General features: G+C 38.7%; 1 protein-coding gene across 4 annotated transcripts; it reads left to right on the top strand.

The window, feature by feature from the left end:
- The first annotated feature begins 15,248 nt into the window (after positions 1-15,248).
- LOC149178819 (putative RNA methyltransferase At5g10620) lies at positions 15,249-63,659 on the top strand. Of its 4 annotated transcripts, none has more exons than XM_089420446.1 (7): positions 15,250-15,526; positions 15,606-15,663; positions 41,372-41,514; positions 41,658-41,724; positions 42,008-42,085; positions 42,226-42,395; positions 63,322-63,659. In XM_089420446.1, the coding sequence occupies exons 2-7, from the start codon at positions 15,616-15,618 to the stop codon at positions 63,362-63,364; spliced, it is 549 nt and encodes a 182-aa protein (XP_089276572.1). In that variant the 5' UTR covers positions 15,250-15,526; positions 15,606-15,615; the 3' UTR covers positions 63,365-63,659. The 4 variants fall into 4 exon arrangements, with proteins under 4 accessions (XP_089276571.1, XP_089276572.1, XP_089276569.1 ...); XM_089420443.1 differs by having other exon boundaries at positions 15,260-15,526; positions 15,629-15,663; XM_089420444.1 differs by having other exon boundaries at positions 15,263-15,526; positions 15,629-15,663; positions 42,250-42,395.
- Positions 63,660-72,089: the final 8,430 nt, after the last annotated feature.

Below are 72,089 nucleotides of genomic sequence, written 5' to 3'. Positions count from 1 at the left end.
ATCAATTAGATCCATTTATAAGTATAGGAGCCATTAAAGAAGTCACAAAAGAGGTACAAGGCTAGGCATGCTCAGCATAGGACAAAAAGGTCTTTTAGAGTGGGAGGTTGAGTATGATATAGTTTAACAAGGAGAGGCTACATGGTCCTGGTAAGAAAATAAAGGCTTTGCAATATGGTCCTTTCAAGATACTGAAAGTGGGAGATGATGCCTATAGACTTGGTTTACTACCATACATTCACATTTACTTAGTGGTGAATATGGGAAATCTCAAACTCTATGAGCCTTCCATGTTGGATTAGAAAGAGGAGTATGCATTATCTTCTATAAAGGAGTTCGATACAAATGCTTAGATATAGTTGATAGAGGATATAGTTTTACATAAGAGATCTAGAACTAAAAGATAGGGGCAACATCATATTTGATAGACTAGGTTGAAAGTATATGTTTCAGGCAAGGCTAAGTGGTGCTCCAAGGAGAAGGTAGAGGAAAAATTTCCTTACTTCATTTAGTAAAGTTTTTTGGGACCAGAATCCTCCCAAAATATGGAGGTGCGATATGAATTGGATCATTGTATAGTTTGTCATCCATCTTGATGCTTTTAGAGTGGAAAAAACTAAAGGAATCAACTTTCAGGATCAGTTTTATTGGTGGAACTTAGTTTGAAGAGTTGGGGTTTGAAACCTTTCGGGGCTAATTTGAGGCTTTAAATGATGCTTTTTAGGGGTAAAACTTCATCACGTGAGTACGAGACTCTATCGTGATATTCTACACTAAGAAACCTTTTAAATGGTGCAAGAATCACATCAGTCATGGTTCAAATGCAAAATTTATACCTCCAAAAGTTTGATATATTGTGTTTGACCACCATAGTTCAAAAGGATGTCATGTCATCCCCTAATACTCATGGGGTTAGCCACATAGGCACTACGAAGAAGGATATTAAAGGGTCAAAGTTGTAACTCTGGTTAAGAGTTGAAAGAGTCAATTTTGACCCCTAGTTAACTATCAGGTTGTCTTATAACCATGCCACTAGGAGGAAAAGGGGTTCCATTTTGTTTGAGTGCATTTTTTTTCATAGTAAAGTAGTGTAGTTGAAGAGTGGATAGAGAGAGAGAGAGAGAGAGAGCATAACAGAGGGGGTTTGTATTTTGCAACAACTTATAGGCAACATATCTCGGGTAACTCCATAGAGAGTGCCTTCTCCTTTGTATTTGCATTATTTCCATTCCAAATAAAAGGTAGTAGAGCAACCTCACATTCCAGCTAGGTTTTTCTCCCGAAAGGGTTTCCCAAATCATAGCTTGGTGCTCATTGTGATTGATGTGTGTTTGTATTTTACTATTCACTATTTTCCACATTTTATCTATTGCATGCATAAACAATAATATTAGTAATAACAAATATAGAATATAAAGGAATTAACCCTTCATAATATAGATTTCTATTTATTTTAATAGATTTGTTTTTTTTCCCATAGGAAAATCTGGGCAGATCAACCCCAAAGAGGATCTTTTAATGCCCGTCGGCCATACTAGCATGGCCTAATCCCCAAGGGCGACGAGGAGAATTGACCCTGTGACCTCCTAACAGACGAGGTACTTAACAATGGGGACTCGACCAGTTGAGCTAACCCTTGGGGCTATTTTAATAGATTTGTTGTGATGAACTATCTAGTGGAATATCCACGACCATTTACATATCATTATGTGTTGTGTAAACTCCAAGTATAGGTATCAATTAATGGATTTGTTTGAGGTTAATTGGATTTTCTACTCTCGCATTTAAATTTTGCGTATAATATGCATTTGATCACATGTTGGATTATAATTTTTTCCAGTGTCATTGTAAACCTTGATATGTCACAATGAAAATTCCAAAAGGGAATTTCGAGTTCAATACCTCAATGCCTAAGGAAAAGTTGTTTATTTTCGTAGCATTAAACATGTGTTCTAGCCTCGACTTGTGTCAGAGAGGCCAAAAACATGAGATATTAAAAACCCATAAAAGGTTTCACGAGATAAGCTTGCGAAATGCCTTAATTAAATTAATTAGCCATCATTTAAATTTTTTCTAAGTCTAACTTAGGAAAAATGGTTAATTAATAGCAATTAATTAAGGAAAGGTGAGAATTCTCTAGAAACTCACACAGATTGAGATTGAGATGATCTTAGTTGTTGATGGAGATCTAATCATTGTCGTTGGTTCGCCAACAAGAGATTATAAGAGAAAGACGATGGGGATGGATATAGACACATTGAATGAGGGTGAGATTTAGGCAGATCGAATTTCCCAGAGAGTGGAGATTCGACACTGAGAAGAATTCAAGACAAAGATCGAGTAGCAGAGATTGAGGAGCAACAAAATAGTGGTTCCAAAGGATTTTCAAGTGTCAGAAGAGGAAACAAAGAGAGGCTAAGTTATTCCACAGGAGGTTGCACACGGGCTTGTGCAATGCCTCAATGAGGTAATTTGATTTAGCTAGAGGAGAGATTTATTCCGTAGCTAAGTGTCGAGAAAATTATTCCAAAGGGCCAACAAATCCTTTTCAGTGGCAGAGACAATCAATAGAGGTAGATAACAACTATTCTAGGCAAGTTTCAGTCTGCACATAGATTGATGCAAAGGCAAATTGGGAGCTGATTATGGGGCCAGATCAGGCCAGGATTGCTTGTGGAGAGAGAGAAATTTCACTAAGATATTTTTCCAATGATTTCTCAAGAGAGGATTGCCAGTTTGACATCCAAACATTGTACTCAGATTTTGTTGAATAATAATAATAGTAGATTTTGTTGAATAATAATAATAATAATAAAACCTTCATCTATTGCACCGATTTTCCCACATTGGCTTTTTCCGGGGACATTTGTCCAAAAATAATGTTGTCATTTTTATTGTGTGTGTGCATTATTTTCTCAATTCCAGTTCTACTTCCGCATTGCATTTTGTTTTTGGTGAAAATTGCAGTAATGATTTTATTCGTTGTTTGTCGTAATAGCAAAAAATTGCACATAATAATATTCAATTAGAAGAATAATTTCTAATTGATGCAATAGTGAAAATTTCACAAAATCAGACTAGCACATCATAGTGGGGCTCCATGCACTATTCATCGGGTCTCTTGAAGTAATCTAAATCCCAATCACACAAGTTGCTTTCTTTTATAGGGAGAATTGCCAAGGCAACATGACCCCCATAATTACTTTAAGGCCTAAGTTTGTTAGAGAAATGAGCATTGACAAAATAATTTATGTTGCTGGCACAATGAAACCTTCATCCCAATCACTCATAAGGTGCCACATGTTGCTTTAGCAATCTCCAAGGGGTTGTGTGCCCAACATTGGTAGGAGGGAGATAATCAAGGCTCAAAAATGGTTGGATTAAGTGTGGTGATGCAAACAATTGAAGTTCAAAACCTGATTGGTTTATATTTGTCGTGTTTATATGAGAGGGGAGGTATTTGACTTCTTAGAGTTAGTGTCCCTCCAAATCAAAAGGGCTGAATGATGTTTAGGAAAAAAATGATCTAATTAGGCATTAATGGAAATCTTTATCCTTTTAGTTAGGATCCATTACCTACATTTAGTTGGGCCAAGCCATAAAATATAGTTAGCCCAAGCCACAAAATATGGATCTTGAACTTGATGTTATCACTACTTAAAGTGTTGTGTTATTACTCCACCCAAAGAGTCCATAATGATATAATTTTATATTACAAAGAACTCAATGCAATAAACCTCTTGTTTTACCATGTCTTGTGTTCTTTCAACATCCATTTACTTTTGATGTAGTTTTTTTTTGGTAGGTAAGACCCATGGGGGATTTGAACTAGTGACCTATCACACAGAGTGCCTTAACAATGCACCCATTCACCGTCAATCCAAAACCCCATGGACTCTTTTAATGTAGTTTTAATTTCAAAAAAAGTTTTTAAATTATTTCTACGACATAAATAACTCCTAAATATTAATTCTTGTAACTTAACCATCTTATAATTATTAATTTTATATCCATTAAGTGATGAACATTTTCCACCCTCACTTTACATACATATTAAGTATTAATATTCCTCATTCAAATTACTTCAATGTTCACTCTATATATATATATATATATATATATATATATATATAATAATAATAAACATTGAAGTAATCTAAGGAACCTTAATTCTTATAATCTTAATGCATGTCATCTGCCAACTTTATGGTAAGCATGAAAGGAATTACACATCTCCTCCATCTTCAATAACATGCTAGTAAAATGTTTGAATCATAATATTTTTTTTTCATTTAGTTTATATATGTGTGTGTGTGCGCGCTCTCTCTCTTTCTAAATAGATATTACATTGATTTTTTGTCATTGATTTTTTAAAAATGTTTTAATAATAGTTTTTTTTTAAAGTCACATTTCAACTCCATATTAAGCATTAAAAGAATTATATATCTCTCATATACCCCAATTAGAAAGCATCTATTAATGGAATAAACTCTTTATTTGTCTCTCTCTCTTTGGCCTATGTATATATTATATAAAGCAAATGAGAATAAATAAAATCCTATAGTTAAAACATTTTATTAGTGTGTCACTCAAGATGAAGGAGATGTGTAATTCCTTCGATGCTTAGCAGGAAGTTGAGTCCAAAGGAAAATTCTAGGGACTAAATTTTGTAGATGAACTAATTTTCCATGTTTTTTTAACAAAAAAGAATCTCTAGTTTCCATTTTTTCTAAAAATAATTGGCTCAATTTTTATAGGATAAAATTATTTTACTTTAAAAATGGCCATAATTTTACATGGACTGTATAAAATTATTAGAAATTATAATGTTTTTACAAAAATATCACCAGATATTTTACATTTTGTATATTAGGGACTACTAAGATTCACAAAAGTTTATAGACTTCAAAACAAATTTCCATCATTAAATTTTTCCTTAGAGTTGGCACATGGCATGTCATGTCTCAACGCCATGCTAAGCATGGAAGAAATTACACATCTCCTTCATCTTGAGCAACACACTAATAAATGTTTTAAACATAATGATTTTTTTATTTTTATTTTTACATAATATATACATAAACGCACACACTCTCTCTAAATAAATATTTAAATTGATTTTTTTGTCATTAATATCGTTTTAAATGTCTTATTAATAGTTTTTTTAAATGTCACAATTAACTCCATATTAAGTAGTGAAAGAATTATACCTATCAATTGAATAAAATCTCTCTCTCTCTCTCTCTCTCTCTCTCTCTCTCTTTCTATATATATATATATATATATATATATATATATATATATATATAAAATATTTCATTTATAACACACATAGTGAAAAAATATATTTGTGTGTGTGTGTGTTTTTTTGTAAGATCAGGTCATTCATATTACTTTCAAAAAGATTGACATATATAGATAGTTTTGGCTATTGGTCTCCCACTTGGGAAACCAGACGAGAAGTATAGTCTCAAGTTTTTTTATTGTCAATATCGTTCTCTATCTGAGAGTCTAGTAAACACAAACACAAAATATTACTAACGTAGAAGTAAAGATTATGTTCATGAATATAATAATAACAATAAAGTAATTGTTGTTGCACAATGTTGGCTTGCTTGGGCTTCGTCATGTAGAAGTGTCCTCTTGGCCCAATGGCTATGACTCTCTCTCAATGCCAAAGAATGAAAACAACCAACATAGATCTATCGTGATTCTGGATATACCAAACACTAAGTGGAATTAACTCTCTCAAAATGTAAACCTTTTTTTGAATGCAAAAATTGAAAAAAGGTTTGCACCTCCAGAGATTTGATTTCTCTTGGTGCTGGTAGATCCAAAATTAAGATGAATCTATGTTGATTATTAATAATATTATTTATACTTATATAAATTTCAAATCTCCATATATAAAACTATTCTTATTTTTATTTTTTTAGAACCCTGTTTATATATATATATATATATATATATATATATATAATCAATATTTACAACAAACTTATATATCATCAATGTTATACATATTACAATGTTATACATATGTTATACATATTACTTTTTTTATGTAATATGTATAACATTGATGATATATAAGTTTGTTGTAAATATTGATTTTATATATATATATATATATAAGACTTTGGGATAAAAGAATCTACCCCCTTTGTGATACTAAGAGAGTTGAAGATGAAAACAATTTCTCTTGGATTGCCCAACCCTTACTCACATTTGTTCTCCTTTTAAAAACATTTTCCACACTACCAACCTTCTTGACTTGTTAAGTCAACAAAACTACAGTGATCTTAGAATGCTTCTCTCCCTTCTTTTTGATCATAGAAATAAACTATTAAAGAGCCTCAATTAATCACTTACTTTATTAAGGCTAGATAGACCATATTAGTCTTTGTGGATGTTAAACATTATCATCATCATCATCACTAACACACACACACACAATTAATATTTTAATTATAAGTTTCTTAATTAAATTTATAATGTTTTCCTATGTTTATTAATTACATATTCTGAAATATCATGGTTTTGAATACAAATCATTATTATTTAAATTTATTTTAATGTGATATATCTTGTATTTTTTCTTGAAAAAATATTTAAAAATTTATTAATAAAAATAAAATTGCAATATAATAAATTAAATTGAATTGATATATTATTTTTATTACTTAATTGAGTTGATATTTAAATGTTTATACTCATTTACATACACTACAACATCTCCTCTGTACTACTATACACTAGGTTGTAGAACGCCTCTCAAGGCAATCAACATAGTTTAGGTGTTATAATGTCAACTCCATATTTTTTTTAAAGGGACGATTAACCTTGTATTAATCAAGCTGGAAACATGCCATCACCTTTACATTCAGAAGCATTGTTTCCTCCATAGTCCTCCAAAACTTCCCAAGCCATAGCCTTCTTACAGACTAAGGAGTCTTTACTAGATGTATAACAACATTTTTCTTATAGTATCTCCAAAAAACTCCAATGATCTTAACAAAATTGCAAAACATTAAAAGACTTGAACATTATAACGAAACTACTCAATGCCCTCCTCCTGGTTCCAATTGAGCCTCTCCATGCCCACGTTGTCTACGTCCATTTGCTGGAGCAATTCCATTGTGGTATTCAACCCTTGATTCGTCTACTGCACATTCTATTTAGCGCGCAAGGATGGGTTTGTAGGGTCACCTCCACTCAGTTCCAAGTGTTGCTCCTCGTTCAGATCATTATGCTAATAACTGAGACCAAATACTTCCTTCAGAACATTGACGACAACAATCTCCACTTTGACATCTGAATTTTCCACCTTGAATTCCAAGTTCTCCAGTTTGGTGACAATTAAACCCACTATGATTTGTAGAATTTCCACATCTTTTTTTAGGCCTCCAAGCTGATTAGGGACTAGAACAAAGTGGGAGCAAGCCTCAGAGACTATCTTCTCTCCAATTTTGGATATCAACTCTATCACATCCTTTTTCATTGCAATCATTTGTTCATCCAGAGTTTTATCAACACCATTCCCAAATGCGGAGGCCATATTGTCGACTCTTCGTTTCCTGATACTGATCAACTGCATTTTAAACTTATAGATACAACCATTTATATCCTTGATTGAGTCTAAAGTAGTTGTAGAAGAGCCTTGCTCACATTCAATGCTTACCGCTTGTCTTCTCTCTATGTGCATTTGAAATACCATAATTGATACTTGTTAGAAGATCAGAAAGGCAGTAAATATTTTCCTATTCTTGATAATTACTTGTGATGCTTATTATTATTACGATTCTTTATATCTTCTTTCTTTAGTTCATCAAGCAATTACTAAAAGAAACAACACATAAAACAATAGACACCAGATGTAGGCACATGCCAGGGAAAAATCACCCTCGAGGGGAAAACCTAGTCAAGGTAATTCTTCCTTTCAATAGTATTCTTTGAGACTCTACACCCTAGACCAAGACTAGACCTTCCCTCCACACCAAGTTAGCCTCACATAATTTTGACCTCTTTCCAGCAACTTCGACTATGCAACAACTTACATCAACTGGAAGCTTCCGGGAACAGTGAAACTTAGAAGACTTCGATCTCCCAATCTAGGGCATGAAATAGAGAGAGAGACACCAAAATTTTGATTTTCTTTGTCTCCTTAGACTTCCCCAAACTTGCATTCACTTCAACTTCCCAGCAACAAACTTCTCACCTTTTTCCAACTACAGGAGAACTTCACACTTCTACCTAGCAACAAGAGATTTTCGCACTTCTTCCCAGCGACAAGAGAGTTCTAACTTGATGAGAGAATGATGCACAAAATGAATTTTATGACCTTACTTTTATAGGATTCTTGTGGGGTCGAATAGGATCCTTAGGCCGACATGGTGTGGAGGTTACATAATTCATGTTTGATTCAATACTTAACCCTTTTACATGATTCAAAAGCCCAAGAAGGGTCTCTTGAAATGTACAATAACTCTATAGACTTTGAATAAATCCTAGAAGTCCTCAATGGGGACTTTGACCTAAAACAATGTGACCCAAGCATGAAACCCATGCTTTAATAAGTCACAATAATAATAATTAAAACTCTTTTCTTTATTCTTTTGACAAGTACATTACATGACAAATCAAGTACATTATTGAAGACCAAACATAGTTACATTTTCTAACACCCCCTCTTAACTAGGGAGGTATTCATAATGTAAAAATACAATGGAAGATCTCAAACTATATGAACCATGAAGAACTTTAGGCCGTGAAATGCCATCGACTAGATTCCTGACCAGGGAAATCTATCCAAATAGTCACTCAACAGTTTAGGCATCGCAATGCCATGGACTAGATTCCTGACCAAGGTAATCTATCCAGGTGGGACTAAGATGGACTCAACCTTTCAGCCCCTTTAGGTACTCTTAGGCTTATTTGCTAACCATCAACCCAAAAATCTAGGTGTGTATCCAAAACAAAGCCCTGTGATCAACACCACCTTTCCAACTTCAGATATCAACACAAAGTGTCAACCATATGTCTTCCCAAGCAATGCTTCACTCACAAAGCCTCAACACCCCTTGATTCGATAGATCAAGAATGACCAATCTCTCCCAATCAAACTTGATTAGTAACCCGCATGCTATCAAATCCTTTGAGAGATTCACCTGTACAAACACAACCCCAATCAATAATATACTTTCACATGTACATAATCAAATACAAACCTCCGGGGTTTTTCAGATAACTTGTTGTTGCTTCTCAACTTTCCATGGTAGGACTATCAACTGAATCTTTGACATAATATTCCTCAATCATATGTTTTCGTTCTTACTTCTCATGCAACAACATATCCTCTGAAATTCATTCTTCAATTAACACCAAGTTATGCCCTCCATCTAAACTAAGAAACAACTCTTTATCCAGACTCCCTCTTAATCATAGGGAGATCTTTTCTAATCATGCTTCCTCTGGGAGATCAAATTCTTCTTTTTCGACATCAGAGAATCATTCGTGGCTTCAAACCATTTCATCATAGTTATCATCAACCTCATCATGCTTATTACATCAACGAGCATCTTCACCAAGTTGAAGATTGTGTACCTAGACAACTTAAATAGCAAGTACAACCAAATCTATAGAAGCATGATGTTAGCCATATCAAAATCATAGAATCATTTCAACTTTATACATATATGATACCCAAACTCAATTACAAACAAGAGACATATACTCTTCTTCATCTTGCTAGGGACTTTATCATAAACCACAAACTACTTCAAAACACTTTTCATTCCATATAGGGTTTCAATGTGTCTTCCAAAGGTATGACATACCTTACTACAACTTATAGAAAACCCTAGAAATAATTCACACAAATATAGATCTACAAAGTATCTAACAACCTTTCAAAATTCATATGTTAGACTTCTCACTAGGGATTCATACAAATCTTAGATTTCATACAAAAGAATCAATCAAAATCAATCACTGCTTAGTCATTAACCCAACCCGCTTCCACTAGGGTTAGTTCCAAACCCCTAGATTTTCAATCAACCATCAATAAGTCACTAACATGACCAACTATCACTAGGGTTAGTTGCAAACCCTAGATTTCCGATCAATAATCAATCTCAACCAAAAAATTCAAATTTCAAAAATCTTTCACAAATCTATAATTATCATATAGTCATCATATATTAGAGATTTCTACTTCAACTAAGGTTTAACTTCAAAACCATAGAATTCCCATTTCACAATCTCAACAATCTTACACAAATCTAAAATCATCATATTTCAAAGATTTTAATTTGACTAAGGTTCAACTCCAAAAACCTTAAAATTCTATTTTCACATACTCAACAATCATTACATACATAGATCTTAGATTGTTATATTTACACACATTAGATAATGTCATTACTAGGATTTAACTACAGAAACCTAGTTTTTCATTTTCCAACAATCATTTAAATAGATTTTATATCAAACATACTAGACAATTTAACTTCGCTAGGGTTTGGTCACAAAACCCTAGATTTCCAAATATCATCATCCTAGAATCTTAAACATGGATTTCCATTGAATCCTAAGATGTATGACCATCAATGACTAGGTCAACACACATATCTAGGAATTCATAAGCATATCATATGTCCAACAACATTAATACATATGACCTAGACTAGGCTAGGGTTTCAATCAAAAGGACATATCTATATATGACTAGATTTCAGCATGCAAATACATTTCATATCATGTGTTAGTCAAACCCATCTTCACAAATATCAATAAGAGTTAGACACACAACCATCTTGATTACACTAGGGTTTGTTCAAATAAACACACTCATACCAAGAAAACAAATTCTAAGACAATATAAGGGTTTTCCTCATACATTCCACCAAACCCTAATGAGCTAGGGTTCCAATGTAGAAACATAGCAATCCCAACATAACCAAAACTTCAAGGACTTGGGATGTTAGACCTTATCATTCCGTCTTAACAAGTTAGGTTTTCTTGATCATACCAAAATCCCAAACCTGTCATCATCAATAAAACTTCAACTAGCATTTCACAATATCCCTAATCAGCTTAGGGTTTCAGACATTCACATTAGCATATTCTTTGGTTAGGGTTTTCCAGAACCTGTTTAGGGTTCTACATAATCAATAAAGAATATAAGTGGTGTGGGTAGATTTATCAAGAGATGAATCACCCAAACAAGAATCATTAAGGTTCAATACAACTAGTCATAACAAAATTAGTAATAGATCATCAAATGAGTAATCCTTTCAATCATTGTATTCAAAGAATACCTTTGTTTCTTGACTAACCTTGTCTTGAGAGTTCCTCCTTCTTGCAGTTGTTTTCCTAATCAAGAAAGCAGAGGGAGAAAAGTGATTAGTATTCTAATATAATCAAAACTAAATGAGTACATGAACCCAAAAACTGAAAAGACATGAGATACTTATTTTTGGAAGTTGTTCGGGGCTCCCTCCAAAGCTTGAGGGAAACTTACAAACTTAAAACAATACAAAACGATCTTTTCCAAAATATGTTAAAAACTTATAAATTCTAAAGCATATAAAATAAGATATGTAAAGCTACAAGCAAAGGACTTAATTATGTAAGTCCCTAATGTCAGGTTCTTCGGGCTTGACTTTCTTTGAGTCTCCTTCTATAGTAAGGTTGGTTTGATCCCTTCCTCTCTTTTTATTCTTTGGATTCTCAGGACAATCACTTTTGTAGTGACCCTTCTTATGACATTGATAACACTCTATCTTGGACATGTCAACTTTCTTCCTTGATCCCTCCGATCTCTTTCCTTTATGATGAGCAACATAAGCATTTGATACTCCTTCAGGATTTGCAACCATTGAGATCCTTAATTCTTCTTGACTACAGGCAGTCCATAATTCCTCAAAAGTGGGAGCTTCCCTCCGACTGTTAAGACCTACAACAAATGCACCCCAAGAGGGTGGCAATCCTAATAGACCAGTGATCACAAGTTTTTTGCCCAAAACAATCTCATAAATGGCTAAGAGATCATCCCTGAGTCTAGATATCTTCACAAAGACGGTTGCCACAATATCTCTTTAGTCATCTTCATAGTCCTCAACTCATTCTTCAAACTTGCTACTTGACCAATATTCTTAATATTAAACAATTTCGACAAGGCTTGATACATCTCCTGAGCATGATCGATGCTAGCTATGAATGGGAAAAGATTGTCTTTTATCCCTTCTACCATCAGGGTCATGGCCACCAATTCTAAATCCCTGAATTTCACTTTTTGGACATCACTGGCTTCTTCTATAGGCTTCTTTACATTTCCTTTTACCAAATACAACACCTTGTTCTTCTTGAGGATTAGGTAAATCCTCTTTTTCCAAGATATGAAGTTAGATGCTCCTTCAAGTTTGTTCTCACCCTTGATTGATTTAGACATCTTTCCTTGAATATAATAGACTCCTTTCCTGAGATAGTACCTATGAATGGACCAAGTGCTTGAGACTGCCTTTTTCTTCCTTCTTCACCAAGGCTCTGATACCATGTTAGAAAATCAGAAAGGCAGTAAAGATTTGTTTGTTCTTGATAATTACTTGTGATGTTTCTTATTATTACGATTATTTATATCTTCTTTCTTTAGTTCATCAAGCAATTACCAAAAGCAACATCACATAAAACAATAGACACTATATGTAGGCACATGCAAGGGCAAAACCCCCCTCGAGGGGAAAACCCAGTCAAGATAATTCTTCCTTTCAATAGTCTTCTTTGAGACTTTTCACCCTAGACCAAGACCAAACCTTCCCTCCAAACCAAGTCAACCTCCCAGAATTTCGACCTCTTTCCAGCAACTTTGACTATGCAACAACTTACGACAATTGGCAGCTTCCGACAACAGTGAAACTTGGAAGACTTCGATCTCCCAATCTAGGGCATGAAAGAGATAGAGAGACACCAAAATTTCAATTTTCTTTGTCTCCTTAGACTTCCCCAAACTTGCATTCACTTCGTCTTTTCGACAACAAAATTCTCACCTTTTTCTAGCTACAAGATGGCTTCGCACTTTTGCCCAACAACAAGATATTTTTACACTTCTTCCTAGCTCCAAGAGAGTTCAAACTTGATGAGAGAATGATGCACCAAATGAATTTGATGACCTTCCTTTTATAGGCTCCTTGTGGGGTTGAATAGGGTCCTTAGGCTGACTTGATCTTCTCTTAGGCCGACATAGTGTGGAGGTTACATAATTCATATTTGACTCAATATTTAACCTTTTTACATGATTCAAAAGCCCAAGAAGGGTCTCTTTAAATGTACAATAACTATATAGACTCATAATAAATCCTAGAAGTCCTCAATGGGGACTCTGACCTAAAACATGGTGACCCAAGCATAAAACCCATGCTTTAATAAGTCACAATAATAATAATAATAATTCCTTTCTTTATTCGTTTGACAAGTACATTACATGATGACTCAAGTACTTTATTGAAGACCAAACATAGTTACATTTTCTAACAATACCGCTAATTTGATAACACACACGAACACAAGAGTATGTTCTAGCTTTGATGCATCACTTGCAGATCCTTGCCTAAAACAAGGAGTTAATGTTTCATCATTGCTTCTTCACCTGTCCTGATACCTGTCCTTATTCCTCGTGTGATCCTTTCTAGCTGCTTGGATAATGGGCTCTATCATCTAGTATTGGCAATCTTCGAGGCTCCTCAACTTCTTGAAATTAAGAATGTTTTTATGTAGATTGTCAAGACTTAATTCCACTCTAATTAGTTTCATTGGGATTGTCATGCTTTGCTTGTGCACAATCATGGGATATGACATTGGGATAGATTGTCTTGATCCTCCATTAAAGTTCCTTGTGACAATTTAGGCCCTACATTAACTTGCTCATATGTTAATTGGTAATTTTCTCATTTAATATGATATAGATCCAGACTTTCAATTTTATCCAATAGGAGCTGTATTCTCTGATACATTGGAGGCAATTCATTCTCCACGTAGTCCTTCAAATTATAACATTTTTGTATAGTGATGAGCGAGTCCCTGAATACACTTAAGTGACGAATTCCATTCGCCAGTGCAACTTTCATTCCTTGCCATAGGCCTAAGACTTCTGCTTGTTTGTTTGAGGCTATGCCTAATCCCCATGTAAATGTTTTCTTAGTTTCTCCGTCGGGGCGAAGAATAACCCCTCTTGCTTGTGCCTCCCGCTATGGTGTCAACTTCGTATTGAATAATGAAAAAGTTACACATTTCCTTATACAAAAAAAGTAGAAAGCAATTATAGATGAAATTATGATTTTTTTTAATTTTTTTTTTATTTTCAATAACTTTATTTCTTTATATAAATTTGATGTAAAATTCAAGTATTTTATTTATTTATTTTTGTTGTTATAATTTTTAATTTGTTAACATAAATATAGATATTTTGTTTGCTAAGTAATGTGAATCCTGAGATGATCAACACGCCTAACCTGTGGTTTGAATAGCCATGACCTAGGAGCATCTAAGCCATCAAAATCACCTGGTGATTGCACTGGGCCCGAGCCACATCAACCCTTAGCATGGTTGGATTTTTGTCCATGAAGTTTTGAACAAGTAACCTTTATATAATAGAGTGCCTTAACAAAACATCTTGTCATCATCTACTCTACTCCTATAAAATAAATAAATAAATAAATTTATTTATTTAAATATAATGTTATAAGATAACTTCTTCCTCATTCAGTTTAGATTGTAAAGTGTTGTAATATATTTTAGTGATAATGAACTCAATCACTTTGGTCATTTGCCACCCTCACTTAAAAAAAAAACAGTGACGTAAAAAGGGATTTTTTTGGAGTCGGAGGTGGAGGAATTGCCCAAACCGCTAAAAGTCGCTGGAATCCGGGTAAAAAAATTTCAAAAAACCTTGCAGAAGCAGTGTTTGACATGTTTTTGATGGTGAAAATGGATCAACACCATCAAAAACTTTTAGGGCACTTAAAATTATGATTTTTGACAACTTTTACTTGGATTTACATAAATCCCTGCCAGATATTTTCAAAATATGACCAAAATTTCCATAACTTTTAGGGGAAAAAACATAATGGTTAAACAACCATTTTGTTTTTTTTTTTTACAGATATTAAGCGATACTCTGCGGCTCATGACTCTCTCACTTGTCACCCTCACTTCTTTAAAAAAAACGCACATTTACATAATTTTATTATAAGGGATAAAAAGGAAGCAGTGAATCAAAGCTCATGGTATTTGAATCGATTGAGAATATAATATGCTGCTCTATGTTACTATAATCATCACACATTCAAATTTAGAAAGAAAATGGACGGGTGACAGAGAGGGAGGGTTTACAGTCGACCGTCCGCAGTCAAAGCTTCATAACAAATGGTGGCTTTCGTGTCCACAAACACGATAGCAGGGTTCAGTCCGTATGCCGCCAAAAGAGATTCGAGCTCCGCTCATTTTGGCCGTTTTAACGATCCCTTTCCTGGTAAGTTTCCGATCCTTTTCCCCGAATTCGACGGTACTTGAGTCCTTCTCATGCATGGAGAACAATTTTTCTTTTGAAGTTTCATTCTTATGCCATTTGCAGGAGAGGCGAATTCGAAATCCCTTGCTCGATCCGTGGTAATGCTTTATCTCTAAGTCTTTAACATAGTTAATGCATCATCTTGCTATTTAAATTTGATAGGTTAGGGCTTAGGGCAAATGCTTTTAGTTTATTGGCTGTGAATAACGCATGCTTCTAGTTTATTGGTTGTGAATAACACACACTTATAGAAGCAAGTTGTCAGGCATAGTAATTAACTCCATACTTTATGCTTATTTTGTTTACTAAAAGTTACATATATACAAAGGAGGTTGCTATTAGCTTAACATTTTATGTGGATTCTTTTTCTTCCTCAAGTTTCTTCATTTCTTCTAACTCCGTATTAGAATTTAGGTAAAATAATAATAAAATAATATCTCCTAAGGATTATGTGTCTAACATTCTCTTTTTTAAGTGGAAAGAGTATTTGTGAGTGCAATGTTTGTTTTAGTCTATATAAAGATTTGATTAGTTTACATACTTTTTATTCTTGTTTTTTCACAACAAAACCTACCAACTGGGACATGAAGGCATTCTCTTTCAAGTCTCCATTAAATAAGCAATCTTCACATCCATTTGATTGACTTTCCATTCATTTTGTGTTTCCAAGTTAAATAGAGTATAGATGGTGGCCCATTTTGTTGTGGGGCAAAAGCCTCTTGATAATCAATACCTTCTTTTTGGGCAACACCATTTTCCATGAGCTTTGCTTTATGCTTGTCAAGTGAACCATTCAATTCACACTTGTTCTTGAAGACCCACTTGCAGCCAATTGGTTTGGTATGAATGGAGGAGGGTCCACCAACTTCCATGCCCCATTCTTGATGAAAGCATCATACTCTTTCTGTATTGTTTCTTTCCACTCATCACGAGAAGCAACTTCTTTAAAGGAAGTTGGTTCAAAGTTAGTAGATGAATTCACTTCACAATCATTTGTAACATCCACATCATCTAAATCACTTGAATCAAAATCATATGTAACATCCACATCATCTAAATCACTTGAATCAAAATTATCTCCTTCACCTCTATCTTGTTTGATGGAGCCTTTGGTTCCTATGTTTTCAACTGTTGGAAATGTAACCATGTTAAAATTGGCAACTAGGGACAAACTCCACATGGGTCATCTTATTTATGACAACTGATATTTTTGTTGGATTCCTCTCTCTGAGAGGTGTAGGATTGATCTAAAGATCATCTGATTTCGACATGGGAAAATGAAGATATGAATTTATTTGTATTATTGACAAATTGTTACGGTCGACCAGCAAGCAAAACAAATATTTTTACCCCTAGTTCATCCTCAACGTGGAATATAAAAGGAGGAGACCTCAAGTCATTATTTCATCATCTCATCTTCACTCATCTCTTTCTCCTCACTTGATTGGGTACGCAGATTAGGGCAACCATCTCTCACACATGCGAAGGAAGGAGGAGTTGACTGCGTTGACCGAGCTGCAGGGACTATTTGCTTGCTTTGACCACTTGCGTTGACCAATTTTGACTGCGGATTGGGCAAGGCAGCTTCTCCTTGGCTGGCCGCAGATCTGGGCACTGAAATTGAGGTGATCTGACCTCTGGTTTGACCAGCGTTGACTGCCCTAGTTGTTGGCTGCAGTTTGACTTTAGTTGACCAGACTTTGACTGAATTTTTTGGACTGTTTTGGTTTGCTGTTGAAGGTCGAAGTTGACTGGGTTTGACCAAGCTGTCTAGAGGAAGAATTCTGCCCTGTTTGACCAGTGTTGACTTTTCTAGTTAGGGCTTTTTTGTTGCTGCCATAAATTATCAGATTTGTAAATTTGTACTATCTCTCTCTGCTGAACTATTGAAGAATATAAGAAGAATTGATAAAGGGTTTCCCCACATTAGGGTTTGTCCCTGGTTGGTGCCACATCTTGTGTCCTCTTGTCTGGGCTTGTTTTCTACTGTTTATATTTATGTTCTATCTACATTTTACTATCATGCTGATGTGATTGCTAAACTAGATATTGATATTGGGCTATTAAAGAAAGTGAAGTAAATTGCTCTTAAGCATAGAACATACCAAAAATTAACATGGTATCAGAGGTGAGGTGAAGACAAAGCCCAAGCAAGAGTGAAAGAGCAATCACCAAAGGCAATTGGACAAGGACAAAAGGCTCAATGGGTTCCTCATCCCACTTCCTGGCTGAAGACAAGCTCCGTGAAAAGTCTGACTATCATGGATGGAAGATGTCTCTTGATCTGACCTTGGAAGAACAAGAAGTGTTGGATTATGTGAAGGGTAAAATCCCTGAGCCTCCTTCAAATGCACCGGCTGCTGCAAAGAACAAGTACAATAAGGCTGAAGTCAAAGCGAAGAAGATTATCAGAGATTCCATTGACAAGCGTCTGGTGGCCTACATCTCCGATTTGAACACCTCCAAGGAGATCTATAACAGGTTGGTCAGCGTGTTCAAGGTTAGTAATGCAAATCAAATTTTATTTCTCAAAAATAAGTTTGAAGGATATTAAGAAGGGCAAGGACGAGGATATTCAATCTTACTTCTTAAGGATCAATGAGATCAAGAATGATCTTCTGTCGATTGGAGAGGTCATTTTTGATAGGGAACTTACTATCACTACCCTTGGAGGACTCCCACCCGAGTGGTATATATTTAGAACCACTATTCTCAATAATGATCAAATTCTAGGGTTCGAAGAATTGATGTCGAGATGCATTCAAGAAGAAACAAAAATGGTGGAGCAAGAAATGCCTTCCAATAGAAGCAATCCATTGCTTTCTTCGCTCATTCCAAAAGGAGAAATAATGCAGGGTCTAAAGGTCATTTCAATGGAAAACTTGGATCAAAGGGTGAAAGGAAGGGCAGGTGCTTTGTTTGCAATAAGTTTGGCCACTATGCAAGGGAGTGTCCAAATAGAAGGGACACATCACAAGATGATCACAATCAATCCAGGGGCAACTTCAACAATAATAATCAAAGGAATGGCAGGTTCAATGGCAAAGGAAAAAGGAATGCGAGACATCATGGAAATGGTCAACCCTCTAAGAAAGCAAGGAACTCCAGGTATGAAGAATCTAATGTTGTTAACAATAAGCAAAAGGAGTACTATCTTATATTGGCCCTCTCCACTACCTCTCTTCTGGACTCTTTGGGGAATTAGCTAATTGACAGTGGTGCCTCCAGGCTCTTCACTGGATACAAGAAAGCTCTCTCTAATCTGATAGAGAAGGAGACAAACTTGGAGATTATTCTTGGAGACGATGCCACCTATCCCGTTAAGGGAGTAGGGAACATTACCCTTCAATTGAATCAAGGTATCATGATTCATTTAGAAGAAGTTCTATATGTACTTGATCTCAAGAAGAACCTGGTGTCCATTTCGGTAATGGAAGACAAAGGATACAAGGTGTCATTCATCGATGGAAAGGTACGTGTGTGGAAAAGGAATTTTAAAGGTGCTTTTACTCTTGGGTTCAGGGTTGACACTTTATATCAAGTTGGAGGAAGTCCATTGGGAGCCATGTCTTGCGACACATCTCTACAATTTGAACTATGGCACCGAAGGTTTGCCCATCTTCATTATAAGGCTCTACCTGATGTGAGACAGATAGTGACAGGTATGCCCGAGTTCAAAGTAGAGCATGAAGGTGTATGTCCGGGATGTGCCGAAGGAAAACTTACAAAACCATTCCCCTCAAGTAATAGCAAGACCTCCGATATATTGTAGTTGATCCACTCTGACATATCCGGTATGGTGCCCGTAAACTCTTTGGGAGGATCCTTATATTATCTCACCTTTACGGATGACTATTCTTGCAGGACCTGGATCTACTTCTTGAAAAAGAAGGATAAAGTGTTCACCTGGTTCTGTCACTTCAAAGCCATGAACGAAAATCAATCCGAGAAGAGAATCAAGATATTGAGGACTGATAATTGGACTGAGTACGAATCAAATGAATTCCATGATTATTGCAGAGAAGATGGCATTAAGAGGGAGATTACAACACCATACACTCTAGAGCAGAATGGTGTGACTGAAAGGAAGAATCGTACTATTGTAGAAGTTGTTTGTGCCATGCTTCATGATCAAGGGCTTGCGAAGTTCCTATGGGTTGAAGCTGCAAATACCGCCGTGTATGTTCAAAACTGACGTCCTCATCAAGCATTGGACTCCAAGACTCGAGAAGAAATATTCACTGGTAAGAAACCCGATGTCTCTCATAGAATTTTTGGAAGTCTCGTATATTTTCATGTGCCGAAAGAGAAAAGAAGCAAATTGGGTGCATCAGGGAAGAAAGGAATCTTTGTGGGCTATAGCGAAAATTCTAAGGGCTATAGAATTTATGTGGTTGGTCAAAGGGAAGTTGAGATAAGTCATGATGTCACCTTTGACGAAGATATGGTCCTCAGCAAGATCAACAACCTTCCTATCCCAAGGAAGGACAAGAAGCTGACACCGAAAACAGGGTGAGAAAGAGGACGAAACAATGCCTGATGTTGATGAACCTATGGATCCTATTGATCCTCGTCCCCAAAATCCCTCCTCCTCCAAGAGGAGACCCTCATGGCTTAGGGAGACTTTTGAAGATGCCGAGAGACATATTGCACCAAGGGGGACTTTTTGTGAGAGCAAGAAGCCGAATAGGTATCAAGGATACTTGACTGTCATGAACACTATCATTCAAAATGAGCCTTCATCATTTGAAGAAGCTGTGAAGCAACAAGTATGAAAGGATGCTATGAATGAAGAGTACGAGTCTATTATGAAGAATGATGTCTGGGATGTGGTTCTTAGACCCCAGGACAAATCAGTTGTCACCTCAGTTGTCAGTTGTCACAAATATGTTGTGAAGATATTGGAAAGATTTGGGATGGTGGACTGCAAGCCTGTGACTACCCCGATGGAACTTAACTTCAAGAAGTTATGTGGTAGTGCTGCCGGACCTGAATTGGGAAATGCTTCTGAGTATCGTCAACTCATAGGAGCACTGATGTTCTTGGTGAAATCCCGTTGGATATATGTTTTGCAGTTAATACGTTGAGCCAATATATGGTTGAGCCTCATCATATACATTGGATTGGTGCCAAGAATCTTCTGAGATATCTTCGGGGCACAATCACTCATGGACTGAGATACACTGCCAGAGATGTGAGGCTGCATGGATATTCAGACGCTGATTGGGTCAACAGTGTGGTGGATCGCAAGAGCACTTTTGGGTGTTGTTTTTCTTTGGGTTTTGCTTTGATATCCTGGATGAGCAGGAAGCGGGAGTCGGTTGCCTTGAGCACCGCTGAGGCCGAATACATAGCTGCGAGTATGGCCTCTTGTGAAGTTGTTTGGTTGAGGAAGCTCTTCAATGAGCTGTTTGGACATGTGCTGGATACCACCGTGATCCTCTGTGACAACAATAGTGGGATCCGATTATCAGAGTATCCCGTATTTCATGTTCGCTCCAAGAACATAGATATCAGGTACCACTTTATCCGAGATATGGTACAACGAGGAGCAATAAGGCTTCATCACATTGGGACTGATGAGTAGGTCACCAACATTTTGACAAAGCCCCTGGGAAAGGTCAAATTCTTGACTTTCTGAGAACGACTTGGAGTCATGGAGAGACCCTTCTATGAGGGTCTTGTATGATATGGACATTGAGCTCTGGGAGCTTCGGGGGGCTTGGGGTACTTCTTGGAGTGATGAGCAACCATAGGGTGAGTGGTTTAGCCTTCCCCTAGTGGTTTGTTGTGTACAGGGTGAGTGGGTCAGCCTTCCCCTGTGATACCCCTTGGCGACATGTAGGTAGGATGAGTGGTTCATCCTTCTCTTGCTAAGACATCCTACCCATGCAGTTTGGGACTCATAGGAAGTACCTCTCATCTCGCCAATGAGTAGGGAAATGAGGATAGGGACCATAGTACTACCAATGGACGCATCGTGTACTACCATACTCCTTATGCTAGGATGACTGATATTGATCTGGGATCAATTGGAACTAACTTCAGGTCAGTAAGAGTGGTATGAGACACTCTCTTTTATTTGGGACTGACTTTGGGTCAGTAGAGAATGGTATGATACATTCTCGATCACTTCTTCTTCTTCATAGTTCAGCAAAGCAGAGCAGTGCATTGATGGCAGAGATAGTACCGACTGGCAGATGGATTAGCAGATGGAGTTCTCCCTAGTTGAGAGGGAGTGTTAAAATTGGCAACTAGGGCCAAACTCCACATGGGTCATCTTATTTATGACAGCTGATATTTTTCTTGGATTCCTCTCTCCGAGAGGTGTAGGATTGATCTAAAGATCATCCGATTCCGACATGTAAAAATGAAGATATGAATTTATTTGTATTATTGACAAATTGTCAAGGTCGGCCAGCAAGCAAAACAAACATTTTTACCCCCAGTTCATCCTCAACGTGGCATATAAAAGGAGGAGACCTCAAGTCATTATTTCATCATCTCATCTTCAGTCATATCTCTCTCCTCACTTTATTGGGTACGCAGATTAGGGCAGCCATCTCTCACACGTGCAAAGGAAGGAGTTGACTGCGTTGATCAAGCTGCAGGGACTGTTTGGCTGCATTGAGAACTTACGTTGACTTGTTTTGACCGCGGATTGGGTGAGGCAACTTCTCCTTGGTTGGCCGCAAATCTGGGCACTGAAACTGAGGTGATCTGACCTTTGATTTGACCAATATTGACTACCCTAGTTGTTGGCTGCAGTTTGACTTCAGTTGACCAGACTTTGACTAAATTTTTCGGATTGTTTTGGACTGTTTGGGTTTACTGTTGAAGGCCGAAGTTGATTGGGTTTGACCGAGTTGTTTAGAGGAAGAATTCTGCCCTGTTTGACCAGCATTGACTTTTCTGGTTAGGCCTTTTTTGCTGCTATCATAAATTATCAGATTTGTAAATTTGTACTATCTCTCTCTGCTGAACTATTGAAGAATATAAGAAGAAGGGTTTCCCCACATTGGGGTTTGTCCCTGGCTAGTGCCACATCTTGTGTCCTCTTGTCTGGGCTTGTCTTCTACTATTTATATTTATGTTCTATTTGCGTTTTACTATCATGTTGATGTGATTGCTAAACTGGATATTGATATTGAGCTATTAAAGAAATTGAAGTAAATTGTTCTTAAGCATAGAACAAACCAAAAATTAACAAACTAGTTTCGGTCTTCATAATTATTGTTGTACTCATTTCAATATGTATCTTATGTAACAAACAAAATAAGAAAATAACAAGTTATTATTTTAAAAGCATGGCTTTCATGCTCTTTATTGATGTTCTTCTAGGTAAAAGCATGCTCTTCATGCTTCTAGGGCTTGTTAGGTCATAGGATTTATTGTCATGAGTCAAGAGAGTCAACATCATGTTTATAAGATCCTTCTAGGCAAAATATATCTTGTAAAAGAATTTATTTTGAGTCTAGAAAGTCTTGGAAACCTCCAAAGTACAAGTCGGCCTAAAGTAGGGAATTTGACCCCTTAGAAAGGCTATATAAAGGAGCAGTTCGACCTCATTTGTCACTCACTGATCAACAAGCTTGATCACAAGAAGAGAAGTTCGATCTATAGCTGGGATGCCAAAGAAAAGAAGAGCGAAGGTCCAGGAGGAGAAAGAGAAGGAATAAAATCTTGTTTTTGGGCTAATCTTTCTCTCACACGTGCGAAATTCTAGGTTTTCTGCAGCTTCCAGGAGGTCTGAAATTGCAGTTCCGAATTGCAGAAGAGTGAAGTGCAAGATCTAGTTGTTAGAGGGAAGAATACTCTATCTTGACCTCGTTGACCTTGAGAGGAGCTATCTTGCTCTAAGGAGGATTTTATGAAGAAGTTGAATTAGGGTTACTGCAACAACTATAGGGCTGAAATTACAGGTCAAAGTTGTTGGATGAAGTTGCAAGTCGAAGTTGCAGGGTAGAAGTTGTGGTCGAAGTTGCAGCTGGAACTTGGTTGATGCAGGATTGAGCTGTGATTTTGGAAGGGCTGACTTGGTACTTGGAGGAGGACTTGGTCTAGGGTTTGGATCTTTGTTGTCTCATTTGAAGTAGATTCTATAAGAAGAGAAGAGTTTCTGGGTTTTCCCCTTGGAGGGGTTTTGCCCTGACTTGGAGCCTAACTTCTGTGTCCACTGTCTTTATTATTTTTGCACTTGATATTTGTTTGATGAAGAAGATTTAATAAAGAAACACAAGAAGACTAATAAAATTCACAAAGAAGTATTAAGGTTAAGGAAAATTGGGATTAATAAGCTGCCACTTTGCATTTTTCGAACATGGTATCAGAGCTAAAGTGAATAATAAGGCAACTGGAAGGATCATCCTGTGGACACAAGAAGGGTTTGCTAAAGGGAAAAGGAAGCCCTATTGATCTAGAAGAAAGGGCCTCATCTGAAGAAAGCTTGAAGAGGAAGACTACAAGAAGGTTATTGTTTTCTCTTAAGAAAAGGATCTAGTTGAAGACTCATTGGAAGACATACTTGAAGGAAGCATCAAAGGAGCCTGGTATCATCACGTTTGGAAGCCATCATTGAAGTCTCTTTGAAGATCTTGAAGGCCTCAAGAGAGTTGGAGACATCATTAGAAAGAGGAGACTCTTGATCATCAAGTAAGTATCATACTGTTGCTCTATGTTTGAATCTACAGGCCATATGGGTTCTTTCTGTATGGAAAGCAATATGCTCGTTGGCTCATCAAATTTCCTAGCATGGAAGAAAAGGATTGACCTGATACTTGCAAAACATGAGGTAATGCAATATGTTATTGGTGAAATTATTGAACCAAGGAAAGACAAGACTCAAGAACTAGCAAAGTACAAGAAGGGAGAAGTCAGGGCACAAAGGATCATCATTGAATCCATTAAGGATCCTCTTGTTCCATTTGTTGCAAATTTGAAAACTTCTAAGGCTATGTATGACAAGTTAATGATTTTTTACTCTGTAAGTACATTAGGACAAAAGATGTCTTTGAGGAATAATCTATATAGAATGAAGAAATCAAAGGATGAAGACATGACATCCTTTCTAATGAAGATCTCTCAATTAAGAGATCACTTGCAGGGGCTTGGAGAGACAATTTCTGATTCGGAAATGACCACATGTGTACTGAAGGCATTGTCACCAGAATGGAGAAGCTTTGCAACAAGCATTTACTTTAAGAAAGACTCAACTCCTTTTGATGAGTTGTGGGCTCAATGCATTTTGGAAGAAACTAGGATCAAGGCAAAGGATGACATTGGATCAGATGAATAGTCTCAAGCCTTTATAGCTAGAGTCAAGAAGCTGAAGAAGGGAAAGTTTGGAAAGTCCAAGAAGAAAGATATGTCCAAGGTTCAATGCTTTAAGTGCAATGAGTATGGACACTTTAAGAGGGACTGTCCAAACCAACAGAACAACCAAAGAAAGGAAAGAAGTGAGGCTCATGTAATTGAGGAAATGGGAGAACTTGAGAAGGAGAAGAAGTCGAAGAAAGAAGATGTGATAGATCTTTACTATTTGAGAAGGCATCTTGTCTGTCAGGTTCTTTATGAAGATTGGTCATTCCTTTAGAATAGTATGCATTATTGTTTACTTGATAGCATCATAGAGAAAAGCATGTGATAGTAGCATGCTTAGAGTCTAGTTGGTTAAGTTGCTTTGTGAAAATCATTTAGATAGATAGATAGACCTTTTTTGCATATTGTTCATCTAGGCATTATCTAACTGCATGTTAGAGGTAGTCATCTTGCTAAGGTGGATCATCATGATCCTGTAAAGAACCATCATTTCAGAGGTTCTTGATAGAAGCATTATGACAAGGTTAGTATACATTCCATATAGTATGGAAACAATACTTTTGAAGCGATGAAGGAATGCAATGGGTCTGGTTGCATGTTCATTATGAGACATATAGCTAGATGATGGAATAAGAAGCATAGGAATACATATTGAAAGTGACTCTTGGATAAGATTCAGATGTGTAGAATCTTGTAAAATGCTTTGAATATGTGATGTTTAAAAGTGAAGATTTTAGACTTACTCAAGGATGGATAAAGAATTAGGACTTTCTCTAGATTATGTGGAATAGTGATTAACATCCTGTATAATCTCCGGTAGAAAAGCTCTAACTTGGTAATCAAGTTCGATCCTTGGGCACTCTGATGCATGAAGGAAGGTTCATATGGAGATGTACTACGAGGATGTTGATTGGACGAGAAGGTCATCATGATAAGGTAAGTTTAATTTTATATTATTGGTTATTTGGTTAACATATTGTTTTGCTAACTGGAAGGATATTGCAAGAATACATGAAGAATGTTGAGGCAAGCTCAACATAGGATACCTGGCGATTATGATGTCAAGATATATTCATCTAGAGATTGATAGGTAACAGTGTGAGAAGATAACCTGACGGTCAACAAGGGAGATCACTTTCATGCAGAAGCTATGATCAACTTGAAGTTTGGAAAGGCTTAATGTAATGCCTTCATCTATGATGACAAGATGAAAGTGATGTGCAAATGACCTGAATCCTGTCACAATATTTAAGAGTGAAGATGGCTCGATGATACCTCGAAAGGAAGCAAGCTTGATATAAGAGATGCAAAGGAAAGAGGGAGCCATGTAACTATGAAGAACAAGTAGCTAATATTCTTATGAAGACAAGCCATAAGGCTTGTGGTGTTGACTTCCTAAATTGAAAGGAAGTTTGGAATCTCCTCTGGTTTTGAGAGGGAGCAAAGGAGTCTCCTTGAATAGGAGCAAGGATATATTCTCCAAAGAGAATAGGGATCTCCTCTTTGGTTGAGAGGGAGTGATGTTGGACATCACATGTGTATTCTCGTCATCATGTGTCAAGCACTTGACCAGGACTAACAACCATAAGTCTAAGTGAAAGGCCTTGGAGAGAGAATGATGGAGGATTGGATAAACATCTGTGGTTTCCTTGAGGATAGGGCATACAAGAAAGGAAAGGGACCGACACTCTTTGAGGATAGGACATGTGTCCAAGATAAGAGTGGTCGAAGAGGATCGATATTCTTTGAGGATTTAGGTTTGGAAGAATAGTCCTAAAAGGACATACCTTGTGGACATCCCGATGGGGTATGTGCCTTGTAGAGGTAGTGCAGTATCACACGTAAAGCCTCCCAACATAATGCTCTCAAATGAAGTCGAGCTTGTCTAGTTAGGCCTCGAAAGACAATGCTGGTTATAATGATAATGCTTACAGTTTGGCTTATCAATCCGACTCTTCTTATGAGAACTCTTTAGTTTGAGAATGATGTTGTACTGGTTGTACAATTATAAATACCTTCATAGTTAAGAGGGAGTGTTGGAAATGTAACTAGTTTCAGTCTTCATAATTGTTGTTGTACTAATTTTAATATGTATCTTATGTAACAAACAAAAGAAGAAAATAAAAAGTTGTTATTGTAAAAGCACGGGTTTCATGCTTTTTATTGACGGTCTTCTAGGTAAAAGCATGTTCTTCATGCTTTTAGGGTTTGTTAGGTCATAAGATTTATTGTCACGAGTCAAGAGAGTCAACATCATGTTTATAAGACCCTTCCAGGGAAAATATATCTTGTAAAAGAATTTATTTTGAGTCTAGAAAGTCTTGGAAACCTCCAAAGTCCAAGTTGGACCTGGAAGCTTCAAGTTAGCCTAAAGGAGGGAATTCGACCCCTTGGAAAGGCTATATAAAGGAGTAGTTTGACCTCATTTGTCACCCACTGATTAACAAGCTTGATCTCAAGAAGAGAAGTTTGATTTGTAGCTGGGAAGCAGAAGAAAAGAAGAGTGAAGGTCTAGGAGGAGAAAGAGAAGGAAGAAAATCTTGTTTTTGGGCTAATCTCTCTCACACTCGAGAAATTCTGGTTTCTGCAGCTTCAAGGAGGACTGATATTGCAGGTCCGAATTGTAGAAGAGCAAAGTGTAGGATCTAGTTGTTGGAGGGAAGAATACTCTGTCTTGACCTCGTTGACCTTGAGAGGAGATGTCTTGATCTAAGAGGATCTCTTGAAGAAGCTGAATTAAGGTTTCTACAATAGCTACAGGGCCAGAGTTGCAGGTCGAAGTTGCTAGACGAAGTTGCAGGGTAGAAACTGTGGTCGAAGTTGCAGCTGGAAGCTGGTTGATGTAGGATTGAGCTTGTGATATTGGAAGGCCTGACTTGGTACTTGGGGGAGGACTTGGTCTAGGGTTTGGGTCTTTGTTGTCTCATTTGAAGCAAATTCTATAAGAAGAGAAGAGTTTTTGGGTTTTCCCCTTGGAGGGGGTTTGCCCCGGCTTGGAGCTTAACTTTTGTGTCCACTGTCTTTATTATTTTTGCACTTGATACTTGTTTGATGAAGAAGATTTAATAAAGAAACACAAGAAGAATAATAAAGTTCACAAACAAGTATTAAGGTTAAGGAAAATTGGAATTAATAAGCTGCCACTTTGCATTTTTCCAACATTGACTTCATCAATATTAACACTTTCAAGTGTCTTGATGAACCACTTTGGTGGACCTTTTTGAGATGGTCTAGGTTTCTCCACTGATTGAAATGTTGTTGCATTTCCATCAAGGTTCAACCTTTCATTTCTCTTAATCACATCATCCAATGGATCTTCCTGATATGATGAAGTGGCCGAAACTTTTTGAGGGGGGGATGGTGCTTCAAAATGAGATTTCAATATTGATTCAAGGTAGTGATCCCCCCTTCAAGATGCATAATCTCATCAAATTCATGTTGTCTTTACGTGAGTGAATCTATCCAAATGATCAAGCCGCCACTCAATATTTTTCTCATTCTTAGAAGATTCAAGAAAGATAACATCACTAAAAAGAATGAACTTGCTGTTTACCTCATTGTAAAGACGATATGCCTTGGTGGTATTTGAGTACCCCAAGAAGATGCACTTCTAACTCCTTGCATCAAGTTTGTTTCTTTGCTTCTTAGGAATCAAGGCATAATAGGTGGAACCAAAGACCTTGAGATGCCTCATTGAAGGAATGCAACCATTTCACATTTCATATGGAGTCTTATTTCCAAGATTATGAGATGGGCACCTATTTTTCACATATATTGCACATAGAACCACATCAGCCCAAAACATCAACTTTACATTTTTGAAAAGCATCATGGAACAAACCATATTTAGGATATTCTTGTTCATTCTTTCAACTACACCCCATTTTGAATCCATACATGATAGCTTGTGAATTATCTTTTAGCAACTATAACCAACACATCTTGGTGTAATCATCAATAAAAGACATTATATATATATATATTGCCATTAGCAAATGGAATAGGCATAAGGCCACACAAATTAGAATGTATCAATCCAAGTTTTCCACATTCTTTGGAAGTAGAATTATTTAAGGGTTGTTTTCTATGTATTCCAAGGATACAAGCATCACATTGCTTCAATTTCCTAGGAATAGCAGATAAACTAGAAATACTGTTCTTTTTCAACAAACGAAGAATGTCATAATTAATATGTCCAAATCTAGCATGCCATATAAGATTAGATGGCAATGTACCTTCATTGTAGCAAGAGAGGCTTGCAGGATTCTGTGCATGAGAAGATGTCCTTTTCAACTTCAACAATCTTTCATCCTTCAATTTGAACAATCTTTCATACTCCACTCTAGTCATGACAACCATGTTGTCAGACACCTTCCTTATTTCAACTTTGCTATCAAAGACATGAAAGGAGTGGTCTTGCTGTCGAATGTGTATAGTTACCCACCAAAAGTAGGTAACCCCATAGGAGAAAGTTTTTCTTCTATCTTGGACAACCAGCTAGCCATCAACCTTATTCCCTTGCTATTTGCATTAGTCATACACCTCTCACCATCTGACATTCCTCTTGAAGGAAGGTGGGTCACCACTCGACAGGTACTTTAACCATTTTGCAATCATGTGCTTTTACTTAATGTTTTGTGCATTTTAACATGGATAAAGGGGTGATGTGGATGATTGATCGATCTTAACTGTAAGCTTGTTCTTGCACCTTACAAGGGGGTTAGTTTTTGACCCTAGTCCAGTGGGACCTCCTCTAAGGCTGTCGGGTCATTGGAGGGACACTACTTGGTAAACTTGGATTGAAGTAGTGTGTCCATGGCCATTCCATAATTAACATTCTTCATCCTTCCTCTGATTTCACATCCATCCTTTGAGTTTACTATCATTGGTTCATTGGGATTTGGCACCTTCATATCCACATCCTTGGGTTAGGGTTGGAAAACTATACCCTGGAGGTTGATGTAGCTAAAAGAAAAATAAATGCATAAGATGGCCACAATGAAAGGAAAAAAATAAAAGTTAAAATGCAAAAGATGGCCGAGACATTGATTAGCGCATTGGTAAAATCCGAGCATGAGCTCTACCCCCCTCATTAGCCATCTTTCTGTTCTTGAGCACTAGATGCTCCATCTCTTGATAAAGGAACCCTTGCGTGTCCCAACCTTGATAAGTGAGAATTCGACTCATTATTAAAGAGTAAATCAATGTTACATCATTAAAAGCAAGCTTAGAGACCTAAGCTATGCTCCTTATCAATGCATTATCAAAAAGAAGTAAAAGGCAAACCAGAGGGGTGGAAAAAGCAGGTTGACAAAAGGGGTAACTAATGCTCCATGTTTTTTCCTTCCATATATGTATAGACTCAGGATGATGGACCTCTACTAGTTGGTTCCATAAACATGGCACCTAGCCATGAAGCATTTCCTCCTCCATTGCCAGCACTACCACGAACACCTATGAATTGAAGGATTGAATTTGGATATGTTAGCTCCCCTTAGGGGTTGGAAGCACTTAATAGGATTGACCATGTAGCCACCCCTAACAAGGTAGGGAACACTTTTATGGGACTTGGTCTAGTTGGATATTTGAAAGTGATCTCAATTTGAAGTCTTACTATGCCCTTAACAATTAAGTATGGTCCAGTGTGATGCATTTATTGTCATTGGCTCTAGTGAATGGCTGATTTCACTTGAGTTTGAGATGGTTTTTCTAGGTGTTCCTTCACAAGATTAGCCAAGGCCTTGAGGGCACACATTCCATGCTTGTACTCCACATGATGCCTAGGCCATACTACACTTTCGAAGAGTAGTGATGACCTTGCAGATGCAACGTTGCCCCTCCATAGAAGAGCATTGGGCAACTTTGATGATTCTAGTGGTTGATTGACACCTTAAAGCACCCCTAAATGCTGAAACGCTGAGTTTACTTTTCTCATAGTTGGAGATTTCCTGATGATGTACCCAACAAACCTAGCATGCCCCTAGGATGGCCTTGACACTATTTGATGGGCAAGGCTTGATCTAGCTTCCATATGATCATGAGCATCACTAGGATGACTAGGGAGGGCTTGTACCACCTCTTGGAGCCCCAACACTTGAGAGAGATTGTGCCACGTTATCTTTATAGCCCCCTCCAGAGCAGGCTTTTGAGACATGGAGACATTTTGAGGCATGACTTGAGGGTTTTCCCTCAATCATTGAGTTGCTTATGATGATTGGAGATACATCTTACCCATTTCTTACATTTTTGGAGCTTTATTTGCTAGAAAAGGGCATGGTGTCATGCTATAGAAGAGTTTCAACGCATATGCGTGGGATTTTTGTGGCTTATTTTGTTTTGTGGAGCTATTGGATTGGCTTGTAACCCATTTTGTTCATGTATACTCAAAATTGAACTTATCATAGGGATTTTAGGGTAATTACTAACAATTAAGAGGTGATTGACCTCATATAAATAGAGGATCACTCTCATGTTATTTTTCATCATCACTCATGGATTTCAACCTCCTTTAGAGAACTTGACTTAGCCTTGTATAAACTTGCTACTTGTGGAGATGTGATCTTGTTGGAGCTATTACTATTGGAGATTGATTTTGTCTTGGAGATGTCTTTTTAGGATTGAAAGAAGGCTATTTCATGGAATAATTGTAAGTCTAATTGCATATTTTTATTGTTCTTCATATAATTATTTATTGCTAAGGGTTTTCTTGTTCCATGTCTAAGTGCATATTATTTATGGAAAATTTTGGTTGGTTGTTGCATGTTAAATTTATCTTCCTTGAAATCCATAGGGGACCTCCTAGAGAGCTTTCCCTATTTAATTTCTCCCCTCACAAAGAAGATAGCTAGGGTTTGTACAAGTGAAAACAAAGTTTCCCCCCTTACTCCAAGCATTAATTCATTTTCTCTTAAATTTAGCCCTAAGGACTCCATCACCCAAGTAGGGATAGGCACTGAGATCCTTGGTGTTGGTCAAAAACTTCAAAATCTCCAATATTTTCCTTTCCTTTTATTTTCTAAGTCCTCCAAGGCAAGCCACTAGGGCTATTTTGTAGGGCCAAATTCAATGGGGGCACCCTTAAGTAACCGTTGGAGGTAATTGACCTTGATTTCAACCTTATTGAGCCATTAAATTGAAAATCTAGCATTTTACATGGTTGAAATCACCCTAGAAGGGCTGACATCATCCTCTCTAAGCAATTCGTGCTCTAGTAAAATTGTAACCATAACTGGCGCTTCAATTTAGGGCTTAATTTGAGGGTTTGCTTTCTCCTTTGTTGATTATATCATTTGTAAACCCTTTCTTTGGTGCATTTATGTCTAGAAATTCCTTTTTTGCAATGCATATTGAAACCCTAGATCACATGTCTCTTTTAGGGCTTGGTGTACAATACGCTATTTGTTTATGAGAACAATTGTCGTTGTCCATTAAAGAGTGTCTTCACCTAGCCCATATTTACATCATTTTGAACCATACGATCTAAAATACCCTTCAGGTGATCACTGGGAAGCCTCCCTTGCGGTGCAATTCCACTAAAATGGAGGAATATTACTGAGGTGATAGTGGCAATCTCCCTCATTGTTGCAATGAGGTATGACCTTTTCCTTGTGGGGAATCCAAACGCAAATGGAAACCACTTGTAATCCTGCATAAGATCCAATGTGTCCCCTAGGCTTCCAATACAAACAGTCGTTAGAATAATCGGGTAAAGGAACTTACAAACCATGGATAACAAAGTGGGCACTTCATAATAGCATGCCCTTCCGTAGTGGGCTTTGGCATGTGTTAGTGTCTCCAAAAAGGGGGTTTCATCCCTTAGAGGGGATAGTATGTCCAAGGTACATCCTTCTAATGGGGGTGGCAAGTGACAAATAGGTGAGATGGAATAGGGAATGAGGGGTAATCTTGGGCCACATAGTGGGGCATAGGGGTAGCTAGATAAGGGGAAGCCCACACCTGGGTATGTAATGTATAAGAGGGAGAAATCGTGGTACATGAGGTGCCCTAGCCTTGATTTTTCCACCCTTCTTTATATACCTTTTTCCTTTTATAAAATTTCTTTAATTAACTGCTCATGGCTCAAAGGACAAGAGCATAATGTGCAAGATATAACAATGATTACCCCCTTTTAGGTAGGGCGGTTTATTGCCCTCCATGTGTTGGGACAGTCACAGGTTCTTGAATGATAGAGGAGGATCATTTAGGGCCTATGGAACCCAAGGTGATGGCTAATGATTGGGCTAGAGTTCATATAATGGCTTTTTCCCACGTGTTAATTATTTTTTTCCCGACCATCTTTTGCATTTTGTGGTACAATTTCCTGTTAAATGTGGCCATTTATGCTTTTCACCTTTTCTTTTAATTGCTGCAACCTTCGGGGCATCATTCAAGGCTTGACCCAAGGTGGGGGCAAGGGCATAGGGAGGCTAGCCCTATGTGGACCCAGAATAGGAATGTGGACCAAGGTGGGAGAAATGATGAATGGGGGTATAATGAATGGAAAGGGAGTAATACGTGTGGATAAAGGAGCAGGACCATGCACCCAAAGTCGGGGTTTCCCAAGTAGTACCACCCTAGAACAAATGGTCAATAAAGGAGATCCCACGGGACTAAGATCCAAGAATAACAACCAAAAGAGATCAAGGGGACAGGAGCACAAACTAAGCCCCCTCTTTCCGCCAAATCACCCCATCAATCCATACCCAAAAGTATATCCATGATAAGAAAACCCAATACTCAATTACCAAATGATAAGACATACCTTTAGATTCGGGAGGCCCACCTTCAAACATACGATCAATACAGGTGGGTGAGGGACCACATGGCTGGCTTAGGTGGCAGAGAAATGGCACAACGAGCTAGTAGGAGGCATCAAGGCGCTGCTAGCTACTGGCTGAGGCCCATCATGGAGAAGAATTTCTCCTGGGGATATCACCCACAAAGTAGTGGGTAACAGGCTCCAAGTTCAAAGATTGTGGGGAAGAGCCGACCTTGTTTGTACTCTAAGCTTCCATTTTGGTCAATAATTTTGCAGAAGGGTATTGGCCGATCTATCTTTCGAAATTGTACATCCATTGCAATTTATTTATTTTTTTTAATTTTCAAAATATTATTTGACCTTGGGCTAAAAAGAATTAATTTGCTAATAAAAGCTTTTTATTTTAATTTGTAAATATTGTAAATATTTGTAAATTATTTCTAACCCTTGTTTTATTTTGTATCTCTTGGGGTTTTGAATTTTTTGTATATATTTGGGGTTTTGGAATTCTTTCATTCATTTGTGTAGGTGATAGCTCAAGGGTTTGAAGCAACAATTATTTCTGGGTTATTCATCCAAGCAAGGAAGACTGATCTAGGTCCTTGAGGGTAAGATCTAGTTACCCCAATTTCCAAAAACTCAACGTCCAATAAAGGAAGGAAAATGCTGGCCCTAAGGAAGCAAATTAGAACATTTTGGTTGTGATTTTTGTGATTTGCAGGGTTCTGAAATTTTTTTAAGGCCTCTAAGGCCTAGCCGCGCATCCTCCAGCCTAGTCATGCTCCTCTCTTCCTTGCGGCTGCCCTTTTCTGCCTTCCAGGGGTGCTGCAACCCCTTCCTAGGCCTTCGACCTCCTTTTTTTGCCTAGCCGTAGGCCTTGGGAAACCTCCATGGGCCCTCGACCCCCACTTTTCCCTTGGCCGTAGGCTTGGGTAGCCTTGCCTAGGCCTCGACCTCCCCTTAAGCCTTGGCCGTAGGCCCTAAAGGGCCTTCTCCTTGTGCCAAAGCCCCTCTAGGGGCTTCCTCTAGCCTTGTGTCAGCCTTCTAGGGCTTGACGTCACCCTTGTGGGCTTGTTTCCCTCACCCAAGGTCTTTCTAGGCCTTGTGGCCTCCATTGTTACCTATCTTTGGCCTTGTAGCCCCTCATTTTCCTTTTCTAGCCCTAGTGTTGTTTTCCTTGCCTAGTAGCATTGCCCTAGCCCTATATTCAGTCATCTATGATTTTTACATTAGTTTAATGGACTAACATCTTGTTTTGCTAACATTGTGGTTGCAGGAGGTGGAAGTCATCACTAAGCCTTCTAGCCCTCAACTAGGCCCTTTGGCCACTTGGTTTGCTTCTCTATCCCTCATTTTCATCTCTGATTTGCTACAGTCATTCATTCAGTCCCATAACACTCATAAAAAGACATTAAAAGTGACAAAAAATCATTAAACACTCACTTAATTTCATTAACTAATCATTGGAGTTCATTTGGCATTGGTTGTTTGACACATTGTTGGCTTTTTGGAGGATTGAATCACTAATTTTCTGAGTTGACACAGATCTGATATATGCTCTTTTAAGGTCTGATCTATAGCTTTAATCTGTCACAAAACTAATTGTCAGTCATTAGAAGGATCCTTGCTTTGATTTTTTAGCTCATTCTTGACATCTTGTATCATCTTCTAAGTGTTGCTATATATATTTGCAGACCTCTGAATATAAGGTTACGACAGTAATAAATTGCATTAGAGGCTCTAAAAGTAACCTAAGGAACAAATCTAATGAATGCTCTTAGAAGGATCCTTGCTTTGATTTTTTAGCTCATTCTTGACATCTTGTATCATCTTCTAAGTGTTGCTATATAAATTTGCAGACCTCTGAATATAAGGTTACAACAGTAATAAATTGCATTAGAGGCTCTAAAAGTAACTAAGGAACAAATCTAATTCATGAGCATTCATTGTTGAAGTGATTTGGGATTAGAATTTGGTCAAAGGTTCATTAATGTCTTGTCATTTTTTGCATCAGCATTTTGCATTCATCTTTTGGCATCTCTGCAACTTGCATACAGGTGCTCTTCATTGATTTGACATTCTTGCTTCAAAAACATAATTGGCATATATGTTGTGTCTCCCTCATAAGTGCTCCAAAAGACTAATTAAATTGATAAGATTGGCTAAATTGCTCTAAGAAATAACATTGTGGATGAATGCTCTCTTTCTCTCATTGAAATATCTACTTGTCATTGCTATCTCATTGCTAAGGAAGTGGATAATTGGATAAGTGGCTATATGGCTATTGGTTGTCTTGTGGAAATAAGTATACTAACATTTGTGTATTGCAAGTGAGCTTCATATCAAAGTTCATATTCTTGCTAATCAAGTGACTCTTAAAAACATTTAATTGATAATCATAATCATGATAAGAGCATTCTTGTGGTAATATAAAACAATTGCTAAGCTCTCTCTCCATATTGTATATCTAATTGACACATTGGCACTCTATTGTTGATTTTCATTCTAACATTGTTGAGAGAAACATTGAATTTGTTTATTTCACGAGCAATTGTCTATTGGCATCCTTGGCCCCTTTTATCTTGTTTCATTAAGCATCTATCTTTTAGTGGAGATTGACATTATACATTGATGAAGTACTTCATTCACATTGTTCTAAATAGAATATCGTTCTAATTTAAGTGCTTAAAACATTTAACTATCTCGCTAAAGTAATCTTTCATCTTGCATCTACATCTTAGGTTTAGTCTTGCATTAATTAATTCACCTCCAAGCATAAGCTTGGTTAAAAGACTTTTAGGACCACCTTTTTCATCTACCGTGCGAAGTCTAGACCCTCTTTAGTGGTCAAAACTTAACACGGTGACCTTGTAGTCGTCAGAGCCATAATCTTTGCAACTCTGGAGGCATTAGGTGGTTCGATTTCCAGGGGAGGTATCATTAATATAGCCATTGCTATCTTTCCCTGGGCTTCTCTCCACAGCCTACTCTGGAGACCAGTTTCAAAATAACTAAGGGAAAGGATTCACCTAGTTAGGCATTTAATATAAAATAAACCAAGATCTTGCATTTCATATAGGATAGTGAAACATCTTAAGGCAACAACTGTTCATCCAGTGGCTTGGTAGATATTTCACATAAAGCAAGTATTTTGACTCCATTTAAGGCATTGATATTTTAAGTAATCTAATCAAATCATCGAACTTGCTAAATTAACCAAATTGCTAGTCCATTCAATTGTGTCTCCTGGACTTGTCGATTGCCGATGGGTTTCTTCGTCTTCACATTTCATAGGGACTACCCCCCCTAGGCTGCTATAGGGAGACAATTAAACAAAAAGGTCGGGGATCAGAGTGACAACCCCTGCCCTGATTGTGGTCGCATCTTGCCTATACAATTTGAGCGACAACAAGAGGAATGTGGCATATCATCATCACTGAGCAATGTGTAGGGCTGTTGGCAGGCTAGTTGTCCATGATAGGAGGAATTTTTCTCCTGTGGGGTTACCCATTTTGGTGGGTAACAATTCACATAGCTAATAAAAGATGTTCATGAAGATGAACAAAACAAAATAGGGACTAGAAGTTCAACTCAATCGACTTTTGCTTTAGTCACTCATGATTCCATTGGATCGACAATGTTTGCAAAAGAAATGAAGCATAAAGGATGGAAACAAGCCATTGTGGATGAATATGATTCAACAATTGCAAATGGAGCATGGAAACTTGTTGATTGTCCAACAAATGTTAAATCCATTGGCTGCAAATGGGTTTACCAAATTAAGTATAAAGCAAATGGTGAAGTGGATAAGTTCAAAGCAAGAATTGTCTCTAAAGGCTTTGCACAAAAAGAAGGTATTGACTATGAAGAAATGTTTTCCCCAACATCAAAGTGGAACACAATCAAGATGGTGATAAATTTGGCTGCTCAATATGGTTGGACACTCCATCAAATGGATGTAAAAAGTGCTTTTCTTAATGGTGATTTGAAAGAAGTCTATATGACTCAACCCCCGGAATTGAATTTGAAGGGTAGGAGCTTAAGTCTGTAAACTCATCAAAACTTTATATGCCTTGAAATAGGCACCTAGAGCATGGTATGCCAAAATGGATGAATACCTCAAGCTTATTGGTTTTCATCGCAGCGAGTTTGATGATATTGTATATTTTAGGATGAAAGGTCAAAACTTGGTTATCATTTTTCTTTATGTCAGTGACTTAATCAATATAATTTATAGGCAATTGCGAAGATCACATCAAGAAGGTGAAACATGAACTTAAAAAATGATTCAAAATGACAAACTTGGGGCCACTTTGTTACTATCTTGGAGCAGAAGTTTCACAGTAACATAATCAAATCTTCTTTAGTGAAACCAAGTATGCTATAGAATTGTTGAAAAAGTTTGATATTGAAGACTGTAAACTCTCTTACTCACATGGAGCAAAACATTTTTTTTTCCATAATTTGAAGGGGGGGAATTGGTAAACAGTACAGACTATAGATAGTTGATTGAAAGACTCATTTACTTGAGAACCACTTGTCCAAATTTGTCATATGCAGTTAGCATTCTTTCCAGATTCATGTAGGAACCTAGAGAAAGTCACTGGAAAGCTACAAAAAGGGTCCTTAAGTACATACAGGGAACAAACGATTCTGGGATTATCTATAAGAAGAACAACAACTTTACACATGTTGCATATCCGAATGCATATTTTTTACACTTGTTGCATATTCAAATACAGACTTTGCAGGTGATAATGATGATAGAACATCAACATCAGGTTATTTAATGAAATGGTTTCTACAACAATTTGTTGGAGTTGTAAAATGTTGGAAATAGTGGCAAGTTCTTTATCAAAGACAAAATACATTTCAGCTTGGGAAGCAACATGTGAGTTGTTTGGTTACACGGAATTTTGCAGGATCTTGGTGCTATTTAGAAAACACCAACTACATTATTCATCGATAATCAGTGATCAATAAAAATGGCCGAGAATCCAATATTTCATAATAAGACCAGGCATGTAGACTCCAAGTTTCACTTCATTAGAATTTAGAACACATCAACAACAACATCATCAAGCCAAAATGTTGTCCATATGAAGATCAAACTTTAGACATTTTTACTAAGCCATTAGGAAAAATAAAATTCAAAAAGTTTAGAGAAGAACTTGGCATTCGTGGAAATAAACTTTAGGATTAAATTGGGGAATGTTTGTTGGAAAATGTAACTAGGTTCGGTCTTCATTAAATGTATTTGAGCCATCATGTAATGTACTTGTCAAAAGAATAAAGAAAATAATTATTATTGTTATTATCATGACTTATTAAAGCATGGATTTTATGCTTGGGTCATCATGTTTTAGATCAAAGTCCCCATTGAAGACTTCTAGGATTTGTTCTTAGTTAATAGAGTCATTGTACTTTTAAAGAGACCCTTCTTGGGCTTTTGAATCATGTATAAAGGTTAAGTATTGAGTCAAATATGAATTATGTTGCCTCCATACCAAGTCGGCCTTAAGATGATCAAGTCGGCCTCAAAGAGGGCTATTCGACCTCACCAAAGGACTATAAATGAAGCAGTTCGATTTCCATTTGAAACACACACTCACAAGCAAGTTTGATATCTCCTTGAAGCTGGAAAAAGTGCGAAATAGAAGAAGGAAGAAAAGGAAGTGCGAGTTTGGTCTAGGAGAAGGAAAGGAAGAAGATCGAAATTTTGGTGCATCTATCTCTCTCTAATTGTGCCCTGGTTTTGAAGATCGAAGTTCTCTTGTTGATGCCGTAGCCAGTTGCCATATGTCGCTGTTGCCAGATCAAAGTATAGGTCGAAGTTGTTGGTGCTGGGTGCTGCTGCCTTAGGAAGTTGTATTGGGCCAAAATCAAAGTTCCTATGTGAAGATCGAAGTCTTTCAGTGAAGATCGAAGTCTCCAAAGCAAGGTTGAAGTTGCTAGGTTGAAGAAAGTGTTGCTACTGCTGCCAGGTCAAGTAGGATCATCTGCAAGAGAAGAGGAAGGCTGACTTGGTGTGGAGGAAAAGTTGTGTCAAGGTCTAGAGTCTTGGAATATCTCTGGAAAACTATTGAAGGAAGAATTACTGACTGGGTTTTCCCCTAGAGAGGGGTTTTTCCCTAGCCGTGAGCCTATATTTGGTGTCCATTGTTTTATGTGCTTTTGTTTTGGTAATTGCTTGATGAACTAAAAGAAAGAAGATATAAAGAAACCTAATAAGAAGTCAAGAACATCGCAAGTAATTATCAAGTATAAGAAAATCTTTCTGCCTTTCAGATTTTCTAACAATGTTAACCTCATAATCCTAAAGTTTATTAGCTATGTAGTTTTCCTAGAACAATAAAGTTATTCTAGATATGTATATTTCCTAGAAATAAATCTATTCTAAGTGTTGTATTCCCTAGAAGATAGATAGCCCTTGTCACATCCTTGTTGTAGTGGTCATCCTTGAGTTGTTGATCAAGGACACATGGCATGTTGAGATGAAACTAGAGAGGTTATACATATGGTATGCCTCTCACCATTTATGCAAGTGTTTTCTCCTATCAATAAAATTATGTGTCTGAAGACACTTCTGCTAAATTTATGAGAGTATGTGACTAGGCATTCAATTTCTCTTTTAACCAAGAATTGTTTCATGTAAGTTGAACCTAAAATGGGGAAATGGATAAGCTAGCAAGCCAAGGAGTGAACCTCTAAGATTAGTGAAGTTAAAGTGTAGTGGCACTAATATGGTAGTCTGGGTATTGGGGACTTTTTCTTAATGGGCTTCAACGCTAAGAAAGAGAAAAGTGCTTGTCGTAAAGCCTAAGGAAAACAGGAGTGCTTTTAGTAACTTTTATGTATCATCTTTGAGTTTTGCTTGTGTCATCTACATTGCCTGTTTGGAATGCTTTCTCCCAACTGGTGTTTTGTGATTTTTATCCTTTGGGGAAGGCAGAGTGAGAGGATGGTGATCATTTTTTATATGCAATGAGTCTTGCTAATTCGTAGAAGCTCTCTAGTTCTGGCTTATCAACCTTAGAGAAAACTCATAGTGGACTCAGTACTGAATATTTTTGTCGCGAGTGAAATCCAATTTATAAAAACACTGAAAATACAGATGTGAATGGCTCCATTTTATAAAACCCTGAAAATGCAGATCTGAATTGCTGCACACCATAGATATTCTAGTAACGAGTTATTTGAACTTAGTGGCATATTTTTTGTCCTGAACTTTCTGTATGATGATATTTATTTAATAGTGTTGGTTTTTTTGTTTGTCAAGTTGTCTGAGTTCTCCAAAGATTACATCAGGCTTGACCTGTGGCTTGAGAAACCGCGACCCAGGGGCATCTAAGCCATCAAAATCAACCAGGGATCGCACCTGGCCTAGGCCACACCAGCCCTTAACATGTTTTGATTTTTGCCCAAGGAGTTTCGAACCAGTGACCTTCACATCACAAAATGACTTGACAGTACACCCTATCACCGTCTATTCTACGCCCCGTGGGCGTATTTAATAGTCTTGTTGAAGATGAAATATTATGGAATTTAAAAGGGAGGTGCCTATAGTAAGGGTTTAATTGGACTTGGTAAGAGTGAATCAGCTTTTGTTAGATATTTGGTTTGTGCAAAGTTTCGAACTATCATCTTTAACACCATAGGCTACTCACGTGTCTTTCACAAATGAACTTTGAGCTGCAAAATTTTGACTATATAATTCTTTCATGATGCAGAGGGTGCTTCCTTTCAAATTGCTAACAGTTGGGAAAAACAGATCTACTGGTGTGCAAATGGTGTTTCAAGAGTATGTTGAAAAGCTTCGACGATACTGTAGTGTTGAGGATATACAAGTTAGATCAAATCCAAAGAAAACTGGGTATGCTCAAATTCACATGCTGAAGAGCTTATGACATTATCTGTCTCAGGGCATTTGCATGTTAGCATATATTTATCTTGAATTCCAGAATATGCTAGATTCAGATTTATTTACTTTGAGCAATGGCGTTGTTGTTGGAACAGCGATGTGAAAGCACAAATTAAAGGAGAAGATATCAAAGCTATGCAGCATATTATGCCAAAAGATTGGGTATAGTTGTAGAGCTTCTAAGCTGTTGAGGTGAAAAAGTTCATACGTCATTCTGAATTTTGACATTCAACCAAGCACCATTGTTTTACCTGCCAGATTATTCTGTTCAAATACATTTATCTACACTGCCATTGAGTAGGGGTTCACAGATGATTCTCCATTATTATGATTCAAAGGTTTTTTAATCTTGCAATGCAGTATGTCATGGACTTGGTATTGGGAGGTTGAGGTACATCTTGGCTTTAAACAATATTCACTGAATTTTAAATCTAAATCACCCCAGGTTGTTCTTTTAGATGAAAATGGGAAAGATGTTACCTCCGAGCAGCTGGCTAATTTAATAGGGGACACAGGCACAACAGTATGGTTTCTTCTTTACTATCTCATTTTTTTCTTTGAATTTAATATATTAATCCTATGATATTTTAAAATAATTTTTAATTTGCAATTGACACTGATAATTGCAGTGATATATTATCCCCTTATGTTTGTCCATCTCAGGCTAGGAAATTAATATGTTTACAGGGTGCTTCAGCTATTGTGTTTTGCATAGGAGGTCCTTATGGTCATGGCCAGCAACTGAGGATGCGTGCTGATGTCACTATTAGACTTTCCTCCATGGTTTTAAACCATCAGATTGCGCTCATTGTGCTGATTGAGCAATTATACAGGTTTGTTGATAGTCTAATTTTAGCATATGTGACATATTTCATGCCTTCATTATAAATCATCTCGTGTTTAATTATTAATGGATGCAATGCTAGTCTAAAACAACACTGTATAAGATATTGTGAGTATTTTTTGTCTCATTCATTTCTGTTGTGTAAGCATTGAGGTTGCTAAGGCACAACTAAGAATTTTGTGGTTTACGTTGAGAATGTTCTAAAATTAGTTGTGTTATCAATTGAACGTGCACTTAAGCTACAAAGTCCCAATGGCAGGTGCAAACTGAAGGGTAAATCTAGAGGGCTATCACTCTCACCACAATAACACTTCTTCTGACTGAAGGCTGGAACTCCTCCAGCAGAAGGGGGTTATCCCTAGGGTTAGGATCAGTGTTGCGAACGTCTTGATAACATCCTGATTTTATCTTAAAATCACGATTTTTTGTCCTAGCCGATGTTTGCCGATTTTTAAAGATATTTTTATGGTATCTTAATTTGGCCAATGTTTGCTGATTTTTTACTGATATTTTCCCGATTTTTACAATTTTTTGGTTTTTCGAACCCTTGCTGATTTTATCCTGATGCCGATGTTCGCAACATTGGTTAGGATTACTACAGCTTATGCGATAAAGGTTGAAAGATTTAATCAAGATTTGCCTTAGTAAAACAGAAAATTAAATGTTTTATTAGGTTTATTTTTAGGGTGGTTAGGGGTGCGTGACTAGTGCCAAAAATCCAGTTAGCCATATGGAGTCCTTAGGGTTTCTAATTAAGCTGGAAACTAGTAATGCAATAGTTTACATATGAATGTGAGATTAGATGGATGGAAATTAACAGATTTGTAGGCCCTTACTGGGTGCTCTACTTGTGCACATTCTAATACAATAAGGAGATAATTTATTTAAATTTTAAATACACCATGCAATCTTTTGAAGATAGAAACAATATGAAGATGATAGATAGCATCTCATTCACTCTCCTTCTTCAATGACATAACTGACCTATTATGAAGTCTTTATTGAACTAGATTTGGTAGAAGATTCCAGCACATAAAACCAGCAGGATGAACATAATTGACGGCCACACCTATGTAATAATCATCTGCCTAGTTCCATATGTGAAAGATGGAGCTGCTAAATTGAAATCTGTGATCCAGTGCAGCCACATCAAAATTTCCTCTGTGCAGTGCCCTTTGCCTCTGTGTTTGACCATCAGGTAAAATAATGTCACATTGAATCGACATTTGTAGCTTGAAGCTTCTTTCTGGCCCCTTACAATATCGAGGATCAGCTTTTTTCTGCCATCTGTGAAGCCCATATCGAAGAAAATATAAGCTGTAATCATTGGATTCCTGGGTCTCACTGTCATAGTCATAAGGCTCCTTACCAAGAAATCCATCCAGCCTGCCGGTCTTTTGTTTTGTAAACAATCCATGAGGGCCGTGTGGTCTCTATGAATCCCTGCAAGTATAGTGACCTCAATACATTGGTAATTTGGTTTTTATCATTCCCAACCTCTATAAGGGCCTTGGTTGATTTTTGAAATTCTACCAACTGTTGGAATTGTTGCAAAACAGGAACATGTGATTCAATGAATGTTCCAGATAGGTGTCTACAGTATAAAAGCAGGCTTTCAGCTTCAATAACCTCATCAACGTTTCCACATGAAGAACAATGTAGGCTTGAAACTCTAATGCACCTTTTACTTGGGATTCTTGATTTGGCTTATTCTCTACATAAGGAATAAAGCTTTGAGCTGGCTGCCAGTATCCAAGGCTGGACTGAGGACAATTTTCTATTGACATCTTCATTGTGCTTACTTGCAGCTCGGGGCAGAAAAGAAACATCAAATTTTAATCTGAAAACTTTACAAAAACACACACATTTATCACAGGTGATCTGCTAATAAGGTCTGGAGTAGACTGCTCTTCGTGATAGCATATTCCTGTTTGGTGGCAGCACTGTCCCGCTCAAAATCTCCCTTGGACTGGTTCTCATAGATATTATCATTGCTTGAACATAGGTGTATAAATCCTTCACAATGATCATAGACTGGATTATCCCTGAACCACACAATATATGACCTTGTATTCCTCTGTAGAAAATTTTCGCATCCTTCAATCTCTTCGTTCAACACTAGATCCTTTTCAAACTTTGGGTACAGACCTTTCGTCAAGGGAATAGATTTATCAGCAATCTGCACAGTCTCAATTTTCCTTTCTATCTGGGATGGATGTTCTAAAGCCAATGGTTTATCATCCCAACATGGCTCACCAATAATTAGGAACTCATCAAATGTGGTTTTGCATAATTTGGCTTCCATAAAAGACTGAATCGAATGTTTTAAATGCTCCTTGTTTTATAAAGTTATATTTCTGCAAATCAAATTTGGGCTTTAATCTATCAATTCAGAAATACATTTTGGTGTAAACATTCTTAAATCTTAGATCTCATGTAGCTTCGTCTCGCTCCATCTTCTAATCATCTCGTGCATTTGCATATTAAGTTAGTCTTGCATAATTAAAATTTATTTCCAAACATAAGCATGGTCAATAGAAAGATAGGTACCCATCCATCTTTGCTTGAGAAGCCCGATTTTAATAGTACTTAAAACGGCGACCTTGCAGTTGTCAAAGTCACAACTTTCTGCAACGCCAGAGGCACTAGGTATGTTAGATTTTCAGGAGAGGTATTGTTAATCACACCTTAGTGTGCTTCACCTTATTTTCTCTCTACCACTTACTACAGAATCAGGCTCAATATAGAAAGGATTGAGGGGTTAAAACTTAGATAGGTATTTAACTAAAATTAACCAAGATTCCTGCATCTCACATTAGTTTTAGGATCTGCATTTCATATAAGATCGTTATTCATCCAAGTAGCAGTTGTTCATCAATTACTTTGTTCTATATTTGCTAGCAAGATAGTTGACTCCATAAGGCACTGGTATCAATCGTCTAAATCTAATCGAATCTTATAAGTCTTGCTAAATCTAAAACAAGTACTTGGTTGCTTAACTATGTCTCCTGAACTGGTTGGTTCCCAACTAGTTCTCCTTCATTCCATTTCCGTAGGGTCTACCTCCCTTAGTCTGCTATTGGGAGACAACTTAAATGGAGAGATTGGGGATCAGGGTGACAAACCTCGATCTTAGCCATTGTTGCGATGCCTAGACATTTTGTGCGACAACAGGAGGTTAGGATCGGTTTCTTTTTATAGTGTTTAGAGGGGCTTTTAGGGTAAACGTTGGAATACTTTTCTAGGGCCTTAGACATCTTTAAAAATTGTTAATTGATTTGATAATCACTAATAATTAGTTACCTTATTTCCTAAGCCAACCTAATGAAGAGGGGTTTTAGTCTTAGGGGTGTAACGAATGTTTCATGAGGGTATGATGCCTATTTTAAGTATGATCTCTCCTCAAAATATGACAAGGGATCCTCATACCAAATTGCTGATTGCCCATAACTAATGAGAGTTTTTCAAGTCACCATCCTTTGGGGTTTTAGCCAAAACACTAGGGTCTCCAACTTCAAACTAGGAAGACTTATGTAGCATAACACATACCACTGGAAAGACCTCGACGAGGAGTATCTGATGATATGGTTTGCAAGTCAAACTCAATGTTTTGACACTTCAAAAACACTTGACAAAGTCGGGGTACATCCACAGTCCAGGGAACCCAAACCCTAGGACTTGGTTTTTCAACCATGCAATAGTGTAGCTGCCGACTTGATGCAATCCGACAATTCTAAGAAGCGTTCATTACAATTTGACATCAATGACTAGTGCTTTTAGTCAAAGTCAAACCCAGTCAACTCTAGGTGTTGACATCAATGACAACACCATCCAACATTGTATTGAGTTTCTAAAAATAGAAATTCATGTCTAGCATCTCAAGCATGATATAGTAAATCACCTTGCATCAATTGGTAATCAAGTATAGTTGATGGAAAACCACTTAACTTATCATCAATCAATCCTAATAGTTCAATCTCGACTTAATATCTTATCATCATCATTATTATTATTATTATTATTATTGTACTCTTTATGATATTACTATTATTATTAAAAGGAAATTCAAGTCAGTCAATCATGGCTCTCAATAATGTTCTCTTACACTCTCATTATTGGCTTGGCATATTCCTCTTACACTCTCATTAATGCTTTTACACTCTCTTACACTCAATAAATGCTCGTCATAAAAGATTCCTGTACACTCTTTTACACTCAATAAAAGCTCGTCATGAAAGTCTCTTACACTCTCTTACACTCAATAAAAGCATGTCATAAAAGATTCCTCTTACGCACTCTTTAATGCACATGTTACACTCTCTCTTAAAAGCATAAGTTAGAAAGACATGCGTACCTCCTTAATGGCATGAGTTACATTTCCTAAATGAGCACGAGTTACACTCCTCTTGGCATGCAAGTTACTCTTCCTTTATGGCATGGATTCGTTGCTCCTCCTATATATATGTGCCTCATTCTTTCTCCCCTCACTACTTGTGCATTGTGAAAGAAGAATTCGAAATTGAGAAAAAGTTGGAGAGAGTTGAAGAAGATTGTGAGAGAGAGACTTGGAGAGTAAGAGCAGAACTTGGTAAGCCAAGGTTGATTCAATGCTTCAGTGTTTTAGTGTTGATTCAGTTGAAGGGAAGGTTGATTCAGTGTGTGCATCTGCTGCTCCTACTAGTGATTTTCATCCTACAATTTGTTCAAATTTGGGTGAACTTACTCATTCTCTTGATCTCTCATTGTAATCTGTATCTCTTGTTGATTTCTGGTAGCATAGGATGTGCTCTAAGTCTCAAAATTTGCAGGGAGGCAGACACATACATTCTCCAATACCCAGAAATCGTTTTGGGAAATTCTACCCAGAGACAGTTTTATTAAAATAATTATTTTTAATGAGACCCTAAGTCTAAACTTAGGAAATTAAAATAATTAATGGATATGTTTAAACTGTGGGTGAAACTTCTAGAAGAAGGCGAAGATCAAGTCAATATGATCTTAGCCATTGATTATAATCTAATCTAGGTCGTTGATTGATCAACGAGAAGATTGTATGAGAAGGCTTGATGGGCACTTGGGGAACACACCAGAGGTAGATACTTAGTTACCCGAGTAAGATTGATTTTCTCACTGGTCGAAGTTTAGCAAGAGAAAATCGAATCAGAGGGAGAGTTGTAGGTGAGAAAGGAAGAGAGGGCATCAACATTTTTTGAGAGTGCAAGGCAGCAAGACGCATAGCAAGAACAGGGTGACACAGAAAGAGGCAGATTGATGCAGACCCTATGTGGGCAGCTCGACGCTGGGCTAGTGTGAGAAGTTTGATGTAGATGGACGCAAAAGGATCCAGAGAAGAGGAGTACTTCACATGGATCATAAATTTGTCAGGAAATGCCTGTGAAATTTCTCACTCCTGTTTTGCTGGTTGTAATTTGTACATGAGAATTTGCTGAAGAATAATAAAGAAACCCTCATCTGCTGCACCGGTTTTACCACATTGGGTTTTTCCGGGGAAGATTGTCCAAAAATATCTGTGTTATTGTGATTGTACTTGTGCCAGTATTTACTTTCTGCAATATGTTAATTGTGAAGCCTACAATAGAATATATTTCGATATTTGTTGTAAGAACACTGTGAATAACTTATTTATGAGATAATAAGTAGAAGAAATAATATCAATCACTAGAGTAGGATTTCTATTTAGAAATTTTTACATGGTATCAGAGCTAAGGGAAAGTAGAAGGAAGAAGCCTGAAGACCTAATGTTGAAGGAAGAAAGGAATTCGAAATTCCTGCAGGGGCAGTGATTCGAATCTCCAAGGGGCTTTCGCAATTCAAAGCCAAGAGGATTAAATTTCGTGGGAAAAATCTCTCTGAGTGAGTCGATAGAGAGGTAAGTCTTTCCGATCGAAATTTGTCAGTGGTAGAAGGAACAACACAACAGAAGATTTAACGAGAGTGGTTGTCTCAGGTGGGACACATTTTTTCCTGCAGCAGTTGTTGGGACAAGATAGCATCGGAAATTGGCACAATATGGATACTCAAAGTGTCTCAGAGTTATCTACCAGATTAGATGAAGAATTCACATGCCTAACAAATTTAGCGTCAGCAGATGTTTGGTGCATTGATAGCGGGGCTTCAGTGCATAAGAGTGGAGTACGAGAACATTTCTCGAGCTATCAAGAAGAACAAATGGACTTATCACTATGGGAAACAGAACGAAATGTACTCTAGTAGGGAGAGGCACCATAGCATTTTAGACGGAAGCAGGGACCAACATCCGAGCCACCAATGTTCTGCATGCGCCAGTATTAGGAATGAACTTGATTTCAGTGCCCCAGTTACAGGACAAGGGATACGATGTATACTTCATGGGAAAGAAAGTATATGTCAAGCATCCAAGCTGGAAGAAGAAAAGGCAAATTGGGATTCGAAGCAACAAGTTGTATAGATTGCAGGTTGAGTCACTAATGGCACTGATAGGCAACAACTATAATGGTGAGAAGGAGCGAAATGAATTATGGCATAGGCGAATGGGACACTTATACCATGGAGCACTTAGGATGCTCAGAGAGACTGTTACAGGAGTACCGACCCTTAGTAATAAGCATGATGACTTATGCCAAGGATGCGTACTAGGGAAGTACGCTAAAGCAAATTTTTTCAGAAGCAACAATAGAGTAGAATGTGTATTGGGATTGATACACTCAGATATTTGCAGTCCTATGTCCACAAGAGCTCTTAGTGGTGGCGAATACTTCGTCATTTGATGATCACTCTAGGAAGACCCAGATCTATTTCCTAAAGACCAAGGATGAGGTCTTTGATCGATTTAGAGATTTTAAGGCTCTCGTTGAAAATATGACAGGAAAAAAGATAAAGGTATTGCGTTCAAATAATGGTGGAGAATATACGGAGAGAGACTTCACAGATTTCTGTGCAAAGGAGGGTATCAAAAGAGAGGGGACAGACTCATATAATCCGAAACAGAATAGAGTAGCAGAACGAAAAAATAGAACTATTGTTGGGGCAGTCAAAGCTATGTTGTATGATTATCTACCCAAGTATCTATGGGCAGAAGCTTGCAACACAACGGTGTATATCTAGAATAGAACTCATAAAGCATTGGGGAAGAAACGCCCGAAGGGGTCTTCACAGGGAAAAAGCCGGAAGTCAGCCATCTCAGGATATTTGAAAGCGTGGCATACTGTCACATTCCAGACGAGAAGCGTAGTAAACTGGATCAGATTGCAGAAAAAGGGTATCTTGTAGGATACAACAAGACCTCAAAAACATGCAAAATCTACACTCCTAGTAGCAGGAAGATTGTAGTAAGACGGGATGAAAAGTTCATGGAGGATAAAGCTTTCAGGAAATCTCGTTAAATGCCAGCAGAGGATCAGTCAGGAGATGTTCCACTAGTCCAGGAGCAGCAAGGAGGACAGGGAGGAGGATAAACACCTAGATCGAGTACGGTGACTAGTACCAGTATCTCTTTAGAAGGAGGAAATTCAGATAGTTCTCAACAGATGGAACAACAAGATCAGGAGGAGGAGGTGGCTGAGCATCCTGGCACTAGTGGTAGGGCCAGCAGAGAAGTACAACAAACACTGAGGGATGCAGAGGAGTTTGTTGGAGCTCCTAGATACGAAAAAAGGCATCGTAGACAACTTGACAGATACCAGGCATTGGTAGCTCAAGTTGAAGAACACTCTAGCTTTCAGGACGCTGTTCAACACCAAGTGTGGGTGGATGCCATGGCAGAAGAGTAGAACTCTTATCATGACGAATGATGTTTGGGAAGTAGTACCTAGTCCAGAAGGGAGATCAATTGTTGGATCATGATGGATCTACAAGATCAAGTATGCTACATATGGCAGTATATAGAAGTACAAAGCTAGGTTCGTGGCAAAGGGGTATGCTCAGAAAGAAGGAATAGACTATGAATAGACCTTCGCCCCAGTTGCTTGATACACCTCTATCAGATCTGTTATATCCCTAACAGCTCAAATGGGATGGGAGATTCACCAAATGGATGTCAAGACGACATTCTTGAATGAGGTGATAGAAGAGGAGGTGTATATAGAACAGCCCGAGGGCTTCGAGACTGATGAGAAGAGAACTCATGTTTGCAGATTAAAGAAAGCCCTGTATGGGCTCAAGCAGGCACCTAGAGCATGGTATGGTCGGATTGATAGTTACTTGTAGCAGTTGGGATTTGTCAAGAGTGATGCTGATCCCAATCTCTACTATTTGATGGTAGAGAATGAGCCACTTATTCTGGTATTATATGTAGATGACTTGTTCCTAACTGGGTCATCCAGGCTCATACAGGATTGCAAGAAGAATCTTGAAGCTGAATTCGACATGAAGGACATGGGGTTGATGCATTATTTTCTAGGGTTGGAAGTTTGGCAGAAGAATGGGGAGATCTTCCTTGGACAAGGAAGATATGCTACAAAAATTCTGAAGAGATTCAGAATGCAAGATTGTCGACCCATGGCTACTCCCATGATCACCAACTGGAAGAAAATAGATGCATCAGGAGACAAGGAAGTAGATCCCACCTTGTACAGGGAGCTCATTGGGTCGCTCATGTATTTGGTCAACACTAGGTGGGACATTTGCTTTGCCATCAACACTCTTAGTCAGTTCATGGTGGAAGCAAAAAGGGTGCATTGGGCGGTAGCTAGACCCATTCTTAGGTATGTGCGCGGAACAGTCGGATATGGGTTGAAATACTCTCGATGGGAGGATGTTAGATTGAATGGGTTCACAGATGCAGATTGGGTAGGTAGTTCAGTAGATTGAAAAGTACCTCCGAGTATTGCTTCAGTGTTGGATTAGTGATGACATCTTGGTGCTGCAGGAAGTAGAAATCGGTAGCTCTGAGCTCGACATAAGCAAAATATATTGCAACCAGCACAGCTACGTGCGAAGCTATATGGCTCAGAAAATTGCTTGTGAGCTTGTTCAGAAAAAGGATGGAAGCAACCATGGTTTACTGTGATAACTAGATTTGTATCAAACTCTCATAGAATCCAATATTTCATGATCGGTCGAAACTCACAGATATCAGATGTCACTTTATCAAAGACTGTGTTCAACGTGGGGCAATACTGCTACAGTATGCCCCCACAGGAGAGTAGGTCGCCGATATACTCACAAAGGCTCCTGGAAGAGCTAAGCTCACTCAGTTCAGAGAGCAGATGGGTATGGTAGAAAATCCGTTTCAATAGCAACAACAGTTTGTAGTGCAGGGGCAATTGGCAGTGGCAGTGCTAACAATAGCATGGATGAAGAAATTCAGAGGGAGTTGCAGTACGGATGGAGTGTTGATAGTGACAGGGTCAACAACAATACATATGCAGCGCTTGCGCAGAGGTTGGTGGACAACATGTCAGACATCAACAACGCAGAGGGAGATGTTACAAAACAGAGTGATGCTTCAGTAGGTTGCATTGATAGAGCACATTCCTCGCTAAAACAAAGTATTGATTTCTAGTAGCATCGAATGTGCTCTAAGTCTCAAAATTAGCAGGGAGGGTTAGACACATATATTCTCCATTACCCAGAAATCGTTTTGGGAAATTCCACCCGGAGACAGTTTTATTAAAATATTTAATTATTTTTAACGAGACCCTAAGTCTAAACTTAAGAAATTAAAATAATTAATGGGTATTAATCTAAACTGTGGGTGAAACTTCTAGAAGAAGGCAGAGATCAAGTCAATATGATCCTAGCCATTGATTAGAATCTAATCTGGGCCGTTGATTGATCAATGAGAAGATTATAAGAGGAGGCTTGATGGGCACTTGGGGAACACATCAGAGGCAGATATTCAGTTACCCGAGTAAGATCGATTTTCTAATTGGTTGAAGTTCGAAAAGAGAAAATCTAATTAGAGGGAGAGTTGCAGGTGAGAAAGGAAGAGAGGGCATCAACATTTTTCGAGAGTGCAAGGCAGCAAGACATTGGGTTTTTTCGGGGATGATTGTCCAAAAATATCTGTGTCATTGTGATTGTATTTGTGCCAGTATTTACTTTCTGCAATATTTTAATTGTGAAGCCTATAGTAGAATATATTTCGATATTTGTTGTAAGAACACTGTGAATAACTTATTTATGAGATAATAAGTAGAAGAAATAATATTAATCACTGGAGTAGGATTTCTATTTGGAAATTTTTACATGGTATTGGAGCTGAGGGAAAGCAGAAGGAAGAAGCCTGAAGACCCAGCGTTGAAGGAAGAAAGGAATTCGAAATTCCTGTAGGGGCAGTAATTCGAATCTCCAAGGGGCTTGCGTAGTTCAAAGCCAAGAGGATTAGATTTCATGGGAAAGCTCTTTCTGAGTGAGTCGATAAAGAGGTAAGTCTTTCTAATAAATTTGTCAGTGGTAGAAGGAACAATGCAGCAGAAGATTCAGCGAGAGGGATTGTCTCAGGTGGGACGCAGTTTTTCCTACAATAGTTGCTGGGACAAGATAGCATCGAAAATTGGCACAATATGGATACTCAAAGTGTCTCAGAGTTATATACCAAATTAGATGAAGAATTTGCATACCTAGCAAATTCAACGTCAGCAAATGTTTGGTACATTGATAGCGGGGCTTCAGCTCATATGACTGGAGTACGAAACATTTTTCAAGCTATCAAAAAGAACAAATGGACTTCCAAATCACTATGGGAAACAAAACGAAATGTACTCCAGTAGGGAGAGGCACCATAGCATTTTAGACGGAAGCAGGGACCAACATCCGAGCCACCAATGTTCTGCATGTGCCAGGATTAGGAATGAACTTGATTTCAGTGTCCCAGTTACAGAACAAGGGATACGATCTATACTTCATGGGAAAGAAAGTATACGTCAAGCATCCAAGCTGGAAGAAGAAAAGGAAAATTGGGATTCGATGCAACAAGTTGTATATATTGCAACTTGAGTCACCAATGGCACTGATAAGCAACAACTATAATGGTGAGAAGGAGCGAAATGAATTATGGCACAGGCAAATGGGACACTTACACCATGGAGCACTCAAGATGCTCAGAGAGACTGTTAAAGGAGTACCAACCCTTAATAGTAAGCATGATGACTTATGCCGAGGATGGGTACTGGGGAAGTATGTTAAAGCAAACTTTTTCCAGAAGCAACAATAGAGCAGAATGTGTATTGGGATTGATACACTCAGATATCTATGGTCCTATGTCGACAAGAGCTCTTAATGGTGGCGAATACTTCATCACTTTTATTGATGATCACTCTAGGAAGACCTGGAAAAAAGATAAAGGTATTGCGTTTAGATAATGGTGGAGAATATATGGACAAAGACTTCGCAAATTTCTGCGCAAAGGAGGGCATCAAAAGAGAGTGGAAAACTCCATATAATCTGGAACATAATGGAGTAGCAGAATGAAAAAATAGAACTATTGTTGGGGCAACCAACGCTATGTTGTATGATTAGGATTTACCCAAGTATCTATGGGCAGAAGCTTGCAACTCAATGATGTATATCCATAATAGAACTCCTCATAAAGCTTTGGGGAAGAAAACGCCCGAAGGGGTCTTCACAGGGAAAAAGCCGGAAGTCAGTCATCTCAGGATATTCAGAAGTGTGGCATACTGTCACATTCCAGACGAGAAGCGCAGTAAACTGTATCAGACTGTAGAAAAAGGGTATCTCGTAGGATACAATTAGACCTCAAAAGCATACAAAATCTACATTCCTAGCAGCAGGATGATTGTAGTAAGACGAGATGCAAAGATCATGGAGGATAGAGCTTTCAAGAAATCTTGTGAAATGCCAGCAGAGGATCAGTTAGGAGATGTTCCACTAGTCTAGGAGCAGCAGGGGCAGCAAGGAGGACAGGGAGGACAGACACCTGGATTGAGTACGGTGACCAGTACTAGTATCTCCTCAAAAGGAGGAAATCTGGATAGTTCCCAACAGATGGAACAATAGGATCAAGAGGAGGAGGTGGTTGAGCCTCCCAACACCAGTGGTAGGACCAGCCGAGAAGTACGACAAACACTGAGGGACGCAGAGGAGTTTGTTGGAGCTCCTAGAGCCGAGAAAAGGCAGCGTAGACAACTTGATAGATACCAGACATTGGTAGCTCAGGTTGAAGAACCCTCTAGCTTTCAGGAAGCTTTTCAACACCAAGTGTGGGTGGATGCCATAGTAGAAGAGTACATATCTATTATGACGAATGATGTCTGGGAAGTAGTACCTAGACCAGAAGAGAGATTAGTTGTAGGATCAAGATGGATTTACAAGATCAAGTATGCTGCAGATGGTAGTATAGAGAAGTACAAGGCTAGGTTCGTGGCAAAGGGGTGTGCTCAGAAAGAAGGAATAGACTGTGAAGAGACCTTCGCCCCAGTTGCTCGATACACCTCTATTAGATCCGTTATATCCCTAACAACTCAAATGGGATGGGAGATTCACTAGATGGATGTTAAGACGACATTCTTGAACGAGGTGATAGAAGAGGAGGTGTATATAGAACAACCTGAGGGCTTCGAAACTCATGAGAAGAAAACTCATGTTTGTAGATTAAAGAAAGCCCTGTATGGGCTCAAGCAGGCACCCAGAGCATGGTATGGTCGGATTGATAGTTACTTGCAGCAGTTGGGATTTGTCAAGAGTGATGCTGATCCCAATCTCTACTATTTGATGGTAGAGAATGAGCCACTTATTCTGGTATTATATGTAGATGACTTGTTCCTAACTGGGTCATCCAGGCTTAGACAGGATTGCAAGAAGAATCTTGAAGTTGAATTCGACATGAAGGACATGGAGTTGATCCATTATTTTCTAGGGTCCCAATTTTGGCAGAAGAATGGGAGGATCTTCCTTGGACAAGGAAGATATGCTACAAAATTCTGAAGAGATTTAGAATGCAGGATTGTCGACCCATGGCTACTCCCATGATGACCAACTGTAAGAAAATAGATTCATCAGGAGACAATAGAGTAGACCCCACCTTGTACAGGTAGCTCACTCGATTGCTCATGTATTTGGTCAACACTAAGCCGAACATTTGCTTTGCCGTCAACACTCTTAGTCAGTTCATGGTGGAACCTAAAAGGGTGCATTGGGCGGCAGCTATACACATTCTTAGGTATGTGTGCGGAACAGTCGGATATGGGTTGAAATACTCCCGAGGTGAGGACGTTAGATTGAATGGGTTCACAAATGCAGATTGGGCAGGTAGTTAAGTAGACAGAAAAGGTACCTCGAGGTACTGCTTCAGTGTTGGATAAGGGATGATATCTTGGTGCAGCAGGAAGCAGAAATCGGTAGCTCTGAGCTCAGCAGAAGCAGAATATATGGCAATCAGCACAACTACGTGCAAAGCTATATGGCTCAGAAAATTGCTTGTGAGGTTGTTCAGAGAAACGATAGAAGTGACCAAGGTTTAATGTGATAACCAGAGTTGTATCAAACTTGTATCAAACTCTCTGAGAATCCAGTATTTCATGATCGGTCGAAACACATATATATCAGATGTCACTTTATCAGAGATTGTGTTCAACATGGGGCAATATAGCTACAATATGTTCCCATAGGAGAGAAGATAGCCGATATACTCACAAAGGCTCTCAGAAGAGCTAAGCTCACTCAGTTCAGAGAGCAGATGGGTATGGTAGAAAGTCCGTTTCAGTAGCAACAACAGTCTGTAGTGCAGGGGTAGTTGGTAGTGGCAATGCCAGCAGCAACACGGATGAAAATATTTAGAGGGAGTTGCAGTACAAATGTAGTGTTGACACTGATAGGGTCAGCAACAGTACAAATGCAGCACTTGCGCAGAGGTTGGTGGACAACATGTCAGACATCAGGAGCGCAGAGGGAGATGTTACAGAACAGAGTGATGGTTCAACAAGTTGCATTGCTAGAGCACATTCCTCGCTAAGAGGGAGTGTTGATTTCTGGTAGCATTGAATGTGCTCTAAGTCTCAAAATTTGCGAGGAGGCTTAGTCAGATACATTCTCCAATACCTAGAAATCGTTTTGGGAAATTCCACCTAGAGACAGTTTTATTAAAATAATTAATTATTTTTAATGAGACCCTAAGTCTAAACTTAGAAAATTAAAATAATTAATGGGTATTAATCTAAACTGTGGGTGAAACTTCTAGAAGAAGGTAGAGATCAAGTCAATATGATCCTAGCAATTGATTAGAATCTAATCTGGATCGTTGATTGATCAACGAGAAGATTATAAGAGGAGGCTTGATGGGCACTTGGAGAACACACCAGAGGCAGATACTCAGTTACTCGAGTAAGATCGATTTTCTCACTGGTCGAAGTTTGGCAAGAGAAAATCGAATCAGAGGGAGAGTTGCAGGTGAGAAAGGAAGAGAGGGCATCAACATCTTTTGAGAGTGCAAGGCAACAAGACGCAGAGCAGGAATAGGGTAACGCAGAAAGAGGCAACACAGAGGCAAATTGACGCAGAGTTTGCGTGGACAGGTAGACGTTGGGCTAGTGTGAGAAGTTTGACGCAGAGGGTCGCAAAAGGATTCCGGGGAAGAGGAGTACTTCACCTGGATTAGAAATTTGTCAGGAAACGTCTGTAAAATTTCTCACTCCTATTTTGCTGGTTGTAATTTGTACATGAGAATTTGCTAAAGAATAATAAAGAAACCCTCATCTGCTACATCGGTTTTCCCACATTGGGTTTTTTCGGGGAGGATTGTCCAAAAATATCTGTCATTATGATTGTATTTGTGCCAGTATTTACTTTCTGCGATATTTTAGTTGTGAAGCCTGCAGTAGAATATATTTCGATATTTGCTGTAAGAACACTGTGAATAACTTATTTCTGAGATAATAAGTAGAAGAAATAATATTAATCACTGTAGTAGGATTTCTAGTTAGAAATTTTGACATCTCTGCTAAACAATTGATTTCTAACATAAGAAGAATTTGGTTGGGTTTTCCCCTTGTGGGTTTTGCCCTGGTCACTGGAACTAAATTCTTTATCTCATTGTATTCTTGACTGCCTTTTATTGTGCGTTTGATTTATGTTTTATCTACAATTGCTTATCTAATATTGCAATATAAAGAAGTTTTGCAATAAGTGATTGTTACAACATAGAACATCATAATTGTCATGATTTTTAAGTACTGGACTGAGGCCAAAATTACCAAGGTCTGCGGCCTAATCAAGCTCAGAAATGAGTTATTTTTCAATTCAATCCTCCTGCTTGGTATCTCTGCCTTGAGAGCTAGACATGAGACATTATTTTCCAACCATCGATGATCTTCTAGCTACCTTTTATGTCATTGACCTTAGCTTTGATACCATGTTGAGAAATCCATTAGGGCAACATTAGGGTTTCTTATTAAGTTGATTTCTCTTTTACTTGACAATTTCTTGTGATTAGTTATTACTTCTTTTTATTTGTTATTATATTTTATCATCAAGACAATTGCCAAAACTTAAAAGACAACAGGAGAACACAAGATGTAGGCACTCAGCCAGGGAAAAACCCCTATGAAGGGGAAAACCCAGTCAAACTCTTCCACTAGTAGATTCAAATCAAATTGAGATAGCCAAAACCCAAGACCAAGACAAGTGACCTCCTTTATTCCACCAAGCCAGCGTCCCATGGTCAAGTAAAAACTGTCAAGTATCAAATCAAAGGAAAATATCATACAAACTAGGGTTTCAATCACTATGTTCATTCTCCTACACCTTTTTGGCCCTGTAATACTTCAGAAAATTCACTGTCACGAAACACACGTGGAGCGTTGTTTTATCCAGTGTCCAACAATCTCCCCCCAACGTGAGTCGGGTGTGTATCAAACTTGTGACCTACGCTCTGATACCAATTGATATTTATGATTGGAAATTACTGAGAGGGGGAGTGAATCAATAATTTAAAATCTTCACTTTTGCTCAACTTAATTTTCTTCTTATGCAACGGATGGTTTATGTACATGCTCTATTATTATTGAATTCCTTTTGCAGGTGTCAGAGAGAAATTTGCAGATTTATTTATCAAGAATTCAAAAACATTCACACAACATTCAAGAACCAACACATGAAGACACCAGATATAAGTGGAAACCCCAAAGGGAGAAAACCATGAATTTTAGGTTGAAAGTGATGTGAAGGCAAGCTGCTACTCCTTATTACATCAGATTTTTGTAGGCTCCAACCTACAAGAGGCTCCTACCTCAAAGGAAGCTCCAACTCCACAATTTTTTTTGCAAGCTACAACCCATAGGAGGCTCCTACCTCAACAGGCTACACCTGTTCTTTATCAAGCTACAACATAGAAAGAGACAAAAATATCTCAATCACAACATCAAGTCACAAATGTTGGTTACCTCATATACAATTCTGTTGTCAAGTCTACTGCTGCACTGCTTCTCCTTTTCAACTTTGTGCCTCTTCTGTTGCTGCTCATCAACTTTCTTATGCAGACTACTTCACTTCCAAAAAACAATTATATTTCCATTCCACATTGTATATTTTATAAGCAAGCCATATTCGCTGTTTGTATTCTTTGCAAGAATATGAAATGAAGCATTGTCTCTTAGACTTCCAAAAACTGCTCACAAACTTGTCTCTTCATTTTCAGTTCTGAAAACAATTTGTAATATAAAATAGAGCTGAACTAAAACAACTCAATCAATAATGATTACAAGAGACAAATCAGATTTGTATTATCTACATTTTTTGTTCAATGAAACATATATATTTCAACTTTTGTCTCAATATTTTATGTCCCATTTTAACAATGTTCAACCTTCACATTTAATATCATAGCCTTTGCACTTCACATCACTTTCAACCTTTGCAATTACATTAACAACATTCATCGACATTAATCAATCAACTCCTTTTCCTATGCTGCTCCTTTGATCCTTGCTCCTGCTGCTACATACCTTGCTTTTGCTAGTCTTTTGCCATCAATGACAATAATGCCATCAATCTTCCCCTTTGGCGTTGATTGCAACACAATGATCCTCCCTGTGCACATGTAACCTATGCTTACCTCCCCCTTTGACATCAATGGGAAGGGGTTCACAACAAAAAATGATAAGGAAATATTTAGTCACCATCTTCTAATGCCTCATGACAATGATCAACATCATATTAGCCACCATTACTTCATACACCTTTGACAATAGCAGCAAATAAATCCAAGGCACCAATGCAAGAAGTTTACCTCACCAAGGTGTTTCTTGTTTCCAATTAATACTAACTTCAAAAACTCAAGCTGGTTTATTCAGAAGCAACCAAACTGATTTTCAAAAGGGTTTTCAAGTTCTGAAACAACATGATATGTCTCACATGAACCATCGTAGCAACCTCGATCATCCATTTCATTAGCATCAAACATTTTAAAGTATTTGGGAGTAAATGCTATATCAAAAATAATGATGAAAAGTTAGGAAAGTCTGATGCTCGATCAGATGCAGGAATATTTTTGGGATATTCATCAAAAAGTAAGTGATTTATCAAATGAATCCCTTCAAAAAATTCCGCTGCTTCACGTGAGTGAACAGAGTTCAAAGTGGCGCACCATTTCGACATTGTAGGCCATATGAGTTCATCTCCACAGCTGTTATGAGACCAACAACGCTATACTATCCTCTATCCACATCCGTTTTAATACATCGGTGTTTTTTTTGAATGAGACAACGTAGTATTCCAACAGCGTAGTATTCTGGGACAACGTAGTGGATAGGTGTGATGTCGCTGGAGGATGGCAGTATATGGGCAGTAGCGCAAGGGCACACGGTCAAAAGGGAGCACCGTTAGGCTGCAACATACCAGTCAACACAGTATTGAACATAATGAGCCATCGCTCTCAGTTTATCAGCACACCGAGCAACGTGGAATTGAGCACAGTTAGCAGAACTGCGTGCCTGGAGCAGTATTAATGGAGCAGAACTAATATATCAATGGAACGCATATATATACCAGAACTGTATATCATGGAGCAGAACTAATATATCAATGGAACGCATATATATACCAGAACTGTATATCAATGGAGCAGAACTGTATATCAATGGAATGCTGGCCATTAGCGTTTGCATGGAGACTGAGACAGTGAGACAGCGCTGTATGGTGTATTCAACAGCGTAAGAAACCTAGAACCTGGAGAACTAAGGTTTGAATGATAGACATAGCATGAATATACAGTTTCAGTCATGCGTGCCAAGGCTCTGGAAGATGAAGGGTTTCACCCGTTTGGTAAGCTTTCACCCAAAGTGACTATTCGAGCGGACAAAGAATGAATATGGTTACCCAAACCTAACCATCTTTTGGTGAGCGTTATGTAAAAACAAACTCAACGGAGCAAAGAATAATACCATGTCAGAGAATAATGGTAAATCGCAGATGGAGCAGGTCTGGCAATGGAGCGCTGTTATACCAGCGTGGAGAGAGCAGCAAAAGCTCAAGTGTTACTGAGATTATCAGGCAGAGGGCAGACCCTGATTACCAAGCAGAGGGAAGACCCAGATTACTGAAAAATGGCAGAAGGGAGTTACAATGGCAGTTAGAAGCCAAAAATGGCACTGGCTCTGATACCATGTCAGACCAGGTAGTAACTCCTCAAAAACAATTCGTTGATATTCATTCAGGTTGGTCTTTATTATATACATGAGGGAGAGACTGTTCATTTCATCTCTTGGTGACTATTCCTATTCTTTATTATTTATTTACATTAATTTCACTTATTCACCCAATCCTGATGATTAGGTGTCAACATTTACAAAGCTGGTTTGATAAATGCTAGTTGTGTTCCCTGTGGCAAGGATCACTGATTTAGCATATCTTTTGGAGATGTCAATTTGCTAGAATGTTTTGGGCATAGTATCAAGCTGAATTTCTCTTCTTTTTCATTGTCTTGCTCCTGTTGAAATGTTCTCTTCTAGGAGACACTTGGATGGTTAGGGACAATTGCAAATTCTTGTGGCACACATTTTGGTTGATTGCAATTGGATTTCTATGAAAACATTGGTGTAAAGTTGCTTTTCAAGAGGATTGCTCCTTTCTCGGCTTAGCCAATTTGAAGAGATTTAAGCAGAAGTTGACTTTGCTTTTGAGAGTCAAACCTCTTTTTTTTCCATCAATATGTTGAGTCCCTTTCGTGCACATACTCGTATGCTTGCTTTTTTTGCCTTTTAGGGTGTGATTTTCCCATTACTATTGTTGTTCATGTGTTGTAATTATCATTGTTTCATGATGTACTTATTTCTTTCATGAAGCAATGAATATGTGCAACATTTAAAATGAAAAGATGGAAAATATCTATGCAGAAGACCTTAAGAAACGTTGTTTCTTGCAGAGACTATCCATGGTGTTGGTTATTATTTGTAAACTTTCTTTGTGAAATTAATTTTTGCATATATGTGATGTAATGGGTCTTGCTCGTTGTGAATTCCAAAGTTGGTTATTTATATTTCTTTGCCACTCTTTATTTCTGCTTTCCTCTTGTGAGGTAAAGACTAAATTAGTCACGTGCGTCTTTGCTGTATAAGGCTCATCTTAAATTTGGGATTGTGGCACAATGGGAAAGTAAAATTGACCCACTTTAGCCTTATGTGCTTGGATTCTCACCACTGTCTTTAATTGCAACAAAGATAAATGAACCAAAAAACAATCTCACAAAAGATATATTACCAATTATGATAGAATGCTCAAAATGGTCTATTCATTCTCATTAAGAGTGATAACAGAGTTCATATACATGGGTTCTAGAATATCTTAGGTTTACCTAGCCCTCGCCCTCGTTGAGATCCTCAATTTCAATAACTTCTATTGCTTCCTTATATTCTTCCTTTGTAGGCATTCAATCAGTCCAACGTCACTCTTCTTTTTTCAGAATCCCCTCTTCTTGCTGTAGTTCGAAGCCTTTCTGTGCTAGCTTCACCATAAACATTCCTGATGCCAACCCTTGGCAACTTAGAGCAACTTTTATGGGAACCAACTCTCCCTTTGCAGACCAACTTTCTTCTCTTTGAGGCCAATTCAATTACTTTCAAGCTGCACTGCTTTATTGTCCATCCTCATGACTCATTGGCTTCCAACAAAATCAATCGCTTGGCCACAACAATTCATCTACTCCTTTTCTTGGTTTGATGTCCTTGCCATGTCGTCAATCTGTTGGCTTCCTACCCCATACTTCTAATCTTCTTTTGTGCTCACAACCATTTGGCTTCTCGTGCACACACTACTCTGCACATTTAGTTTCTTTTGCATAACCACTTTCACCTCTCACATCCATACCTGGTTCTCACTTCTCTCTCTCCCTCTATTAATTATTCTTTACACTGCTTCAAATAGACATACATCTAGATGCTACTGCATCACATTGTTAACATTCCAAATTGCATGCAAAAGCTTGGTCTCGGTAAGTTTTCTATTGAGGACGTCTCTTTGAGCATTTTAAGTTGAGAATTCCATGTTATTGCTTACATCTTTCTTATTTTGTAGCTTTATAGAGATATGAAAACGGTGAAGACATTATTATGTATTTCACATGTGGACTACTATATATTTTAAAATTTACCCATGCATCACTGAAATCATATTTGCGGTCCCAATAGAAGTTCTTGTAATCTCATTCTTTGTTCAGCAAGTTTTGAAATAAATTTGATTGCTGCACAATATTTTAATTGTTATTTTTGTCTGCATAAACCTTACAAAACTGCCACTTGTGGGTTTATTAATTGAACTATTTGAAAAACAGTTTTACGATAATGTCTAATGTGCCATGTGAATGCAAAATCTACACACCCGTTGCATCTTCTATACCTAATCAAAATCTCTAAATTTCTGACGATAGGTTGATTTGGATTAATGGCCCGAGGATGTCTCCTCTTTTCCATGTCTCCTATTAGATTGTTTGATTGTCTGACACTTGGTTTTGTTTGTTGTTCTTTCAGAGCATGGACAATCCTTAAGGGACAAAAGTACCATCATCAGTAGGCCTGCCTCATTCATTTTACGACTTTGGTTCGGTTCTTATGTTGTAGAATGTTTGTTTCCTTGTGCAGTTAATTAATTGTGAAATGATATCCGTGCAATATGATTTAATCATTTGGCGTTGTTCACTCCATAATTATGAAGTAAACTTTGTACTCTTATGATTTTGCGACACATATGGCTGTTATATTAATATTTTTTTCCTGTGATATAAATTTGGAGCTGCTATGCTGTTGTATGACTCTAGCTAGAATGAAAATAGTCAATACAAGAAGTTTCTTATTTTGTGGTTGAGGAAGATATGAGCATTTCAGAACCAGTAGTTTCTTGATTTCACTTGCTTCAAGCTTTGTTTCTACCTTGTCGTGTTGTGACTCTTAATGTTGTTGAGTTTGAATTCCATTGAACCTATACTACATTACTCATGGCAATTGAATCTTTAGATCTTATGGTGTATCAAGATCCTAAATTAAATAATTAATTTCCCTAGGTTATTATATTTGAACTTGATCTGCCCATTCTTTATTGTACTTTCTTGCTTAGCTGCCTTTTCTTTCCTCGCAGTTTATTTAAGCAACCTAATGTACAAGGCGAGTTTGTGAAGTGAGGTAGTATCTTCGTGAATTTTTATTCATTATTAGAGTTTGTTGAAAAGATCCATATTCATCATCTGGGAAGTGCTGGCATGTTGCTTCTCATAATCAATTTTTTTCAGCTCACCATGATCGAAATCTATGTTGGATTACATTTCGGATGTTAAATTCATAATTAAGCTGATGCCCATTAGCCTTGTTCTTTTGGTGCCATAAAACTATCACCTTTAATTTTATATTAGTACATTATGGTAGTTTTAAAATCTGATAGAAGAATATTATGTTACTCTTGTTTTTGGGATGGGAAATTGTGGGGATTCATCCTTGAGATGACTAGAGTGCACCTCCAAAATTTTCACGAGACAATATGTGGGGATAATAATAATAATGATATTAAAATAATAGTAAAATTTCAGAATTCATCATAATCGTTTGTAGTTGCATCAAGTTTATAAGCATAACAAGCTATGCTATAAAGTAGTTATGCACAACACCTACACTTGCCTATTGTGAAAAAGCCTGCACAGTTGAAAAAAGGGCTGAGTGCCATTCTCTTATTGGCCGCTAGACATGAAGAAAATGCAGTTTAGCTGTAAGAAACTCAAGTGTAACTATCTGCGATTTGCAACAAGGTTTGTGAAGTGTATGTGAGAGAATTTTCTTTATAACAACTTTTCTTCCTCATATTTTTTGTTAATGATGATTTTTTTTAAAACATAAAAGGTATTCCCTTCTCAATATGCCTTGTAGTTTTTTTACAGCTGCGTTGAAAATTGCTATAAAACACATTGGTTTTGTAAAGAGATCAGATTCATATTTCAAATTAAGGTGGTGATTGAATAGGAAGTTATTCAAATATTTAGTACCCAATCAAAGTCACTATTATATAAATGTTTTCACAATGCTTAACTTTAGGATGTGTTGAGAAATAAAAGTGTAGTGAGGTTAGGCTTAATATCTCTGTCTTGATAATTACTTGTGAATGTTTAATGCATTCTTATTACTTCTTAAGTGTTCTTCATCAAGCAATTATACAAATGTTCAGTTTTTCAAGAAACACAAAGAGACAAGAGACATAAAAATTAAACTCCAAGCCAAGGCAAAACCCCACAAGGGGGAAACCCAACACTCGTCTTATAGAATTAGATCAAAATGAGATATCCAAGACCAAGACCAAATTGCCACCAAGTCACCAAGTCCATCTCTCTTCCAAGTCACTTCCAAAATCAAGGTCAACGATAGTCAAACTGTTGTTGAAATTTCTAAGTTTACCTAGTTTAGAAACCCTTCATGCACTTTTTCTGACTTATTTCTACCTACTTGGTATTTTTTTTAACAAGTTATTTACAAAGTAAATACTGAAAATAAACACCAGTGCATGCTCAACATATTATAGATCAACAACTAAAGGAAATAAGAACAAACACACCACATGACACCATTATTTTTGGACCAATGTCCTCGGAAAACCCCAATGCGGGGAAACCGATGCAACTATTTGAGGGTTTTCTTATTAAGCAATATCATAGTACAATTTGGGTGCCAAAACTAGCCTACCCAACAGAGAATTTCATTAGCAACTATACCTCACAGTTTGAGAGAAATCTCCTGGATGAAACCCCGGAAAAACCTTCCAGCAACTCCTCAACACGAAATTGCTCTGCAACCCCAGTGTCTGCCCAAACTGGACTGCGTCAGTCCCTCTCTGTCTCATGCTGGACTTGCGTCAGCCTTTCTAGGCTTGCGTCAGCCCCAGGAGCCCTGCGTCAGCTCTGGGAGCCTCTGCGTCAGTTGCACTAACCCCTCTGGTGCTCTGCGCAGCACTTGGCTGCCTCTGCATGGATTTGCGTGAGCCCTTGCCGGCTCTGCGTTACCCTCCTTGGCTGCTGTGTTGCTCTCCCGGTACAATCTCTGCCTTCTCTATTTCTCTGTACTCAATGCCCCCTAGCTGCTCTCCCGATCATTGATTCTATCTCTCTTAGCAAACCTCGCTCTCGAGAATAAAATGACTGATCATCTGGTGTTCCCTCCAAGTGACCCTCAAGCCTCCTCTTATACGTTTCCTGTTGACATCTCAACGGTCGAGATTAAGTCCCTAATCAATGGCTAAGATTAGATCTGGCTTGATCCATGTGTTTTGGACCACTCTAACACAGATTCATATTAATACACATTAGTATTTTATTTTCCCTAAGTTTAGACTTAGGGACTCCGTTACAAATATTAATTATTTTAATATCTCATGATCTGTTTAGAATTTGCCCAACCCTTTCTCGGTATTGGAGATCTCATGTGCCCCAACCTCTCCACCAAATTTCGTGGCTAGAGCACATCCGATGCTACCCCAAATCAACACTCCCTCTTAGCGAGCATTGTGCTCTAGCAATACTCGTCACTGAGTATTACTCTGATCATCTGGCTCCGGTACCTGTGTTGATGCTAGGCCTTCTTGCCCAACATCCTCTGCACCGCTGCCCATGGTTCTGCCACTACCACTGCTGCATCTGTACGACAACTCCCTCTGCATCTGTGCTGTTGCTGGTCCTTTCTCCCAGCACTGCATCCGCACTGCACCTCCTCTCATCATGCTGCATCGTGCTGCCCACTGCTGCACTGCAACTCAGTTACTGAGAAGTAAGTAACTGATCTCCCAAATGACCTCCCTGTTGGGCTAGAAACACCCACTGATGCTGAAGCTCCCTCTGCTGCTTACAAGTGCTCCCTCTCTTTGACTTCTGTGCTGCTGCAACAACTCCCTACATCTCGCACCATTGCACACCTCGCTGTGCCTTCTTGCACTAGTGCAACACTCCTGTGCCTCACATTGCTGTAGCCTGCTAGCTCTGCGTTGTCTTGGGACTCCTGCACTATAGCTCTCTCTGTCGCTCCATCCGCATCTGTCTCTACCCACTCAGCCAATCCTGCCACTCGTCGTGGCTCTCGTAGCAAGGTCTAATCTAAGAGGCTGGGTACCTCAAGGATCCTGCCCCTCATCGCTTGTAGTCCGTCTGACTATAGCTCGATGTCTCCCCACTTCCACTCAAATGGTGTGTGTGCACTCATGGCACAGTCATCGTATGTCAAAAATTCCTTCTCTGCCCGTGCTGGCGCTGCCTTAGTCTCGGAAGACTCTCCCTTACTCTTCTTCCTTGGGCACTAGGTCGCATAATGACCCATCTCCCCTTAGTGGAAGCACTTGATCTTGGAGAGATCTTTCTTCTTCTGCTTCTCCTGCTTTCCCTCAGATGCTAGGGCCACATTCTCCTCCTTCTGCTGAACTTTGATCCCTTTGCTGCTGTTACCTGTCTTCGACTGTCGTCTGGTCTCTTCCTGGTGAAGCGCTGCCCACATCTTGTCCCAAGGTAGGAGAGTCCCTCTGCCCAGGATGATCTGGACAAACACTTCCCAATCTTCTAAGACAACATTCAGGGCTATCCTCACCATAAGTTCCTAATCCGTTGTCGCTCCTATATCAGTGAACTGGTCTCGGGTCTCATTCAGTCCTCCGAGGAAGGTGTCAATCGATTGCCCCATTGTCATCTGATACGACCTCATCTGGTTTTCGAGCAGCATTCTTCTCTGCACAGAAGTATGCTGGTACAGGTTCTTGAGAGCCTCCCATATCTCAATCGCCGTTTCTTTCTCGGCTATATGTGGTACCACATGATCCTTGACCTCGTCAAGGATAATGCACTTAGCCCTCGCCATCGCCTCTTCGTACTTGTCGTTATCATTGGGGTCGAATGGGATAGCTATAACCTTTAAGGTGAAGTTCTTGACACGATTCCTGTCAAGCACTGATAATATTCTGGCCTTACAGACTGCGAAGTTCGATGCTCCGTCCAGTCTATCCTAGTCTCTTACCCCATGTAGTGCCATGACGGTCGTCTACTTCCCTCTTGGAAGTTTCTGTTCGACTCCTCTGAGTCTCTACTTCCCGTATGGATGTTCTCTTCTAGACTCCCTTTGCGTCCTAATTTCCCTCCTGGATATCCTTCTGCCGCTTGTCGAGATGCCCCCTACTCTGATCGTCTTGTGCAATTGCACGGCTGATCCAGGTTCCTCGGCTAGAAACCCTCGGTAACTCCTCCTCTGGCCCTGCTTTGTCAGGTACTGTTCTGACTACAGTACCTCACCAGTGCCACTCTGCAATATTTCTATAGCCTTCTAGACTCCAACAATTGCCTCTCTGTGAACTACGTCAGCCCTTCTCTGCCTCACGCTGGCTCTGCGTCACCCCAGATGGGTTTGTGTCAGCCCTTCTCTGCCTCACGCTGGCTCTGCGTCACCCCAAATGGGTCTGCGTTAGCCCTGGGATGCCCTGTGTCAGCAACGCTGGCCTCTCTCAGGCTCTGCGCAACTCTCGGCTTCTTTTGTGTGGCTCTGGCTAGCTCTGCGCCACTTTTCTTGGCTTTTGCGTTGCTAGAAACAACTTCTGTCACCTTGGGACAACTGTTTTCTATTGCTATTGCTCTGCTTGGCTAATGTCTTTTAGTCCTCCTGTGATCTACAATCACCCTCTGATACCATGTTGAAGTTTCTAAGGCTACTTAGTTTAGAAACCCTTCATGCACTTTTTCTGATTTATTTCTACCTACTTGTTATTTTTCTTTAACAAGTTATTTACAAAGTAAATATTAAAAATAAACACCAGTGCATGCTCAACATATTACAGATCAACAACTAAAAGAAACAAGAACAAACACACCACATGACACCATTATTTTTGGACCAATGTCCCCATAAAACCCCAATGTGGGAAACCGGTGCAACGATCTGAGGCTTTTCTTATTAAGCAATATCATAGTACAATCTGGGTGCCGAAACTGGCGTACCCAACAGAGAATTTCCTTAGCATCTATACCTCACAGTGTGAGAGAAATCTCCTAGTTGAAAGCGCGGAAAATCCGTCCGGCAGCTCCTCAGCACAAAACTGCTCTGCAACCCCAGCGTTTGCCCAAACTGGACTGCGTCAGCCCCTCTTTGTCTCACGCTGGCCCTGTGTCAGCCTTTCTAGGCCTGCGTCAGCCTCAGGAGGCCCTGCGTCAGCTCTGGGAGCCTCTGCGTTAGTTGCGCTGGCCCCTCTGGTGCTCTGCGCAACACTTGGCTGCCTTTGCTTGGCCCTACGTGAGCCCTTGCTGGCTCTGCGTCACCCTCCTTGGCTACTGCGCTACTCTCCTGACACAATCTCTGCCTTCTCTATTTCTCTATACTCAATGCCCCTCAACTGCTCTCTCGATCACTGATTCTATTTCTCTTAGCAAACCCCGTTCTAGAGAATAGAATGATTGATCATTTGGTCTTCCCTCCAAGTGACCCTCAAGCCTCTTCTTATACTTTTCTTGTTGACATCTCAACGATCGAGATTAAGTCCCTAATCAACGGATAAGATTAGATTTGGCTTGATCCATGTGTTTTGGACCACTCTAACACAGATTCATATTAATACACATTAATATTTTATTTTCCCTAAGTTTAGACTTAAGGACTCCATTAAAAATATTAATTTTTTTAATATATCATGATCTGTTTAGAATTTGCCCAAACTCTTTTTGGGTATTGGAGATCTCATGTGCCCCAACCTCTCCACCAAATTTCGTTGCTAGAGCACATTTGATGCTACACCAAATCAACACTCCCTCTTAGCGAGGACTGTGCTCTACAGTACTCCTCACTGAGTGTCTCTGATCATTCGGCATCGGTACCTGTGCTGATGCTAGGCCTTCTTGCCCAACATCCTTTGCACTGCTGCCCATGGTTCTACCACTGCCACTGCCACTGCTGCTTCTGTACGACAACTCCCTCTGCATCTGTGCTGTTGTTGGTCCTTTCTCCTAGCACTGCATCTGCACTGCACCTCCTCTTATCATGATGCATCATGCGGCCCATTGCTGCACTGCAACTCAGCTACTGAGAAGTAAGTAACTGATCTTCCAAATGACCTCCCTGTTGGGCTAGAAACACCCACTGGTGCTGAAGCTTCCTTTGCCGCTGACAAGTGCTCCCTCTCTGACCTCTGCGCTGCTGCAACAAATCCCTGCATCTCGCACTATTGCACACCTCGCTGTGCCTCCCTCCACTAGTGCAACACTCCTGTGCCTCTCGCATTGCTGTAGCTTGCTAGCTCTGTGCTGTCTTTGGACTCCTACATTGTAGCTCTCTTTGCCACTCCATCTGCATCCGTCTCTACCCACTCAGCCAGTCCTGCTACTCGTCAGAGCTCCCGTAGCAAGGTCTAATCCAAGAGGCTGGGTACTTCAAGGATCCTGCCCCTCATCGCCTGTAGTCCGCCTGAATACAACTTGATGTCTCCCCACTTCCGCTCAAGTGGCGTGTTTGCACTCATGGCACAATCATCATCTGTCAAAAATTCATTCTTTGCCCATGTTGGCGCTGCCTTAAGTCTCAGAGGACTCTCCCTTACTCTTCTTCCTTGAGCACTGGGTCGCATAATGACCCATCTCCCCACAGTGAAAGCACTTGATCTTGGAGAGATCTTTCCTCTTCTACTTCTCCTTCTTTCCCTCAGATGTTAGGGCCACATCCTCCTCCTGCTGAACTTTGATCCCTTTGCTGCTGCTACCTGTCTTCGATTTTTGTCTGATCTCTTCTTGGTGAAGAGTTGCGCACATCTCGTCCCAAGGTAGGAGAGTCCCTCTACCCAAGATACTATAGACAAACACTTCCTAATATTCTGAGACAACATTCAAAGCTATTCTCACCATAAGCTCCTGATCCGGTGTCACTCCTATAGCAGTCAACTGGCCTCGAATCTCATTTAGTCCTCCGAGGAAGGTGTCAATCGATTGACCATTTTTCATCTGATACGACCTCATCTGGTTCTTGAGCAACATTCTTCTTTGCACATAAGTATGATGGTACAGGTTCTTGAGAGCCTCCCACATCTCAACTGCCGTTTCTTCTCGGCTATATGTTGTATCACATGATCCTTGACCCCATAAAGGATAATGCACTTGGCCATCGCCATCGCCTCTTCGTACTTGTCGTTATCATTGGGGTCGACTGGGATAACTATAACCTTTAAGGCGAACTTCTTGACACGATTCCTGTCAAGCACTAATAAGATTCTGGCCTTCTAGACTGCGAAGTTCGATGCTCCGTCTAGTCTATCTTGGTCTCTTACCCCTTGTAGTGCCATGACGCTCCTCTACTTCCCTCTTGGAAGTCTTATGTTCGACTCCTTTGAGTCTCTACTTCCCGTTTGGAAGTTCTCTTCTGGACTCCCTTTGAGTCCTGATTTCTCTCTTGGAAATCGTTCTGCCGCTTGTCGAGATGCCCCCTACTCTGATCGTCTTGTGCAATTACACGACTGATCCAGGTTCCTCGGCTAGAAACCCTCAGTAACAACTCCTCTGGCGCTGCTTTGTCAGGTACTGTTCTGACTACAGTACCTCACCAACTCCACTTTGCAATATTTATGCAGCCTTCTAGACTTCAGAAACTGCCTCTCTGTGAACTGCGTCAGCCCTTCTCTGCCTCATGCTGGCTCTGCGTCACCCATGGGATGCCCTGCGTCACCAATGCTGGCCTCTCTGAGGCTTTGCGCAATTCCCAACTTCTTCTGCGTGGCTCTGGCTGGCTGTATGTCAGCAACGCTGGCCTCTTTGAGGCTTTGCGCAGCTCCCGACTTCTTCTACATGGCTCTGGTTGGCTCTGCGTCACACTTCTTGGCTTCTGCGCTGCTAGAAACAACTTCTGTCATCTCGGGACAGTTGTTTTCTGCTGCTATTGCTTCACTTGGCTGATGTCTTTTAGTCCTCCTGTGATCTGCAAACACCCTCTAACACCATGTTGAAGTTTCTAAGTTTACTTAGGTTAGAAAACCTTCATGCACTTTTTATGATTTATTTCTACCTACTTGTCATTTTTCTTTAACAAGTTATTTACAAAGTAAATACTGAAAATAAACACCAGTGCATGCTCAACATATTACAGATCAACAACTAAAAGAAACAAGAACAAACACACCACATGACACCATTATTTTTGGACCAATGTCCCCAGAAAGCCCTAATGCGGGAAAACCGATGCAACTATCTGAGGGTTTTCTTATTAAGCAATATCAGAGTACAATTTGGGTGCCGAAATTGGCCTACCCAAAAGAGAATTTCTTT

Source organism: Pinus tabuliformis, chromosome 4_1 (assembly GCF_031772625.1).
Source record: "Pinus tabuliformis cultivar Carrire ecotype Pingquan chromosome 4_1, CPIR1, whole genome shotgun sequence".
Classification (NCBI taxonomy): Eukaryota; Viridiplantae; Streptophyta; class Pinopsida; order Pinales; family Pinaceae; genus Pinus; species Pinus tabuliformis.
Note: the sequence above shows the minus strand (reverse complement) of the source record. Positions and strands in the feature narration are given on the sequence as shown.

Excerpts from the sequence above, each read along its gene's own strand:
- LOC149178819 (XM_089420443.1), top strand. The coding sequence starts at position 15,421 with ATGGTGGCTTTCGTGTCCACAAACACGATAGCAGGGTTCAGTCCGTAT. Across the intron at positions 15,664-41,371 it reads AATCCCTTGCTCGATCCGTG|AGGGTGCTTCCTTTCAAATT; the intron begins GTAATGCTTTAT and ends TTCATGATGCAG. Across the intron at positions 42,086-42,225 it reads TAGGGGACACAGGCACAACA|GCTAGGAAATTAATATGTTT; the intron begins GTATGGTTTCTT and ends TGTCCATCTCAG.